The 58,864-nt window shown below is 45.0% G+C and overlaps 2 protein-coding genes and 2 pseudogenes across 2 annotated transcripts; all 4 read right to left on the minus strand.

Annotated features, from left to right (window-relative positions):
• Positions 1 to 3,460: 3,460 nt before the first annotated feature.
• On the minus strand, positions 3,461 to 6,757 carry PRPH (peripherin). Its single transcript, XM_006902472.1, has 9 exons — positions 6,152 to 6,757; positions 5,842 to 5,902; positions 5,587 to 5,682; positions 4,757 to 4,924; positions 4,549 to 4,674; positions 4,248 to 4,468; positions 4,106 to 4,155; positions 3,784 to 3,863; positions 3,461 to 3,529 (listed from the first exon to the last, which is right to left on the minus strand). Exons 1-9 carry the CDS (start codon positions 6,691 to 6,693, stop codon positions 3,461 to 3,463), a joined length of 1,413 nt encoding a protein of 470 aa, XP_006902534.1. The 5' UTR covers positions 6,694 to 6,757.
• Positions 6,758 to 16,123: 9,366 nt separating this feature from the next.
• LOC102857135 lies at positions 16,124 to 20,641 on the minus strand (annotated as a pseudogene).
• Positions 20,642 to 21,325: 684 nt separating this feature from the next.
• On the minus strand, positions 21,326 to 32,972 carry TUBA1C (tubulin, alpha 1c). The gene is made up of 4 exons (XM_006902473.1): positions 32,748 to 32,972; positions 32,480 to 32,628; positions 29,406 to 30,389; positions 21,326 to 21,342 (listed from the first exon to the last, which is right to left on the minus strand). Exons 1-3 carry the CDS (start codon positions 32,866 to 32,868, stop codon positions 29,415 to 29,417), a joined length of 1,245 nt encoding a protein of 414 aa, XP_006902535.1. The 5' UTR covers positions 32,869 to 32,972; the 3' UTR covers positions 21,326 to 21,342; positions 29,406 to 29,414.
• Positions 32,973 to 53,026: 20,054 nt separating this feature from the next.
• Positions 53,027 to 53,732, minus strand: LOC102857538 (annotated as a pseudogene).
• Positions 53,733 to 58,864: the final 5,132 nt, after the last annotated feature.

Genomic DNA, 58,864 nt, shown 5'->3' on the forward strand with positions numbered 1-58,864 from the left:
AATAAGGGTTCCAGTTTCTCCACAACCTCGCCAGCATTTGTTGCTTGCTGTTCTGTTAAATTTTGCAATTCTGACTGGGGTGAGATGTATCTCATAGCTGTTTTAAGGATAAATTCTGAATGCCTTAATATGATGCATAAGCCCTCCCTGACCTAGCCTTTCCATCATCTTTTTGGTCTCAGCACTGCTTTTCCTGTTCTAGCCCTCATATCATCATTACAGAAATACCTTCAGTTCCCAGACTTGCTCTTTCTTATTTCCTGGCTGGTTTCTCTCCCTAGGCAGTACTCTCCTCTCTGTACTTCACTTGGCCAATTCCTGCTGTTCTTCAGTGTTGGGTATGGTGCCATCTTCTCTGGGAAGTCATCTCTCTTTTCTAAAGCGGCAGTAGCTGCACCTTATTCAGGCCATGGTTTTTTCAGTCTCTTGCTATGCATCTGAGAGCTAGACAATGAATAAGGATGACTGAAGAGGAATTGATACCTTTGAGTTGTGGTGTTGGAAAAGAGTACTGAATATCCCATGGAGACAAGGGCAGTGAAGCTTTGTCTTTCATACTTTAGGCATGTTGCTAAGAGAAGCTGTTCTTTGGAAAGGGACATCGTGTTTGGCAAGGTGGAAAGTCAGCAAAAGAGAGAAAGACCCTCAACAAGATTAACTGACACAATGACTGCAGCAGTGGGCTCAAGTGTGCCAGAGATGATGGGGACCTCACAAGATAGAACAGCGTTCTATCTGTTGTTCATAGGGTTGCTGTGAGTCATACTCAACTCAACAGCAACTAACAACAACAACACGGGACAACCTTCAGTATTGCTACTTAAGGCTTGAATTTTTGTTCAGTTCCTTCAGTTTGAGAAATGCCTGATGTACTCTTCCTTTTTGGTCTTCTAACTCCAGGTCTTTTCACATTTTGTTTATAATACCTTGATTTGTCTTCTCAAGATGTTCTTTGAAATCTTCTGTTCAGCTTACTTCATCATTCCCCCCTTCATTTTGATTGCATCTCAACATCAAGAAAACAAAAATTTTCATCACTGGGCCAAGAGGTGTATCATGGTAGAAAAGATTGAAGTTGTTAAATTATTTTCTCTTGCTTGGATCCACAATCAAAACCCTTGGCACCAGAAATCAGGAAATCAAAAGATGAGGTGCACTGTAAAACTCTGCTCTCAGGGACATCTCCAGAGTGTTAAAAAGCAGCAATGTCAGTCTAGAGACTAAGATGTGCCTGATCCAGGCCATGGACTTCTCAACATACCATGGACTGCTAAGAGAACAAACAGGTTCATCCTGGAGAGGGCAAAACCAGGTTGCTCCTTGAAGGCAAGGATTTTGAACCTCTGTCTCATTTGGACATGTTGTAAAGAGGGGCCAGTCCTTGGAGAAGTATGCCATAGTGGAAGGGTGGAGGGTCAGTGCAGGAGAGGAAAATCCTGGATGAGATGGATTGACAGGGACTGTAGCAATGGGGTCAGGTGTGTCAGAGACTGTGAGGTGAGCTCAGGAGAGGGCAAGGGTCACAGCTGTTGTTCATAGGTTCACTATAAGTCATAGTTGACTTATCAGCACAAAACAATAACAATAGCAACGTTAAGGAGCAAGTTCCAGAGTCTCTTCTGACATTCATTTTGCCTTTCCTCCCCTCAACCCTGTGTTTTTAATGACCTTTTACTTTCTTTGTGGATGATGTCTTTAGTCATTAGTATTCAATACATCAAATCTATTCTTGAGGTGGTTTTTAAATTCAGGTGAGATAAACTCAAGGTTGTGTTTCAGCTCTTGTAGACTTGTTTTAATTTTCTTCAACTTCAGTTTGAACTTGCACAGGCGTTATTGATGATCTGTTCCTCAGCCGCCGGCCATGTTTGACTATTAATACTGAGCTTTCCCACTGTCTCTCTACAGATGTAGTCAGTTTGTTTCCAGTATGCACATTACACAATCATTCGTACAGAAAGTGGAGAAGACTTAAAGCATTCACTGAAAAAGATGGAAAACTATGGCCTTTAATGTGGATTACACCTCAACATCAAGAAAGCAACAGTCCTCAGTACTGGATGAAAAATCAATGTTACGCCAGATAGATACTGAAGTTCTCAAGGATTTCATCTGGGCAAGACTACTTATTCCTAGCTGGGGAGGGCTTAGTGAGGAGCCAGGAAAGGGGTGAGTGAAGCCACAACCCAGATGTATGCAGAAGGAGGCCGACTAACTAAGGACTAGCGTTAGAGTTTGGGCTTCCAGCAGGCTTGGGACAGAACCAGGTAGTGGCAGGCAGGAAATAAAAATACATATTGTGGTGGGAAGACCTGCTGTTAAGGATGTCTTTAAGCTGCTTAGTCACTTTAAAGACTAAGGTGTGCCTGACCCAAATCATGGTATTTTCTCAATTGCTTCCTGGCATGTGAAAGTTGAATACTGAATAATGAAATAAGAGTAGAGAAGCATGGATGTCTTTGAATTATGGTGTTGGAGAAGAGTATTGAATATATTGCCAAAAGAATGAACAAATCTATCTTGGAAGAAACGCAACCAGGGTGTGGAGGAAAAGATGGTGAAACTTTGTCTCTCATACTTTGGGCATATTGTCAATAAGATGGATTGATACAGTGACCTTAACAATGGCCTTGAGCATTGTAGAGACTGTGAGGATGACGAAGGGTGGGGCAAAGTTCTGGTCTGTTGTTAACAGGGACACTATGAGTCATAGTTGACTCAGTGGCACCTGATGACGCTGCCCATCTAGCAGGCACGTGGGCTTTCAGGTTTACAGGTGGGAACAAAGGTTGACATGGAACAGACAGAAAGCTAGAGGAAAAGCCAGAAAAATATACACAAAAGAGGGTTACTGGTGGTGGTGGTGTTGTGTACTGTCAAATCAGAACCGACCCATAGCTGACCGTCTGCGGGTTTTCAGACACAGTTAATTGCATGGAAGGAGATTGCCCATCCTTCTTCCAAGGAGCAGCTGGTGGATTCTAACGGCGTGCTTTAGGGATCGCAGGGCAGTTTCTTAACCACTAAGCCACCAGGAGCCAGAAAATTGATGACAAAGTGAAAATATTGCTAAGCCGCCTCCCTTGAGGCACCCTACTTCCCACAGAAACAAAGACAAGGGACAAGTTTCTCCACAGTCATTTTATTTGGTTCAAAAGTGAAACACGGACTCTAGATACCTTTTTGATCATGGGATTATTCGTAGAGGTGGACTTGTCCTGAGATATATGGCTTCTTTTGCAGGACATGAAAAGGAGGGAATATGGGTCACAGTTATTCACAGGGGCAAGACTATTTATTCCCGGCTGCAGAGGGCTTAGTGAGGAGCCAGGGAAGGGGTGAGTGAAGCCACAACCCAGATATATGCAGAAGAAAGCAGACTAACTAAGGGCGAGAGGAGCCATTAGGGTTTGGGCTTCCAGCAGGCCTGGGGCAGAGCCAGGGCGCTCCATTCACGAGTTTAGTAGCTGTGGGTAGAAGCCTTGTCTAGCTCACTGCGCTGCTCCTTGTGTGACTCTGTCACCACCTGCTGGAGACAAGCCATGGAAGGGGTAGAGCCACTCACTAGAGCTCTTCCTCCTGCCCTTTGGGGTCATGATGTCCCTTCTTTGACTAAAGCACTGGAAGCTCCAGTTTATCTAGCCACGCACCTTTTCTATGTTCTCCCCTCAGCCCTTGAAAGAAATCACCCATTCAGAACACCTTCCTATCAGCTGCAGCCAGACTGGGGCACACAAATGATATGAGAAACGAAGGACGTGCGCATGAGGGGAATCGTCTCACCTCCCCATTCCGGGTCTCAATGGTCTTGATCAGGACCATCTTCCGGCTGTGGCTGTCCTGGGAAGGCTCCACCTCAGGCACTAGAGAAATCAGGATGAGGGGACCAGAAGCTTAGGGTAGCTCTCTTTTTATGACCACCCCACGACTGCAGTCTGTAAAGTAAGGGACAGGGACGGGGCGGGAGGAGTAGGGCAAATGGGATCCAGGCCGCAGTTGTCCCCAGAGGAGAATCGATTCCTTAGGGGAGCCACGGTTAGAGTGCGATGACAGAAGCAGACAAGAGGGAGGTATAGGTTGGAAGTCTTGCGTTAGTATGACTCACCAGTCGTCTTTATATTTAAGGAAGCAAAGGAATGGACTGGAACAGAGATCCTGGAGGAAAGCACTTGGTCAGTGCCTCCTCTGTCCAGGCGCCCACCCGCTCGCTCTGCTCCGCCACCCCCTTCCCGACCCTCACTCCCCACCGGCTCTCCTCGCCCTCCAGCAGCTTCCGGTAGGTGGCGATCTCGATGTCCAGGGCCATCTTGACGTTGAGGAGCTCCTGGTACTCGCGCAGGTGGCGCGCCATCTCCTCCTTCAGCTGCCGCAGCTCCTCCTCCAGCCGCGCCGCGCCCGCTTGGTAGCCCCCGGCCTCCAGGGCGAACTGCTCCTCCAGCTCCCGCAGCTGTCTGAGCAGCGCCTCGTTCTGGGGGCAGGAGATGAGCGCCCTGGGGACTCGGCCTCCAGCTCCTGCGCCCCAGCCCCGGGCGCGCAGCCGTCACTCACCGTGCCGCGGAGCCCATCCACCTCGCACGTCAAGCTCTGGATCTGCCGTCGGGACTCGTTCATCTCTTGCTTGGCCTGCCGCAGCGCCTCGTGGTTCCGGTTGGCGGCGTCGGACAGGTCTGCGTACTGTGGCACAGGGGACAAGTGGGACGTGAATGCTTTCCTCACCCCGGGGTGCTACCCTCCAGGCCCTCACGGACTCTCGCACCTTAGACTTGTACCACTCTTCTGCCTCCTGCAGGTTCTTCACCGCTATGTTCTCGTATTGCGCGCGGATGTCCCTCAGTGCTGCCGTCAGTTCTGGCTTCACCGTGGCCTCCACTTCCACCTGCTGCACTTGCTGGCTCTCCACACTTACCTGCAAGTCTCGAAGCTCCTGTGAAGGGAGGCAGATGCAAGCCCCGAGCGCAGAACCCACGGTGAGGTCAGCGCACGGAAAAGAGAAGCACACGAATTAACAGAAGGGGGCGCCAGCGAGTAGGGTGCGCGCCAGGCTGCGCGGCTCTAGAGCCGGGCTCGCGCTTAACTGCCAAGACACAGGGCTGCAGCACTGCAGCACGCCAATAGGAGGCGCAGGGGTGGGAGTCAAACCACCTGTAGAAGGAGTTTCATTGATCCTGTCTATTCGCACACTTTTAATCCTCAGGGTAATTTTTTTTTTCAATAACACCTAAAGTTTATTGGATGACAACACACACAGGAAACGCAATTAGCCGAGGAGTCTACTATCCGTTCCCAAAGGGATCATCCTAAGAATTGAGACCCAAGAGGCGAACCCCGGCAGAGGCCTGGTCCGCCGCCCTGTCGCTCGCGGTTAAAAGGGCCGCCTGCAGCGGGCTGGGCCCCCAGTTATGCGCGAACTCATGCTCTTGCGCAGCAGCTTAACCCCCCGGCACAACGGGCAGGCGCGCCGGGGGCAGGGTAATTCTTTCACTCTGCCTGGCACCTCTTCCAGAGCATTGCCTCTGCAGTTCTAACAAGACCACACCACCCCCTGGACGCCTCCCTGATCCCCAGGTCCATCGCAGCCCTGCCCACCTCCTCATGCAGCTTCTTGAGAAACTCAATCTCATCCATCAGAGACTCAATCTTGCGTTCCAGCTCCAGACGGGACAGAGTAGCATCGTCCACGTCCTTTGTGGCGTGACAGAATTCAAGAGAACAGGGGAAACATTTAAGCAGAGGAAGGGCCCAGCCCTCTCCTAAATGCTTGGGGAGGCACTTTTCTGGGCCCAGCACTGCCAGGGGTATCGGCGAAGAGGTATAACTCGTGGTGGGGAACCCCCGGCTCACCTTGCGGAACAGAACCAGGTTGTGCTCAGCGTCCTCCCGCTTGCGTGTCTCCTCCTCCAACCTAGAGGAGGAAGGTGGGAGAGGCAGAGCTGGGGGTAGGGGATGAGACCCTGCACGTCTTGCCTCAGACAGATGGAGTTCTCTAGGATACAGATCAGAGGCTGCTGATCTGGAGTTTCTCTCTAACCGTCTAAGAGGATGCACAGGGAAGGCTTTTAAACCCCGCTCTTCAGGGGAGGAAAAGAGGGGCCTGAGTCACTGGGGCCGGGAGGAGAACACAGAGACGCCACCCATGTCCCTGCCCCCTGACCTCTGCTTGAGCGCCGCCAGATCCTCCGCCAGCCCGTCGCGCTCCACCTGCACCCGGTCGCGCTCGCGGCCCAGCAGCTCCAGCTCGCGCCGCAGTTCGCGCAGCTCCTGCTGGCACAGCTGATCGGCGCGGGCGGGCTCCTGGCCCCGGGCTTGGCTCAGCTCCCCGCGCAGGGCGGCGTTCTGCTGCTCCAGAAAGCGGACCTTCTCGATGAAGTTGGCGAAGCGGTCGTTGAGCTCCTGCAGCTCCTGCTTCTCGTTGCTGCGCGTGGCCAGAAACTCCTGGTTGAGCGCCTCGGCCATGGAGAAGTCGAGGCGCTCCGAGGGCAGTCGCAGGAGGGCGCTCGCGCCGGCCCGAGGGCCGCGGAAGCTGCCCAGACGCACCGAGGAGCCGGAGGACGCGGAGCCTAGCGGGCGACTGCTCGAGAAGCGGGAGCTGGACGCGTAGGAGAAGGCTCCGGGGGACAGCGAGGGCGGTGGCCCGAAGGTGCGGCGGTATGAAGTCGAGCTGATGCTGGTCCGGAGGCCTGACGGATGGCTCATGGTGGCTGAGGATGGGCAGGCACTTCTTGCAGAGCTAGGCCAGGAACTGGAAAGAAACTGCCAGGCGGCTTTATAGGCCTTCGGGCTCGGGGAGGGGGGTAAAGGGGGACAGGGGCAGCTCCTCCCACTGGCTTGATGGCTGTGTGGGGAGGGGGACGCCCCACCCTGTGGAGCGGCGGGAGCGCCTCACCCGCCCTCCACCGGTTGCTGGCTCCAGGCCTACTTACTAGTCCCCCTGTTGCTGCTGAGAAGGGAAGCAAGGATGTTGAGCACAGGCAGGCCAAGCGGGGGAGAGGGGGACGGTGGTCAGTACCTTCTAGCATGCAGCCAGAGCTGGAGTATGGGAGGGACTGATACAGCGGGGTCCCTCCCTGAAAGAGCTGGTAAAAACTGGGGGAAATAGAAGGATGAGGTCAAAGGTCAGGCTTCCAGCACTGGGTAAAGAGGCAACCCAGATGGAGAGAGACTTGGCTTGGCTGTTTTCACCTGCTGTCAGCCACACCCAGGGAGAAATGGGGGGGGGCTGGTCTTTCTCTGTCCGCTGGGACCTCTGAAGGGCCATGCCTGGCGCCAGCTCTGCAGCTAATGGACTGGCCATCTCCCCTCCCCCTGCCCTACACACTTGGCCTTGTTAAGGTTGCCTGCTTGTATCTCAGTCTTAAAGACACAGCCCCCAGACCCTGACCCACCCTAGGCCTCAGTGGAGAGAAACATCCAGTGGGGCTGAGGATGTCTGGGCCCAGACCTACTTCCCACGAGAGAGGTTGGGTCCTGCTGGAGATCGCACTGTGAGAGTGGGGTGGCTGTAAACTGTCCGGTTCTGCTGGCTTCTCCCTTCCCCCTACCAACTGCTGCTCAGTCACTGGCCTTCCGGGAACCAGGGCGATTCCTGAGGTAAGAGGGGGAGGGGAGTGAGGGGCTGCGGCTGCTGCCAAGGCTGAAAGATGGATGGAGGGGCAGGAAAAGGTTTTCAGTGTTGGGGAGTTACTGGTACCAGGGATGAGCAGAGCCAACAGGGGAGAGGTGGGGAAAGAGAATATGATCACCTCCAAAGGTTCAGGGACTGAAAAAAGAGAGGGAAGGGCCCAGAATAGAGCCACCACTGTGTGCGCAAACTGACACATATGCATATCACACACAGCCATTACATACACAGGCCTGCACACAAGCAAGCATCCCACCCTCCCCTATCTTAGAGTTATCAACAGGCAGACTGATGCTTGGTGTTTGCATGTCAAATGGCTTCCAGAACGCACAGGAATGACCAGAAGCAAGCTCAGATTGGTCTGCAGGAACCAGGGTGCCTGCTAGCTTTGCCAGGAAACATAGAGCTATCTGGCAGGGACAGGTCCATCTCAAATTGGTCCCTAGGATGAGATCTGGGGTACTGGGGAAGCAGGTTTGGGGGGCTGGCTGGGTCTCTGAAGGAAGGAGGGCGGCTCCCTGGCGGCCAGCTCCTCAGCATTGCAGGGCGGAGAACCCCGCCCTCCTCGGCTTTGTGTGTCCTCTAAGATGGGCCTTGCCTGCCTCTTCAGGCCCCTCCTTCCTTCCGGGCCATTAGTCTCTCCCTGCACAGCTGCCAGGTCCTTCTCCTTGATGGGTCTGGTTTGGTTGCCAGGGGAATGAAAAGAGAGTGAATGAGAAGGGTGGGATGGGTGGCTTCTTAGAGCGCTATGAACCTGCCTGGGCAAGGTGGGCCACTTGGATGAAGAGGGGAGAAGGCTTGAGAAGCCTCCGTGCTTTCTGTTGCAGCCATTGACCTGGAACTGCATTGACCCCAGGCTGGACCCCACCCTACTCCTGCAGCTGTCCCCTGGAAGCCAAATAAGAGTCTGAGCTGGCTTTGCATTAGGAGGGGCCCAAGTCCAGCGAGGCATTAACTTTCAAGGGGTCCTGGAGGACCAAGCACACAGATTGTCCTACTGGTGCTAGACCTGGCTTTTAGCTTCCTGGAGCTGAGCCTATGGAGTTCCTGCTGGCGTTCCCCTCCTCTCCCTCCCTCCAACAAGCTCACAGCTGGGTGATCAGAACCAGAAATGGAGAGGACTCAGGTTTCCCCTTTTGACCAGTGTCTCTTAAGTTTAGTTGTGCTGTCTCCCCGGGAAGGTGCCGTGTCCTGTAGAACTTCTGTGTAGATTAGGTTTCCCCTTTTGACCAGTGTCTCTTAAGCTTAGTTGGGCTTCCTCAGCAGGGTTCAAGGGGCATACAGAGTAAGTAAGGCCTAGCGTGGATGGGGGAACCAGCCTTATGGGAGTCAGGGAAGGCCTTACTTCTTCATGCAAAAGAATCCAGACCTTGGGGCCAGAAAGAAGGTAGAGAAAAGGTCATGCTTAGAAGCTAGAGTTGGGGTGTGTGTGTGTGTTGTGTTTCTCACCTCCTGTAGTAAAGCTTCGCAATTGACCATAAAAATTTAGTTTTACTCAACTTCTAGAGAGCTCTGGCGGGTAAGGAGTTGCATTGCCAACCCAAAGACAGGTGGTTCAAATTCACCACTCAAATGTCTCCATAGGAGAAGGATGGGCATTCTCCCGTGTGATTAATAGCCTCTGAAATCCTACTGGAACGTCAGCTACGAGTTGGTTCAGGCTTGACAGCAATGAATGAATAAGTGCAGCCTCCACATCCTTCAGTAAACTGAGGCTAACGATATTTTCCACATCATAAGGCTGTTGATATATGTAAAGTGAGGGTGGAACATAGAAGCTAGTAGATTTCTTACTGGTCTTATTTAATCTCCTGAGTTGAAACCCTGAGGGGGTGAGAGCAATGTTAAACTCAAGGAAGAAGGAGGCAAGCCCTGATGCGGGGAAGGTGGCCTTGGATTCTTCAGTTTGCTGGGCTGATTAAGAATTGGACTCTGAATTTAACCTCTGATTTACCTCATTTTCTTTATTCATAAATGAGGATGGTAATAATAGTCACTACTTCATAACGTTAAGAGGGTGAAATGAGTAACGATACACAAAGCACTTAGCGTTTGGCACAGTGTGTGCTGTATTAAGCATTAGCCTGTTTTATGACCATCTCTCCTCTCTCTGCCTCTCTTGGCTTCTCTAGCACAAGCTTGTAGAGAAATGACAATAGCACATGTCCAGATGTTTGCTTGGAAAGTGAACAGTGAAGTTTAGATTATAGGCAAGAATGCTACTGACTGGCAAGCCCTGAATTCAGAGGTAGATGAGAAGATGGTGGCAAGAGAAAGTGGGGGGATAATGGAGGCCCACTGACGTCAGTGTGAGGACTGAGGTGCGTAGTTTCTGATCACTAGCTATGAATCCGGGACCTGGACAGTGAATAAGGATGACAGAAAAAGAATTGACACCCTTGAATTGTGGTGTTGGAGAAGAGCACTGAACATCCCATGGATGGCCAAGAAAATGAACAGATACATCTTGGAGAGGGTGCAGCCAGAGTGCTCTTTGGAGGCAAGAATGATGAGGCTTCGCATCATGTACTTTGGGCATGTTGTTAGGAGGGGCTATTCCTTGAAGAAGGACATGATGCTGGGAAGGGTGGAGGGTCGGCAAAGGAGAGGAAGACCCTCAACCCAGTGGATTGACACAGTTACTGCTGCAATGGGCTCTTATGTGTTAGGAAGTGTGAGGACAGTGCAGGACAGGACTACGTTCAGATCTTTTGTTCACAGGGTGATAATGAGTCGTGCTTGATTCAATGGCACCCCCAGATAAAGACAAAGAACAGTATAGAGCACAGTCATGAAGGAGCCAGCTGGGAGGGGAGGAAGTTTTTTGCAGAGTGGGATGCATGAACAACTTCAAAGTTATATTTTAGATTATAACATTCTGTGTTATGAAAGGAGTAAACAGCTGAAGCTGGAATGCATTGGAGGAGAATGCCAAAGAGTTTAGTCTGTGATCTACTAGCTGTGTGACTTTGGGAATTATTTCTCTCTAAGCTTCAGTTTCTTCATCCATAAAATGGGGATGATGACAGTTTCCTCTCAGGGATGTTTTGAGATTTAAAGCAGATATAAAGCAATTACTCTAAGTGTGCTCTACTGTACATAGGGCTTTTGAAGCTCTGCCTCACATAATTTGGGCATGTGGCCAGGAGCGACTGATCCTTGGAGAAGAATATGCTTGGAAGGGTGGAGAGACAGCGCAGGAGAGCAAGACCCTGGATGAGATGGATTGACACAGTAACAGGGTCAATGGGGGTTGGTGTGTTGGAATTAGTGATGAGACTGGCTCAGGACAGGGAAGGGTTCAGAGCTGCTGTACATAGGGTTGCTATGAGTTGCAGGAGTCTCAATGGCAAATAACAACATAAAGCAATTAGCATGTCATAAGTCTCATAGTACTTGACAATCACGATTGCCTCTTCTCAGTTATGTGATAGGAAAATAGACACAGAAGAACAATTATATGTCCCTAATTTACTCAACTTGACATCACCTAAAAGCAGCACCTTACTGTAACAAGTCGTCAATGGAGATCCATCAGCCTCTCGAGGTCTGGGATTGGCTTAGACCTCCATTCTACGTGTTGGGAAATATGACCTTGCCAAGATTCCTCTGAATTTCAGATGCTGCCTTTTTATATTCTTGCCTCTGAGTCCTGATACCCCTAAATGACTTTTATAGCTCTGCAGTGTCGAGGAGCTTTGGTGACCTAGTGGTAAGATGCTGAGCTGCAGTCCCAAAGGCAACAAACAGTCCCGAACCCAGCGCTGTATGGGTGGAGGATGGGCAATCTCCTCTTGTGCAATTTACTGCTTCTAAACAACATTGGAGAGTAAGCTGTGGGTTGGTTCTGACCTGACAGCTCACCAGCAACAACTGCTGTGTCTTGGAACTGGGACTCAGCACTCTCACATGGTCAGAGGCACAGAGGGGTGAAGTAGTTGTCTGAAGTGACAGTGAACCAATAGGAAGATGGCCCAGCCCTTGGTGGTGGTGGTGGGGGGTCCTGCTGCTTCTGTTTTGTGCTCTGGGCCTGGGACTCAGGCCGGAAGTGGACCAGGGCAGACTTTTCAAGGTGGGCTTTCCCAGCCTGTCCCCAATAACAGAGTGGCTTCATCAGAGTGGAAGCCTTTCCACATTCACTCCATTTTGGGATTCCAACCACCCAATTAAGGAGCATGCTGGACATCTTTTCCATCTTTTCTAAGAAATCTCATTGTAATGTATGTTGTTGTTGTGAGCCATTGAGTTAGAGTTGACCCACAGCTGACCCTTCAGTGGTTTTCAGGGGCTGTTTGGGAGCCTTGTTTTGGAGCCTTTTGGGAGGATTGTCTATCCTTCTCCCACAGAACAGCTGATGACTTCAAACTGCATACCTTTGAGATTGCAGTGCAGCTTTTTGCCTCTAGGCCACGGAAGCTCCCTTGTATATACTGTAACAGTCACAGCTAATGCTACCTATGTGTCAAGTACTATGCAAAGCAATTTACATGTATTGTCACTTTTAATTCTCACAATTACCTTATGCCATAGGTATTATCAGTCCCATTTTACAGTTAATGAAACTGAGGTATGAAGAGTTTAAGAAGCTTATCCAAGGTCATACAGCTAATGAACCCGTAATCTGTTTCCGTCTAACTCTCTCTTCCCTTAACAATTTGAGGGCAGGCCCAAACCAAAGTCCCTGTCTTGGCATTGATTCCAATCGCATTGAGCCTCTGTCACATTTCCAGTCTTTATGAGAGGACACTGCCCATCTTTCTCTCGTAGAGTAGCTGGTGGGTTCTATCTGCCACCCCCTAACACACCAGGGCTCCTTAGGAGAGCAACAATCAGGTCTCCTTTGTCTGTCTTTCTGTGATTCCTAGTTTTATACCTAAGTCAAATAATTGATCATTAAATAGAAACTCAAAAAACTCAAACTCCTTGCTGAAGAGTTGGAACATCCTCAGAGCTGAGCCTCCAGCTGGCTTCCCAAGGCTGTAAATCATGAGTGAGGAGATTGTCCTGCTTCCTCCCGCACAGTGGGATTCAGACCAGCAGAGAGATACGGCCTTTGGGTTAGCAGCACAACTGCATAGTCCATAAAGACTTCTCTGGTAGTTTGAATCCACCGACTGCTTCCCAGGAGGAAGAGGAGCCATCTTGCTTTCAGTCTCCAGCTGCAAATGCCCGCTGGAGCGTCAGCCACGAGAAGTTTCCGACTTGATGAGATGAGTTGAAATGTAAATGGAGGCATTTAAAATTTGGAAAAAAAATTTTAAAAACCAGCAAAGCCCCACACTATACCAAACATTAAACCAAACCCTCTCTGGGGCTGCTGTTAAGAGCCCTCATTGATTTCAACTCAGAGCAACCTGACCCCATGTATAACAGCGCAAAAAAACTGTCAGATCCTAGGCCATCTTCACCGTCTGCATTGTGCCTGAGCTCGTTGTGACAACTATCTGGCTGAGGGTGGTTGATGGCCACTCTCTTTTCACTTATCCTCTGTGAATAAGAAGCCTAGAAGGTAAAGGAGTTGCACTGTCATCTTAAAGCAGGTGGTTAGATTTCAGCGGCTTCTCAAAGGGAGAAAAAAATGGGCAATCTCCTGCACAATTTACAGCCTCCCAACACGGTATGGAGGGTCAGCGAGTCATTGGTTCCCCCTAGACTTTATGGCACATAACAAATACAACTGGGTATAGGTGTTGGTAGGTGAAACTAGAGAGGTCCCTTGCTGCCACCTTCTGGTCAGAAGCCAGAATAACAGGTCTGCAGTCTGCATTTGTGTTTAACTGAACGTTAAAATGCTGAGCACCTTGAATGTCTTAATTTGGGAATGATTCAAAATGAGGGTACCTTTTTACAGCTGAAAGTAGTTGTCCAAGATTGAGTGATAAGAAAATATGGTCGGAACAGCACTGGTAATAATAATTTGGAGATCTGATTCCATTCTTCTGGAGCCTCCTCTCTCCCCAGAAACCAAAGACCAAAGATGGAAAAATAAAATCAATCCCAAATTTCCCCATGTCCCCAACTATGTTCACAACCTTCAGTCCTGTCTCCATCTGCCTACTTGACCCTTTGACCAACTGGTGGCTTATTGGTCAGAAGTTGCACTGCCAAAACCAAAGGCATGTAGTTCTAATCCATTAGTGGCTGCCTGGGAGTAAGGTAGGCAGTCTCTTCCTGTCCCATTTAGAGCCTCTCAAAACCTGCTCAAGGGTCAGCTGTAAGTTAGTTCTGACTTCAAGACACACAACAACCATCATTGGAGGACAGACAGCTCCAGAACCAGGGGCAACAGACTCCAGGAGTCCAGGAATGATGGTAAGTGAGCGTCTCAGGGCCTGGTTATAGACCGGCCTCAGAGTCACTGGAGGCCAATTAAAAGGCAGATTTCAGGGCCTCACATGACCGTCTGCATCTCTCATTGTTAGGTGTTCTCAGTTGACTCTGATTCATAGCAAAACGAAGAAACACTGCCTGATCCTGCCCCTCACAATCTCTGCTGGGCTCCAGCCCCTTGCTGGAGCTACTGTGTCCATCTATCTCTTTAACCTCGGCCTGTCTTCACTGACTCCCTGCTTTCTCAAGCATGATAACTTTTTCCAGAGGCTGACTTCTCCTCACAACATGCCCAAATTATGTGAGATGAAATCTCATCATCCTTGCTTCTGCTCTGGCTAGATCGTACATTTTCTTTTCTTTTTTTTTTTTTTAATTATTTTTTTGTGTGTGTACCATCAAATTGGATCTGACTGGTACAGGAGGAGATTGCCCCTCCTTCTCCAGCAGAGCATCTGGTGGATTTGAACTGTATGCCTCTGGGATTGCAGTTCAGCTTCTTGCCACTAGGCCACCAGAGCTCCCTAGATCTTACATTTTCAACAACATCACTTATTTTTTTAGTGCACATGAAAATGTCAGAATGCCTAGACTAAGTTTTTTGCACCCTTAATTGTCTATGTTTCCCTTTATTCAAATAGCAAAATGTTTTTAATTTTAATCATTAAACTTTTCATTACCCACAGGATTAAACTCAGTACTCTCTAAGTCATAATTCTCCATTCCTCCTCCCTCCAGCCCTTGACCGTCACTAATGTTTTTATCTGTATTATTTATCTACTCTAGAGTATTTGCTTCTTCTAGGTATTTTGCGTAGGTGGGACTATACCAAGTTTGTTTTAGTAGATGACTTATTTCAGGGAGTTCTGATGATCTAGTGAGTAACCCAAAGGCAAGCAATTCAAATCCACCAGATGTTCCCCGGGACAAGGATGGACACTCTTCTCCCATGTGATTTACCACTTCCAAAAGCCCAGTGGAGGGTCAACTTGAGTTAGGTCTGACCTGATGGTAATCACCCTGCATCATATGATTTATTTCACTTGGTTTAATGTTGTTATTGTTGTTGTTAGGTGCTGTTGAGTTGAGTACGACTCATAGCAACTCTATGAACAAAAGATCTGAACCCTGTTCTATTCTGCACCATCCTCACACTTCCTGACACACAAGAGCCCATTGCAGCAGTCACTGTGTCAGTCCACCTGATTGAGGGTCTTCCTCTCCTTCGCTGACCCTCCACCCTTCCCAGCATCATGTCCTTCTCCAAGGAATAACCTCTCCTAGCAACATGCTCAAAGCATGTAAGGGGGAGTCTCATCAGTCCTGCCTCCAAAGAGCACTCCAGCTGCAACCTCTCCAAGATGTATCTGTTCGTTCTCTTGGCCGTACATAGGATGTTCAGTGCTCTTCTCCAACACCACAGCTCAAAAGCATCAATTCTTCTTCTGCCATCCTTATTTTTTTTCCCTGCCATCCTTATTTATTGTCAAGCTCTCGAATGCATAGCAAGTGATAGGAAAGACCATGGCCTGAACTCCTCAATAATTTGGCAAGGTCCCTCACTGCAGATTTTCTCAGTGCAATGCATCTCCTTATTTTCTGGCTGCTGGTATCAAAGGTGTTAATTGTGGATCCAAGTAAGATGAAGCTGTTGACAGTTTCAATCTCCTCTCCATCCATAATGACACTGCCTATTAGTCCAGTGGTAAGAATCTTTGTTTTGATGTACCACAGGCTGATTTTCTTGATCTTCAGCAACAAGTGCTTCAAGCCCTCCTCACTTTCAGCAAGCAAGATTGTGTCATCTGCATAACTCAGGTTATTGATAAGTCTCCCTCCAATCCTTGTCATAGAGTCCAGCTTCTTAAAGAATTTGCTCAGCACACAGATTGACTAGGTATGAAGAGAGAATAAAACCCTGATGCATTCCCTTCTCAATTTTATTTATTTATCTGTTTATTTTTAGTCAGCCATCAGGTCAGTTTCTTTATGCTGTTCAACATTCAAGATGACATCAAGATAAGGAAAGTGAAGTTCCAGTTTGGGTTCTTCCATCTCCCTCCCCTGAATTCTGATCTGATGGCTGCCAAAGCCAAGAAAGGGGCTTGGGGTCAGGGTGCTTGGTCCTGGGGATGCGGCTGCAGTGCAAGCCTGGCAGAGGGGGGTGGGAAGGGTTCACTTCTTCACAATCCGAATGACATCCTCATCCTCCAGCGTTTGATCTTTACCCACTTTCTGAGGATTCTGTTTCACAGAGAGACCCCAGACCAGAGTGTATTTAAAGTCTTTGATAAGATTTTTGTGACTCTTCATACAGAAACCCTCCCCTGTGGTCCTGGAGTCAGGTAGTACAACTAGGAATGTGTAGTCTGGTAACTGTCCCTTGGGTTTGGTATAAATCCTCACTAGTTTCAGATAGTCCCAGATATTTTTCCATTTTGTTGTTGTTGTTTAATGCCGTCGAGTCGTAGACGACTCATAGGTCATCAAAATTCCAGCAGTGGTGAGCAGAGATGGGTACACAGTGAGGTATCTTATAGACGATATCCAATTCTTCAATGGAGATCCGATCAATTTTATTTAACACATAGATACGGGGGATATAAATTGTTTCCGTCCACCATGTCAATGAGGTCATCAGCTGTGGCATCACTACACAGAGTTACGTCAGCATCATGAATTTTGTATCCAGCCAGAATGCTCTTCACAGTTTCAGCATCCAGCTCACTCTGAGGGCACGTGGCTGTCAAGTTAATGCCTCCTTTGTCCCTCTTCTTAAAGCCAATATTGGGAGCTTTTCTGTTCAAGTGAATGCCAAAGCCTTCCAGTTCATTTTCAATGATCTTCTGATGCCCCGAAGGTTTTAGGACATCCAGAACAATCAGGATCAAGTTAAAGGTTCGGGCCACTGCAGTAACTTGACAGCCTCTACTTTTGCCATCCTTAGCACCCTCAATGACACCTGGGAGATCCAGAAGCTGGATCTTGGCACCTTTGTATCTGATGATGTACAGTGGTCAGAGTGGTGAACTCATAGGCTGCCACCTCAGAATATACTCCCTCCAGGTTACTGAGCAGTGTTGACTTCCCCACAGATGGAAAACCCCACAAATCCAGTTTGAACATCACGCATCTTGGCCACATCAAACCCTTCACCACCTTTTGGAGTAATGAGCTCTCTGCGAAGTTTAGCAAGATGAGCCTTTAGCAGCCCTCGGTGGTGCGCTTGGCCTTGTTCCTTTGAGTTCGAGCCATGTTGCCTTCTATCTCCATGACCTTGGCTAAGGGGCTACATATGGTGGCGAGTTTCGGGGCCACGAAGCAGCACTGACCTCCCCACCCGGTCTCCCCTCAGGGCGCGGAGACACACGGCGGAGGAGCCACCTCCTCCCTTCTCAATTTTAAACCATGCAGTGTTCCTCTGCTCTGTTTGCACAGGAGCCTCCTGGTCCAGGTATTGGTTTCACATGACCGTAATATAGTGCTCTGGGATTCCCATTTTTCTCAATGTCAGCCAAAACTTGTCATGATCCGCAGTCAAATGCCTTTGCATAGTCAATAAAGCCTAAATACACATCCTTCTGATATTCTTTCATCCAGGATCCATCTGACATCAGCAATCCCTGATGCTACGGCCTCTTCTAAATCCTGCTTGAACTTCTGGCAGTTCCCTATCTATGTACTTTTCTAGCTGTTTGTTGTTGTTTTGTTTTTCTAGTTGTACACCGTCGAATCGGATCTGACTGGCATAGGAGGAGATTGCCCATCCTTCTCCAGCAGAGCATCTGGTGTATATGAACCGCACATCTTTGGGATTGCAGTGCAGCTTCTTTGCCACTAGGCCACCAGAGCTCCCTTTAAAATTTGTTAGTTTTTTTCTTTTGTTCTAGCCGTTTCTGAATGATCTTCAGCAGTATTTTGCTTGCATGTGATATTAATTATATTGTTTGATAGTTTCCACATTCCACAGTTGTATCACCTTTCTTGGGAATGGGAACAAATATGGAACCCTTCTAATCCGTTGTCCAGATTGCTATCCTACAAATTTCCTGGCATAGAGTGGTGAGTGCATCCAAGGCTGCATCTGTTAATTATAACAAGTGAGTTGGCATCTCATAGATTTCTGGGGCCTTATCTTTTGCCAATGCCTTCAATGCAGCTTCTAGTTCCTGAGAATATGCTCAAAGTAAGTGATACAAAATGTCACCATCCTTGCCTCTAAGGAGTACCCTGATTGCACATATTTTTTTAAATTCTTTTGGAAGTCCATGGCATATTCAGTACTCTTCTCCAACATTAGAACTCAAAGGCATCAATTCTTCTATCATCATTACTAATTGTCTAACTTTCAGATGCATAGCAAATAACTGAAAAGACCATGGTTTCTATCTAATACACCATAGTTTTAAGCTGACATCATTGCTCTTCAGCACCTTGGTGAGGTCTCTGACAGATTTTTTCCCAATATAGCAAGTCCTTTGATTTCCTGACTGCTGTTAACCAAGGTTGCTGGTTGTAGATCCAACTAAGATGAAGTTGTTTACAATTTCTGTCTCTTTTCCATCTATCAGGATGTTGCCTAATGGCCCAGTGGTGAAGATGTTTGTTTTCTTGATGTGGAGATATAATCCATATTGAAGGCTGTAATCTCTGGTCTTCTGCAGCAAGTGTTTTATGTCCTCACTTTCAGCAAGCAAGGTTGTGTAATCTGCGTAACACAGGTTGCTAATGAGTCTTCCTCCAATCCTGATGCCTCATTCTTCTTCATAGAGGCCAGCCTCTCAAATTATTTTCCCAGCCTTCAGATTGAAGAAGTATGGAGAATGGATAGAGCCCTAATGCACATCTTTCTTGATGTTGTCTGTGAATCATAGTAAATTGATAGCATCTAACAACAACATCAACTGATTGTGATAGCTCTTGATCCAGTTGTGAGGAATTTTGTTTTTTCAGTGTTAATGTGTAATCTATATAAAAGGCCTTGATCTTCTTCAGTAAGTGCATCAAGTCTTCATTTTGCAAGAAGTTATGTCATTTCCATATTGAATCAGGTTGTTGATGACTCTTCCTCCAATTCTGATGCCACCTTCTTCACATAGTCCAAATTCTCAAATTATTTGCTCAATATACAGATTGAATAGGTGTGAAAGTATACAACCTTGACACACACCTTTCCTGATTTAAACTATGCCGTAACATCTTTTCCTATTTGAACAACTGCTTCTTGATCTATGCACAGGTTAATGTGTGAGCACAATTAGGTGTTCTGGGATTCCTATTCTTCTCGGTGTTATCCATAATTTATTATAACCTATACAATCCAATTAAATGCCTTTGTGTAGGTAACAAAACACACATGGACACCCTTCTGGTATTCTCTGCTTTCAGCCAGGATGCATTCCACAGACTTTTCTGAATCCAGCTTTCATTTCTGTCAGCTCACTGTTGATGTTCCAGCTGCTTTTGAACAATCTTCAATAAGGTTTTACCTGCATATGATGTTAATAATATTGTTCAAGCTTTATGTGTTCTCTTGGACCACGTTTTTTGGGAATGGGAACAAAATGAATCTCTTCTAATCAATTGGCCAGGTAACTATCGTTCAAATTTCTCGGCAAAGACTAAGTGAGCACATCCAGGACTGTGAGCACGTCCTGGACTGTCCCATTTTGATAGAAGCAGAACAAACAAACCAAGCTACCTAGTCCCAGGTCCAGTCAACACCGAGCCGTGATTTCCTCACTGGTAAAATAAAGAGCTGGATGAAATGATCTCGGGTTCTTTCCAGGCATATAGGTTCTTGAGCAAGGAAATTAAGTAATAAGCTAGAAACATTAACGACAGAGGGGAGGCCTCAGAACACTGTCCTCTAGGAGCCCTAGGCTCCTCTTTTATGGATGACAAAGCCCAGGATGTTTAAGTAGAAGTGAATAGCAGTCACTTTACAGAGCAGGGAAGGGGTTGGGGAAGGAGGGGCATGTCTCAGAGTGGTGCAGGAGCTGGAACACCTGTGAGCTTGTCCTGTCCTCAGCTCAAGTGCATAGACTAGACCACAGTTAGGGAATCAAAGAACGGTGAATCTTTCCCCCTACATGCGCCCTGTCATTCTTCTGTGTCTTGGAGTTGCCTGCAACTCAGAGCGATCCTTTGTACAACAGCTCTGAAGCCTGTTCTGTCCTGAGCCTGTCTCACTGACTCTGACACACCTACCTCCACAGCCCCAGTTTTGTGTCAATTCGCCTTATCTGGGGTCTTCCTCTCCAGACTCTCCCTCCTTCTCTGCTCTCTCCATATGATTTCTGTGAGCTCCTAAACTGTCAGAATAGCTGAGAGGCTCTGTGATCATGGGAGCATGCTGCCCCCACTTCCATGGTCTTCCTGACAAAGGTGCTGGGATGGGAAGTGTTCCTCAGCATCATGTGGGCTGCACAGGGATACGCCGTGGCCACCCCCTTCTCTGGCCTCCGGCCCGCCAAGTGACTCCAGTACATGCATTTGCAGCTGAGGTGAGAACAGACAGTGGCTCCCTCCCATCAGGCTGCGTGTCAGGAGGCTGTTTTGCAATCCTGACACTCCGCCATCCCTCTCACCTCACCTCCTGCAGGGTGACAGCTGAGCAGACAAGTTCAAAGGGTCTGACGTCCTACAAACCACCCGCATGCCCTCTGCCCTCTGGCTGGTGTTCGTGCCCATGACAGCTGAGCCGTGAGCTCCCAGCTGGAGGGGTCCGTGAGTCAGTGTCTGTTAAGAGCATCTCAAGGTGGACGCTCTCTGGCTGTGGCCCGAACTGCTGTGCTGCTAGCTGGGGAGAGAGGGGACAGAGGAAACTGAGATGGGCAAAGGGGCCATTACTGAGAGACAGAGCTCTAGTGGCTACTCTGCCGTGGGTGTGGCTCTGCTCACCGTCTCGGTCAGTTTTGGAGACAAATGGGCAGCGTCTTCCCACCAAGAATTACAGCCTGGAAAGAAACCCAGTGGAGGGAGGGTTGCTATGTGTTGAAATCAACTTGATGACACTGAGTGAGTGAGTTGTTATGTGCCATGACTTTACTTGACTCACAGTGACCCTATGTATAACAGCTCTGAACCCTGCTCTGTCCTGAGCCACCCTTACCAGCTCTGACACACCTACCTCCATGACCCCAGTCACTGAATCAATCCGTCTCATCGAGGGTCTTCCTCTCCTGTGCTGTCCCTCCACCCTCCCAAGCATGATGTCCCTCTCCAAGGACTGGTTCCCTCCTTGCAACATGTCCAAAGTATGTCAGACAAAGCTTCAGAATCCTTGCCTCCAAGGAGCAGCCTGGTTTCACCCTCTCTAGGTAACAGAAATGAAGCAGAGGGAGAAGAAGAGAAGAAGAGATGGGGAAACCAAGTGGGCCAAAAGGAAGGATCTCATCCTTTTCCCTCCCAGCAACCACGAAAATCATATTTAGGAAGCAGCCAATCAGGTGACCACTGTGTACTCTCCGAACTCATTCTGCTTTGGTTCTTCAAGCCTGTGCCACCCTTCTTGTCTACAATTGGCAATTGTAAGGTATCCTCGATCTTACAATCATAGCTAACCCTCCAGTGGGTTTTCAAAGGCAATTAATTGCATGGGAGGAGATTGCCCAACCTTCTCCCGCAGAGCAGCTGGTGGATTTGAACTGTGTGCCTTTGGGATTGCAGCACAGTATCTCACCACTAATCAGAGCTCCCTTCTGGTAGCCTAGGGATAGGTAATTGCACTGCCAACTCAAAGGCACATATTTCAAATCCATCAGCTGCTCCACGGAAGAAAGGTGGTCAATCTCTCTTGCAGTTTTCACCCTCTGAAAACCTACCTGCTGGAAAATCAACTATGAGTCAGTTTCAACTCTACATGTAACAACCATATCTTCTTATTATTTGCTTTACTAAATATATGCCTATGGATTTTTGCATATGAGACAAAGAACTAGACCTGGCTTTTTGTTTCTAGTTTCTGAAAAATACCAAAGCAATTGAGATGCCCTTTGTTTTTCTGACAGAAGCCCCTGGTGGCTCAGTGGTTAAGGTCTGCAGCTAGCAGAAAGGTTAGAGGTCCAAACCCAGCAGCTGCTCCACAGGAGAGAGACGTGGCAGTGGGCTGGGGATCAGTTCATGACCTGGGAAACCGTGTGGGGCGGTTCTTAACTCGTTCTCCAGAGCCAAATTCTTGCTTCTTAGCCCACCTTAAACCTCTTGGTAGTCTTTCACCTATTGTGAATTTTGTAATCTTTAGCTCATGCTCCACTAACATAAGAGTGTCTCCTTTTTCAGTGTCTGGCAAAGTGACCATTTTCACTCTGTGACCATATAGACGTTTTCAGGTCTAGACCGTCTCTATCCCTCAATAATCCTCTTTTACTTTTGTCTAAACAGACTCCATGACGTTACTCTATAACGACTTCTTGTTAGCGGCCTTAGAGTCAGTTCTAACTCAGAATGACTGTGTGTAGAAAAGAATAAAATACTGTCTGACCCTGTGCCATGCCAATACACTATTAGGTTTCAGCTCCTTGCTGCAGCTACTGTGACAGCCAGCCTCATCGAAGGTCTCCCTCTGTTTCTCTCTCTACAAGCACTATATCCTTCCCCCGGGACTCATCTCTCCTGATGACATGTTCAGAGTAGGCATCTGGGAGTATTCTGGCTGTCCTTTCCCCAGGACAGAGTTGCTTGTTCTTCTGACAGTTCGTGGTATATTCATTTACACATGTATAAATAAGTCAGGGCCCACCCCAGCAACAGCTTTCAGGAGGGGGGGCATGATGCAGCTAATCATGCATTTTCATTGATCTGATTGATCTTCTCAACTCAAATGCATTGCTGCTGAGTTGAAACAGACTCATGGCTGACCCTGTACTGGGTTTTTAAGGCAGAAAATGAAATGAGAAGAGAGTGCCCATCTTTCTCCCTTGGAGCCCCTAGTGGATTTGAACCGACAGTAGATTCAAATGGACAGCAAAGCTCAGCCTTTGGGTTAGCAGCACAGCTCTCAACTAACAACACCGCCAGAGCTCCCCTGGATTGATCATGACTACTCATGAAGAAGGGGACTCTGGGGGTGTCGCCCCCAGTGAGGCACACTGCTAATACAAAGGCCACACGTCTCCAGTGGTCTGAATCGTCAACCACGCCTCTGTCTTCTCCCACTGTGACTTATAGCTGCACCAACCAGCTGAAGGGCTACCGGGAGTCACGCACATCTGGATGACAATGAGTTTGAGCTTTTGGAACTTGATGCTTTGAGGCCCCAGCTGTGTATATTTATTCAGTGCGGGCCCTGGACCTGGAGGTTTCCTCTTTCGGTGCTTCCAGAACTGATGAGAACATCCAAGTAGAGGATCCGGAATGTCCCTGAGGACAATAGAAGCCTAGTGCTGGGACCTCTTCTAGACTTTGATTAACGTCTTTGCTCTTATCCTCTCTGGTTATAATAAAGGGATAACTATCAGTATAGATAACTCTATGAATTTTGTGAGGCATTCTAGAGAATTAATCCACCCATAGTTCCAAATCTACTAGCTGCTTCTCAGGAGAAAGATGAGCAACCTTCTTTCGTGTGATTGGCTGCCTCAAAAAACCACTGGGGAGCTCTGGGGGCCTAGTGGTAAGGAGCTGTGCTGTCAACCTGAACTCATGCAGTTAGAATCTGCTAGCTGTCCCAAGGGAGGAGGAACAATCTCATCTAATGTGACTTATTGCCTCTGAAAAACTACTGGAGGGTCAGTTATATGTTAGTTCCAACAACCCAGTGGTACAGAAAACAACAACAGGACTATGATGGGGCAAGGGCCATTTGAGCATACCCGGTTCTGGGTGGCTGGATAATAGAGAAAGGTTTCATGGGCATTCGGTGAGGAAGAACTCTCCTAGCTTGTGTCCTAGTACCAGCAGACAAAAGAAGAAGAGAAAGGGGAAGGAGAGGAAAAGAGGGAGGGGAAATCGCTCATCTGAAGTACAGGGAGTGATGCAAACTCCTGAGCCTACAGGGTCCCTGCTGACCTGGCCTCATTTGGCCAGAGATGTTTCCTGGCCCAGGCTAGTCAGGTGTGAGCTCTGATGGAAACTCTAGGTCACTGGGATGGGAGAGGGATTCCCACAATATTGGCAAGTAAAGTGGTGTAGAAATGTAGGAATTAAGCTGGAAGGTGGATTTGTGCTGGTCCTCGCCACACAGTCATTGATAAAGACTGTTTGCCTGCTTTGCTCCTTTATAGCGCAGTTTGAGCAGCATACTTTTATAACATACTTTTAGCAGAATAGAAGACCCAACTCAGAATGGCTAAACAATAGGGATTTATAGTTTTACATATCAAGAAAATCTGGGGTCAGAGCAGCCCCAAGACTGGTTGATGCAGAGGCTAATACTCTTATCAAGGACCTACTTTCCATCCTTTTTCTGCTCTGCCACTCAGCGTTTGTTTATTTTGTCCTCATGTTTGCCCCCTTGTGGCCACAGGCGGCTTCAGCATCTCCAAGCTTCACATTCTTGATAATATCCAAGGTTTCAAGAGAAAATGTTTTCCTACTAGCTCCCTTCTCATCTCCTACCCCCAGACGTTACTTCACTTCTTATTTTCATAATTGTATTATGTATTAGTTCCTAAACCATCCCCAGCAAGAGAAATGTAGTGTTGGAGAAGAGTAATGAGTATGCTATGACCTGAAAAAAACCCCACACAAAACAACAAAGATGTCTTGGAGAAAATGCAGCCAAGGAGCTCCTTAGAGGCAACAATGTTGAAGTTTCATCTCACATACTTTGGGCATGTTGTTAGGAGAGGCCAGTCCTTAGAAAAAGACATGCTTAGAAAAGTGGAGGGTCAGCAAAATAGAAGGAGCTTCTTAACAAGATGGATTGACAGAGTGACTGTAACAATGGTTTCAAGTATATCAGAGATGGTGAGGACAGCACAGGACAGGGCGGGGTACAGATTGGTTCTTCAGAGGGTTGCTATGGGCCATAGTCAATTTCCCGTCAACTAATAACAGCAACAACAAAAACAAGTCACACAGGAGATTGCCCATTTTTCTCCCATGGAGAAGCTGGTGAATTTGAACTGCCTTCCCTTGGGTTGGCAGCTCAAGTCCTTACCTACTTCATCAGTAGAATTCATGGTGAATGGGACCTAGAATTAGGTAAAATCCCCATAGCATCCAGCACAGTGAATTGCACCAAATGAATGTGGCAAAAATAATAAATGAAACTTAGAAGGTGGACATGGTTACCTTGACCAAGGTCATTTCCAAATTAGTCTACTATTGGACTACACATCTCCTGTGAGCTGAATGACAGCTGATGAGAAGAGTGGAGAAGGGTAGCAGCAGTGAGGTCAAATGTATACCCCACACCCCCAATTAACTTACTGAAACGAATGTGAATTTAGATGAGATTTTTGCATAATTAGGAAATCTATACTAAAACCCACATACCCTGTCTTTATTTTAAAAAGAAACCTTCTGGTTGTAAGACAAGTGTTTAAAAGCACTCATGTTATTATTACTAAAGCAGATGGGTCTCAGTTCTGTAAGGTTCATTGATTTCATGTACTTCTCTCCTCAGAGAAGGTAACAGGAGGAAAGAACTGTCTTCTCGGAACGTGTTCAGTGCTGACACACTCAGGGACGTGAGGCCTCGGAACTGGTGGGGCAGTGACAGGCTAATGAGATGTCAGTAAAGGGGGCCTTCTCCATGGGGCTGACCACCAGTCACCACCCCTTCAGCTCTACTCCAGATCTCTCTTCCTTCCCCTTCTGCTGCCTTGTGTCTCCTTGCTTTGGGCCCCAGGAGCCATCTGCCTGGGTCATCCCTGCCAGCAGCACCTTGTGGCCTTGGCTGACAGAAGCTGACCCTCCTGGCCCCAGTGTCGGGGGGAGAGATGCTCCAGGTTGAGCTGTCCTATCTGCACATGGTGTCTTGCCAGCAGGAGTGCAGGGAGGTGGCAGCAGCTGTCCTACAGGACGTCATATCTCTCTCCATGAACGGAGACTTAATTCACGGAAATCCGAGGAAGCACTACATACCCCACCCCCAATATGGACACTACAGTGTAGACATGGGGACCAGATGGCTCTGCCACTCTGGGCCAGTGTCCTGCCACCCAGGCCCAGTGTCCTGCCACCCAGGCCCAGTGTCCTGCCACCCAGGCCCAGGAAGGGGCTCCAACGAGGAATCTGATAGTCAACAGCCTAACTAAATCTCCTTTCAGCTGCTGCACTTGACATTCAAATGGGGGCTGGCATCGGTGGACTTTGTACCGAGCTGGAGTGGCCACCAGGTGAGGATGACCCCCCATCGACCCACACTGTGGAGAGGCTGCATGCAGATCAGTGAGAGCACGCACTTGAGAGTCTTTAGTTCTGGGGTCAAACTGCAGTTCAGCTACTGGCACCATAGTCTTAGGCTTGATATTTCATCTCTGAGTGTCCATTTCCTCAGCCATGGCGAGGGGTATACAGCTCGGGTACCATGAAGATTATTGAAGACCAGAGATGTGCAAACCATTCTTTCCAGTCTAAGCACTGACTGACCCTCCCTTCCTCTCCCATCAAGTCTGCCTGGTACCACATAGCCTTTGACAAGCCAGAGAGGCCCAGAGCCAGAGCTCTAAGCTGGATTTTAGTTCTTGGACCCCTTCATGCTGCTGGCCTCAGTGAGAGGGAGCAGCTGGTTCCTCTGATCAGGTCAGGGGAGGGCAGGTGAGTCCTCTGCCCAGCCAGCCAGAGTCTGGGGCCACAGCCAATCCCAAGGCTTTTTTCATTTATTCCCATCAAGCCTCACTGGCATTTCTGCAACCCTGAGTCCAGAGAATTCATCTGTGCTCAAGGGCAGATCAGGTGATTGTCATCCATAAAGCGGTGACCTAGACCTTGGGGTGTATTTGTTCTTGCTGCAGGCTAACTTCTATCCACTCTCCCTCTGGAAGGCGGTGGAAATCATGACTATAAGGACAGATCCCTCCAAACCACTTGCACTTTGCTCTTCCAATTCCCCAGACACACTTGCTGGAATATGATTCTAAGTTCTTTAGCTTACCTTGCTTCACCCCACAGTTGGAGCCATTTAATACTTTCCAACTCTTTTCATATCTTGGCACTTTAGAAAATAGTGTGATTTGCAAGACTCAGTGAGGTTAAGTAGAGGGTGCTGCTGCTGGCCAGGTGCTTCCCTCCAGGTCCTCCCAGGCCGGCCAGAATGCTTTCTATCCCATCTTCAGGGCATCTGCTTGGGAAACGGACTTGAAGGATAGGTCTCTGAAGGATCTTGTGGGGAGCTCTGATTATCTCAAACTGATGACTTATCTGCTCCTTCTCATGGGAGTCCTGTTCCTGGCAATGCTCACACCCTCGCTCTCGTGGGCAGAGAGGTCTCCTCCAACCCTCTGGCTGACCTTCCAAGGCTCATTTTAATCTTGGACCCTTCACCTCAAGGGCTGGAGGAGGAAGCCTGCCCATCTGATAAGTAGCAAAAGCTGCCTTTGTGCTCAAGGATGGGGCTGAGCTAGACCGTGGCCTGTCCTGAAGGGCACAAAGACTCTTAAGAAGCCATCCCAGGCAGAGTTGAAGCATCATCTCAGGGTGTGCCTGAGGAAGCACTGTGCTGTGGTCACACAAAACAGCTCTTAGAGAAAGCGGAAATGAGCAGTAGTTAAACGAAGCAGTAGTATTAACAGAAAGCCCTTTGGCATCATTGGCGTAAGGTCAGAGTGAATGTAAACATGTCTACAGCGCTGCACCCCACCTCAAAGTCTTCCTTCTTGAGTGAGACCTTTTTAGTCTCATTGCCGCTTCCAATCTCTGGAACAGGACAACTAATTGATAAGCTCTCTAAGTTGCTATATGCCATCCAGCTGGGAGGGGCATGTGAGAAGACTGCCCATCTTTCTCCCATGGAGCAGCTGGTGGATTTGAACTGCCTGTTTTTGAGTTGGAAGCACAACTCCTTACCCACTATGCCATTAGGGCTCCCTAATCATCGACATTTCACACTGCTTTCTTTAGCCAATCTGCTTACAGCACTTTCCCTCCCCTTCAATAATCAGTTTGGAAAAAGACTGAGAAAGGAACTGGCCCTTGCTGGTACTACACAGGTTGGTAGACACTCAGCATTACATTGGAACTATGAATATGCACTAGCTGAAGACCCAGATTCTAAAAAACCTATTGTTAGATGCCGTTGAGTACATTCCATTGCTTACATTGCTTACGACTCATAGCGACCCTAAGTACAACAGCTCTAAACTCTGTTCTGTCCTGTGCCAATCTCATTGTCTCTGACACACTCATCCCGATTGCCCCAATCAATCCATCTCCTAGAGGGCCTTCCATAGCGACCCTATGAAAAGTTCTGAACCCTGTTCTATCCTGTGGCATCCTCACACATCCTGATACACAAGAGCCCATTGCAGCAGTCACTGTCAATCCACTTGGATGAAGGTCTTCCTCTCCTTCACTCTTCCTAGCATCATGTTCCTCTCTGAAGAATAGCCTATCCTAGAAGTATGTGAGGTGAAGCCTCATCATTCTTGCCTCCAAAAAGCTCTCTGGCTGCACCCTCTCCAAGTGTACTGGTTCTTTTGGCCATCTGTGAACTGTTCAGTGCTCTTTTTTGCATCTGAGAGCTGGACAATGACTAAGGAACATAGAATTGATGTCTTTGAGCTGTGTTGTTCACAACTCTTCATAGTAATTAGAATTGGCCTGAATCAGACACACATGTCTTCAAAATTATATTACTCAGTTTGGAGAGGTTCCCTAACTGCAGATTTCCCCACTGCATCTCATTTCCTGACTGCTGGTACCAAGGATGTTAATTATGGATTCAAGCAAGATAAGGCTTTTGACAGTTTCAATCTCTCCATCATGACGCGGCCTATTGGTCCAGTAGTAGAATTTGTAATTATCTAAAGATTCACACACAAATTGACAATTAGAATTGGTCCAATCTAGTTTTCTCATGTAGGAAATTATGGCTTATATTGGATGTGGTGATTAGAGCCCTGGTAGCCAAGTGGAAAGGAGTTGCTTTGCCAAACCCAAAGGCACATGGTTCAAATCCACCAGCTACACCATGAAAGATGGGCAATCTCCTCCAGTCATTTATAGCCTGTGAAAAGCTGGGTCAGCTATGAGTTGATGCTAACTTGACTGCACACACAGTAGAATATTAGCTTTCTATTTGTACATGAAAACATGTTCCTCAACTAAAGGGAAAAAAACATCCGCATTAACAAAATCCCTGCTAGACTGCAGCACAGAGGTTGCACTAGAAACAAAGGAGATCAAGTAGATCTACAGACCTTGAACTGGCTAAGTATTTACTCAGAGACCAATTCGACATGTAAAATAGAAACCTTTATTGACAGTTGAGAATCACAAGACAGTTTTACAAGACAACAGAATTTAAGTCCTAAGACAATGGAGTGTATAATTAATTACAGGAGTGTACAATTCCATGCTAATATTCTTCACCTTCATCATCTCCCTCAGCACTATCTGCTCCAACCTCCTCATAATCCTTCTCAAGGGCAGCCATGTCCTCACGGGCCTCAGAAAACTCTCCTTCCTCCATCCCCTCACCCACGTACCAGTGAACAAAGGCACGCTTGGCATACATCAGATCAAACTTGTGGTCCAGGCGAGCCCAGGCCTCAGCAACAGCTGTGGTGTTGCTCAGCATGCACACAGCTCGCTGCACCTTGGCCAGGTCTCCACCAGGCACCACAGTGGGAGGCTGGTAATTAATACCAACCTTGAAGCCAGTGGGGCACCAATCCACAAACTGGATGGTACGTTTAGTCTTGATGGTGGCAATGGCAGCATTGACATCTTTGGGAACCACATCACCACGGTACAACAGGCAGCAAGCCATGTATTTACCATGGCGAGGGTCACATTTCACCATCTGGTTGGCTGGCTCAAAGCAAGCATTGGTAATCTCTGCGACAGTAAGCTGTTCATGGTAAGCTTTCTCAGCAGAGATAACGGGGGCATATGTGGCCAGAGGGAAGTGGATGCGGGGATAGGGCACCAGGTTGGTCTGGAATTCTGTCAGATCGACATTCAGGGCACCATCAAATCTGAGGGAAGCAGTGATGGAGGACACAATCTGACTAATAAGGCGGTTAAGGTTAGTGTAGGTTGGGCGTTCAATATCAAGGTTTCTGCGGCAGATGTCATAGATGGCCTCATTGTCTACCATGAAGGCACAATCTGAGTGCTCCAGGGTGGTGTGGGTGGTGAGAATGGAGTTGTAGGGCTCGACCACAGCTGTGGAAACCTGGGGGGCTGGGTAAATGGAGAACTCCAGTTTGGACTTCTTGCCATAATCAACAGATAGGCGCTCCATCAGCAGGGATGTGAAGCCAGAACCGGTTCCCCCACCAAAGCTGTGGAAAACCAAGAAGCCCTGGAGGCCTGTACATTGGTCAGCCTAGGAGGGAAAAAAAAGTTTCAATATTAAGATTTTGTGATGGAAGTTGTAAAAAATTATGTAAGTATTTGAAGACGTTTCAATGCATTATCAGCATGACTGGGTCGGGATCCAACTCTCCCAGATCCTCACTGTGTGACCTTGACCAAACTATCTCAATCTTTTTATTAAATAAGTAATGTTTCCAATGTTGTTGTTAGGTGCTGTCAAGTCGTAGACAACTCATAGCGACCCTATGAAAGAAATGCCTAAGCACTGTTCAGAGTTTCCGTAGGCAAGCTATTTCAGAAGTGGAGGCTACTGCTGCTTCTAAGCTTGTTTTAATTGGGAAGCTTCACCAAACATTGTCCACCGTGGGTAACCATTACTGCATTTGGCACATCAGTGTCGCAGTGTTTAGCATCATATCGATCACGAGTTACCTCTGTACAGCAAATGCATAGACCAGTGGTGTACCATGTAGAAGAATGTTTGACAGAATGGGTACATGGAAAATGGGTACATGCACTATACATGGCATTATACTTTCCTTGCTTAACAACATGGTTTGGTTCCAAAAGACCAGACTGTTAAATGAAAAAGGAAAATGACTACATCATTTAACTGCCAAACCCCTGAAAAATCAGGGCCCAGGCAAACTGACACATAACCTTAAACATTATCACCAATGTTAATCTTGCCTCATACCTTTGTTTTCACTACTGCCACAGACTTTTTTTTCCAAAGCAAAGCTACATAAAACTACTTAAGAAGGTTTGAAATGCCAGATAATAAAGATAATTAGGTAACTGAGGAGTAGTGTAATTAGATGGGAAACTATGCATTCCAGGAAAAGAATTCTCATAGAATTGTGATAGTAAATCACCTATTTCTGGGGCTTTCCACCACTTGGTTGGGCTTTTCCAGCTGGCAAAATATTTCAAGAATGATATTGACTTTTCACACACAAAATTTTTATAACCTTTGCTTCTCATATTCATGAGCATGCTCTACTGACTCAATACGTTTGTAAGTATATATTATGAAATAATAGTGAGACCAACATATAAGGGAATCTCTACCAAGTACATCTACTTGCCTCATAAAAGCATAGAAATAATAAAGGCAACACAATTGTTTCGGTAGTTAATGGTCTTTCCTCAGTTAATCTGTCCCTAAAGGTCCAAGTACTTGATTTTCAGACTAGGAGCCATTAACACATTTTTTGCTAGAAGACTATAAAAAACATCTGAGAAATGTTTGAAGGATGAATGACGCAAGACCATACTTCTTAGAATTGACCAGTTGTGGCTGTGATTATAATGTGAGTGTGTGAGAGCGAGCGAGCCCGTGTGTGCGTATACCGTCAAATAGGATCTGACTGGTATGGGGGGGGAATAGGGAGAGAGTGTGTGTGTGCGTGCACACGCACCGTCAAATTGGATCTGACTGGTACAGAAGGATATTATCGCTCCTCTTCTAGCAGAGCATCTAGTGGATTTGAACCACGTTACCTCTGGGATTGCAGTGCAGCTTCTTTGCCACTAGGCCACCAAAGCTTCCTTATAATAGGCTTTTCATGATGAAGAACTCTACCCAAGTCTTCATGCTTGGCTCATGATTAATTACTTACAACAGCTCATATACCCAAGAAGAAAAAGGTCATCTGACTGCTGGGCTCTTAAAAGTTATCTGAACAGAACACTTTCCAATTCTATTGCAATAAAGTTGCCAGAGATTTTTCTGTGACCGGGTCAGTCTACTGCCCTAGTAAGGACATTTTCTCAGTGATATCTCAGTATCTTCAAAGTTGCAGTGAAACATGGTCTCCAGCGTCAACAGGCTGCTCAGACTGATTTTCACCTTGACAAGAGGGAAATCCTCCCCAATGACAAATGGCTTTGTATGACACCTAGGAATATGCAAAAGAGCACTCATCTCTGGCCCCAAAATCATTGTTCTATAACCCAAAAGGATGAGGTTAAGAAGTCCAGTTATTTCATGGAGCATTTTAAGTCTTATTTCAGTGTGCAATGAAATGATTCCTGTACCCTGATCACCAATAACATTTTAAGAGACAACTCCCATCCTATATTAAACACTGAATTTACCAGCTTTCGAATTCTGTCCAACACGAGGTCAATGATCTCTTTGCCGATGGTGTAGTGCCCACGGGCATAGTTGTTGGCAGCGTCCTCCTTGCCTGTGATGAGCTGCTCAGGGTGGAAGAGCTGGCGGTAGGTGCCAGTGCGAACTTCATCTGTGAAAGGAAAACAAAGTGGCCACACATCATTATCAATCTGCACAACCTTTTTTTAACCCCAGGAGGCACCAGTAGGAGTGTCCTAGGACCTCATTTGAACTATGAGTTCAACTCACCAATGACTGTGGGTTCCAGGTCTACAAAGACCGCCCTGGGCACATGCTTGCCAGCACCAGTCTCACTGAAGAAGGTGTTGAAGGAGTCATCTCCTCCCCCAATGGTCTTGTCACTTGGCATCTGGCCATCAGGCTGGATGCCGTGCTCCAGACAGTAGAGCTCCCAGCAGGCATTGCCAATCTGGACACCAGCCTGGCCAACGTGGATGGAGATGCACTCACGCTGTGGGAGGGTGACAGCAAAAGTCAGGACATATGAAACATCAGATGGGACATTTAGGAATGATTCATACTCAAATGACTAATCTTTTAGGATAAATAACCACTTTTCTGGAGGTCACTGCTGCCCAGGGACTATTTCACTAGTACCTAATTAAAAGAAAATGCTTTGGGGGGTTAAAAAACCCCACAAAGATTATGTTAATGGTTACCAGGTGTGATGCAACCAAGTCTTATGCTAAAAAGGCATGGTGGGACCCAGGTTTTAATTTCCCATATCTCCTTACCTCACTGTCAACTGTCAAGACTTCACAAGTCAAGACTATCCTGAGACAGGTGAAAATATCCCTGGCCACCTGAATCCACGCCACTAAGCTTTTACCATTTATTCCCAGGATTAAATGGCTCAAGGCTCACGAGTCTGCTAAATTCCATTTTGGACTAGCTGGATTCTTTTCCCCTTGGACCAGGACACAAACTCGAGGAACTCTGCATCATTTTATTGTCTATCACTCACCTAGAGTTGGGTCTACACAAATCAACTTTGTACTGCTAGCCCTAGAGCCTTTGTTAAATTTCTAGACACTGATACCTATTCTATTAATTATAATGTGAAAGGATAAAAAATATACACGAGAGAAAGAGACCCTGGTAGGAGTTTTCCACTGTCCTCAGAGGCTTGCTGAATCCTAGCCAGTGTGTGACTGTTCTAACCAACCCATGAGGCATCAAGAGAGCGCCACAGTCCAGGATTCTCTATTCATTGGGTATCTCAAAGAATATGCATGACTAGGGTCTTAATGCATAGTTATGGCCAACCCAATCAATGAAAACAAACCCATGCTTGAAGGCATCAGTAGTTAAGTTTCCCAGACATGGGGTCCAGAGAGCCCTTATTTTCCTAAATATTTTAGAAAGGACCAAGAGCATCGTTAACTGTCCAGGCAACTTTCAGAAAATCAGGTACAAAAGGCCAAATCTAGTTCCTGGTCTCACACGATGCAAGGTCAAAACACTGCGTATTCAAGGTTGATTTCAGCCACTTCAGTATGACTTAAAGCTGCTCTACAGCAATCCATTTTCCTTAGCTCTTGGCAAATCTGTCTGCTGATTCCTCACTGACTGCAGAAATCCCTTTCCAGCTCTGATTCATTCTCCATGTGATTGTGTAACTCCTGAGCTCATTCTGGTCTTTAGTCCTATTTTTTAAAAGACAAGAGCGTCACCCTCTCTCCTCTAAAACCAGCAAACTTCAGCCCTATGACTCAGGGGAAAAGTGCTAGATAAGCAGCAGTTAGCTGCATTTGAAAGATGTGGTCAGACTCAGCCTGGGGAAGAATTTAATCTTGAGGAAGAACATTTTTTCCTTCACCATCAACAAATCATTGACAGATGTTAAAGGCTAGAAATGTCAACAGAAATCTCTCCCTAATAAAATGTATACATCTCTGGTGCTGGTGGGGGTGCTGGGAGGAACCCCTTCCATAATCTGATACTGCAAAGTGTTCACTTTCCCTTTAACTTGCAAATATGGCCATTGAGAAGTTACCAAAAATCAGTCCTACTTAGAAAATACAAAGTAATAAACATCAGTTTGTATCCACAGATTTCAGAGAGAGAGAGAGAAAAAAAAAAGAAAAAGAATCATTTATGCTATTTTATCATCAGCCTGTTTGGTTACTTTTTAGACTGAAGAGGTCTTTCAAAGTACCCACACCAATCTCCCATTGTATTTTCCTAGAATAGTCAAGTTTTTAAAAAGCTGAATAGCCAAGTAAAGAACACTCAAGAACAAGTTCTCCAAGAGCCTAGTTTCACAACCCAAGATAATATAACACTCAAATCACTCACAACCTTTGACTTTTAAGATCACTCCTTTCCACCTACACTCCCCATAAAATAATCATGGCTTCCTGATGCCATCCGCAGGCTCAGCATTACCTGTGCCTACTCATCGAGCTCTATAGCTGCAGGAAGAATGAGTTGTTTGTTCTAATGAACCCATGACTATTTACCATTGCATCATGTTTACTTTTAACTGGACTTTGGAAATACCACTGCCCCAGAAAGCTGGAAAGAACCAGTCATTCATAAGAGCTCTCAAGACCATGGAATAAAGAACCAGACAAGTTCCTGTTACTAAGCTGTTCTACTGAATCCTTCTGAGTCAAAAACTTTCATTACTCACCAGTCTAAACAAACGACTTTCTAAGTGAATCTGGGGCTACTTGGGAGGAGAATAAGATTCAGGTGAGGGTTCACGTAATAGCGCTTTAACTGGTAAGCAGCTGTGTAAAGCCTATGGCGGTGGCTCTTCTGCCCTCTAACACAAGCCTCACTATTTTCTGAACCAGACTCAACAGTCTTGCTTGTTGTTGAAAGGCACTCAGGTGAGTTAGAATAGAAGCAGGGTTAACTTGTGTTAACTGTGGTAGTCTGACAGTTAACGCCTTGATTATTCATCACAACCCTCCCTTTTGAAAGGTACTTTTTTGAAATACAAATTGTTTAAAAAGTTTATTCTAGGCAGGCCTGGAAGAAGCCTAAAATAGTTGTTAACAATGCTTTCCCAAAGATATAAAAAGATACTCATGCTGTGTCCAAACATAATATTTTGTCTTAAAAAAAAAAATATCTGTGGACTCCTTTAAAAAACTTCCCCTAAGTAAAAAGTTCCGGGTATAAACAGCTCCCTAAATGAACAGTAGAAAAGTGGGGTCAGGGTTAGACATGTAATAGTTAATTATTCCCTTCAAAGGCGGGGCGCGTCTCCCTCATCCAGGTGGAAATGGTGCAATTGGAAGCTGTGCCCGAGCCCGGCCACAGGTGACTCAGCAGGGAGGCGCAGGAGACGGGCGGCCCGGGGCGCTCGCACCTTCTGTGCGGAACGTGGTGCCAAGCAGCCCATTCACCTTCGGGCCCCAGTGTGTCCGAAAACTGGGGGGTCAAGGGTGAAGTCATTTGGGGAGGTGATTTTAAAGTTTCCTCAGATCCATGTGATGCTGGGTAAATGGACAGGCTTTTCCGCCCTTTCTTGGGCGGTGGCGGGCCCTGGGAACAGGGGCTTTCCATTCCACAGAGGCCGCGCCCTCGAGTTCGAAACAACGGAGTACGAGTAGGTGAACCCCGCTCCTCCAGAGCGGCGGCCGACCGGCCTTTGCCCAGATGCGCCGGTGCCTCCAAGGCGCGGCCTCACGTGCAGCCGGGGCGCTCCTGGCCCCGCGGCCCTTGCGACGGCGCGCCCTGGCCTCCTGTCACCCCACCACCGCGACAAGGCTTCGGCCGCATGCATTCCGGGTCCCCACTCACCATGACGGGACGTGGAAGGGCTCGGCGGAACTGGAGAGGACGAGAAAACGGTAACAGGAAGCTCCCACTAAGAGACTACCAAGGAGTCCGGGGGAGAAGAAGTGACCGCCCTCCCGCCCGCGGGGCCTTATACAGGTTCCGCCGGCCACGTGTCGGAGGGCGGGCGCGGGACCCCGCCCCGGTCACCGCGGCCCCACCCGCAGGCGGAGAGCGCAGGCTGCGCGGCGCTGATTGGTGGGTTCAAAAGTTCAAACCAAACTACGTATTTGGAAGCCGCTAGAAGTAGGAAGGGGAGGAGTAACCTGGGGGCTAGAGAATGAGCTGGGTGGGGCGGGGGAGAGAGAGTGATGTGCAAGTGGAAGGAGGAAGGGGCGAGTTGGGCGCGGGGAGCATCAAGTGGGCGAGCCCTCTGAAGGGAGAGCGACCGGCAAACGGAGCCAGAGGCCCGGAGGGAGAGCTTCCCGCGGGCCCCGGAGCCCAGAAGGGGCGGCCCGCGTGGCCCGCGTGGCCCGCAGCCAGTAGCCGGCGCACAACTCCCTACAAGGCCTGGGCCGCGCGCGCCCGCCCTCCTCTCGGCCTGGGAGGTGCCTCCAAGGCGAGAGTTCTGCAGCTGAGCGTTCCTCAGCGAGGGCTTTGTTACCCCTTCCAGGTCTTGATCACGGGCTAAGGGCACTGCATCTTTTATCCTCACCTTTTTGGTTGTTTTCCTTTGTTAATTATCCAGTCGAGGACAGAGTTTAGATATGTTGTTCACAGGTTCGCTGTGGGTAACCTCGAAGGTACACATCTGCGCCCAGCAAGTCGTTCACAGTCTCCTCGCCGCAGTCGTTGCTCCCCTGTGCAATGTAATAAAGACTTTCATTTATTGCTTACTCTGGGGTAGTTCTTAGTTCTTCCTCCTGTAGTGATGATTTACAGCGGCGAAACCTCGATGGAAGGCCACAGCACGAACCCACTGAAGGCGTTATGTTGGCCTCTGTACACATTATCACGTTTCATCATATGACAAACCTACGTACGCTGCCTTCATTTGACAAAGGACGGAATATGGGCTCAAAATTAAACTAGCTGGAGCGTAATAGAGCTGAAGTCGGCTGTTGACTGAACTTAAGTGCCACTGGGTAGGCTTTAACCCAATAAATACACTGCTCTGATCTTCTCTCAAAATGCTTATTTCTCAGAAGGAATTTTTACTTTCAATTATTTTTCCTTCTCTTGAACTTCATTATGTTACTTTGCCTCTTCAATTTTTTAAATCGTCTCTAGGCGATAGAGTTTATGGGAAGTATTGAGAGAACAAATCTGACAGCTAAACAGAGTCGAAATTACTGAGCTTTTCCCTGAAGGAGAAAAAGTAAAAATTAAAGCAAAGCTGGGTTTTGGAAACAAAATAGATGGGATTGAAAATATATTCTAACTTAAAAAACCCAAAGATAAACTCCATCTCATACACACAAAAGTGTTACTGTGCAAATTATGTGGCAAGATTCTTTTTCAAATTACAAGTGGTTAGTAAGCATTTGGGCCAGTATAGTCTGAAAACTGAAATAAGTTTGTTGTAACAATGGGCTTGAATGTGTCAGAAATCATGAGTATCACACAGAATAGAGGAAGGCTATGATCTATTGCTGTTATGTACGATTGAGTCAGAACTGACTCATAGGTAACCCTCCAGCAGCTTTTCAGAGGCAATAAATAACAAGGGAGGAGACTGCCTATCTTTCTCCCACTGAGCAGCTGGTAGGTTCAAACCGTTGGATTGGCAGTACCCATTAACAAACAAATGGATAGATATACTATGATATATTCAGACAATGGAATACTATGCAGCACTGAAAAATAATGAAACTATAAACTTGTAAAACATTACACAACATGGGTGATCCTGGAGGACATAATGCTGAGTGAAATGTCTCAGTCTCAAAATGACAAATACTGCATAACACCACTGTAATGAAGTGGGAGGAGAATAGAAAAAGAGGAAATAGATAATGAACACTATATTGAAACAGATGAGGTAAAGAACTATTTAAAAGAAATATATGATTAGGCATTATATGTAAGACAATGATACAGAATAAGAGGTACATTACAAAGAGGATGGGGGAAGAGAAATTGTGCAACAATGAATGAATGAAAATCCCACTTTTCTGTAAACTTTTTTTTCTGTAATCACAATTTAAATTAAAAAAAATTTAGAAAGGCAAAGACCTATATTACTTTCTAATTGAAATTTTCTACAATTCACCAAAAACATGTTGAGTTATTAACAAGGAGTCAGAAGACCTGTGATTTACCATTGAGTGGGTATATAACTCTATGTTGACATTCCTCCTTGGACCCTAGGTTCTTTATATGCACTATGAAGACCATCTCTAGGCCTCCTCCAGCCCTGGCATTCTGTGATGCCATTACTCAAGCTTCCTGCTGTTCATGTATAACAATTGGCAGAGTTGAAAATGTGCTTCATTTAGTCAGAGCTTCTTAAGATTTACCAGTATCTTAGGTAAATATATACAGATGGGTTTTTTTTGCTGGAGTATAAAGCTTTAGGGAAAGAACTATTCCATATCTAGTCTAGCTTAGGGGGATTTGCATGTTATTGTTATGTGTCGTTGAGTCACATGCAACTCATTGAGATGGTAAGTACAACAGCTCTGAACCCTGGTCTGTCTTGAGCCAACTTCATTGTCTTTGACACACCTACCCCTATTACCCTGGTCACAGTCAATCCATCTCATCCAGGGTCTTCCTCTCTTGCACTGTCCCTCCACCCTTTCAAACATGCTGTACCTCTCCAAAGACTGATCCCTCTTTGCAAAAAAATATGTTCAAAGTATGTCAGATGGAGTTTCAGAATACTTGCCTCCAAGGAGCAACCTGGTTTCACCCTCTCCAGGAAGAACCTGTTTGTTCTTTTAGCAGTCCATAGTATATCCAGTACTCTTCTCCAGCACCACCACTCAAAGACATCGATTCTTCTTCTATGATCCTTAGTCATTGCCCAGCTCTCTGATGCATAGCAAGTAATTGCAAAGACCATGGCTTGGATCAGGTGCACTTTAGTCTCTCAACTAACATTGTTGCTCTTCAGTACTCTGGCGAGGAGGTCCCTGACAGCAGATTTTCCCAGTGCAATTCGCCTTTTTTATTTCCTGGCTGCTGGTATCAAGAGTGTTGTAGTGAGAGCGGTACCAAGCAGGCTGAAGCTGTTAACAATCTCAATCTCTTCACCATGTATCATGATGCTGCCAATTAGCCCAGTGGTGAAAATCTTCATTTTCTCCATGTTGAGCTTCAATCCATATTAAAGGCTGTGGTCCTTGACCTTCTGCAGCAAATTTCCCTATCCTGGCTTAGGGGAATTTGCATAACAAGTTCAAAAACATTAGTAAAGATGAAGAGTTCAGATAGAACTGAACTTGAAGGTAACCTTATGCTTTTTTTCCCACTCTAACTCCTATTTTCACAGTAATGAATTTGTGTTCAACTACAAATTAGATGTGACAAATAAAATTAGTAAAGGAATATTTTGTGCTCACTTTGCTCTTGGGTGCCGTTGAGTGGGCTACGACTCATAGCAACTTTATGAACCTTGCCCTATCCTAAGCCATCATCACGGTTTGCTGTCATGCTCAAGACCATTGTTGAGGTTACTGTGTCAATCCATATTGTTGAAAGTCTTCCACTCTTCGCGGACCCTCTACCTTTACCAGCATGACATCTTTTTCTCAAGACTGGCCCTGTCTGACAACATGCTTAAAGTATGTGAGACTAAGTTTCACCATCCTTGCCTCTAAAGGACACTTATTTGCACTTCTTTCAAGGCAGATGTTTGTTCTTTTGGCGGTCCATGGTATGTTCAATACTTTTTCCTAACACCACAGTTCAAAGACATCAATTCTTCTCTTGTCTTCCTTAGCCATTGTCCAACTTCACATGTATGCGAAAGAATTAAAAATACCATGGCTACAATTGAAAATACCATACTTTAGTCTTTAAACTGACATCTTTGCTCATTAGCGCTTTAAAGAAGTCTATGACAACTGTTTTGCCCAATGTAGTACATCTTCTGATATCTGGACTACTGCTCACTTAGAAACTGATAGGAAAATCTTTCCTTCTCTAATAGTACTCTGTTGTTTTTGTTGTGTACCACAGAGTTGAAACCGACCCATAACTGACCCTCCAATGGGTTTTCAGAGGCAGTTAATCTCATGGGAGATTTCCCATCCTTCTCCTACAGAGCAGCTGGTGGATTCAAACCATGTGCCTTCAGGGGTTGCAGCACAGCTTCTTACCATCAGGCTACTGCTGGGGGTCAGCTATGGGTCAGTTCCGACTCGACGGTACACAACAATAACAACTTCTTTTTATCCTATAAGTATTTACAACCTTTATGATATACCCTTGCAAATTCATACAGAATTTTCTTCCTCTCTAAACTGAATACAGTGTTTTGGCCTACTTCCTTGTCATCAGGAATTTGTAAGAGAAATGCTAGCCCCAGTACAGGGGATGCCAGAGAAGACTGACTTTCATCTTGGAGAGTTTACATTCATTCTTCCTTCTGCTTTATAGTCTCTAAAATTACAAAACCTCTGAATAATTTTCTCACAGTGAACATCTGAAACAACTGAGTAGGTTATGTTTCTTCTGTTTCTAACCTGCCATCACTGCAGCCAACCCTGCTTACCCCAGCTCTTTCTAATCTTTCCTGTAATTAATAACCATTCCCTTGTCCCACCTCTCATGCCCTTTAAGATAAAGAGATGCAATTCCCTTGTAGAAACTTGTAGAACTACCCACATTCTTTGGTTATACATGTTATTATTTCGATAAAAGAATTGTGTCCTGGAGTCTGGAAATCTTTTCTACTTATGTTGTTGTTATGCACTGTTGAGTCACTTGAGACTCATAGCGAACCTACAACAGCCCTGAAACCTGCTCTGTCCTATGCCAACTTTCCCATCTCTGACACGTCTACTCTCATTACCCCAGTCACTGTATCAATCCATCTCATCGATGATCTCCCTCTTTTTCTCCATCCCTCCACCCTTCCAAGCATGATGACCCTCTCCAAGGACCAATCCCTCCTCACAACATGCCCAAGGTATGTCAGTCATATGAAGCCTCAGAATCCTTGGCTCCAAGGAGCAACCTGGCTTCTCCCTCTCTAATCTGAACATGTTTGATCTCCTGGCAGTCCATGGTATATTCAACACTCTTCTTCAGCACCACAGCTCAAAGGTATCAATTCTCTTTCTATCTTCTGAGTATTTATTTTCTTTCTTTGTGTCTCTAATATCTTGCTAACTAGCCACGGCAGGAAGATACGTACTTGAATAACCACAATTTTAATATAATTTTTCTCCACTTTTCTAGTATCTTTCTATGTGTCCCCTCCTTCTGTTCCCAGGACAGGACATAACCAACCATTTGCAAGCACACTCAGTATTTATATTCTCCCACATAATTAGGACATAATAGGAGGCAACATCATTGCATAAAGTATGCATAGTTAAGAAACTAAGAGGTGAAATCCACTCACATTACCCAGATAATGAGAGTTTAATTTGGCTACAAACATTTAGACTCCTTCAGTTCCTGTTTCTCAAGTCGCTGACCTTCCTCTAATTGTTGCTGTTGTTGTTGTGTACCATAGAGTTGGAACTGACTCCCATAGCTGACCCTCCAGAAGGTTTTCAGAGGCAGTTAATCTCACGAGAGGAGATTGCCCATCCTTCTCCTACAGAACAGCTTGTGGCCTCGAACCCTGCGCCTTTGGGATTGCAGCCCATATTCTTGCTGCTAGGCCACCAGAGCTCTCTCTCTTTTGTATTAATCTCCCTAGTCACTGGTGCACAAACACAGGTACAGACTGCTAGAGACAACTGTTCATTACCTGGTGAGGCAATCTGCAATCTAGTTGACATCATTGATAGTAGACTGAAATCAGTAATGGGTGTTTTTACACCATGGAAATTGGTAGACACCACAAGTATTCCTACCACCTGCTGGTTATTAAACATTTACCAGCAAACTATTGCCCCTACTTCCATAGCAGTCCCAATCTGGGCCAATTCTCTTCGTTCTTTTGGCCCTTGTATAAAAAGGTCTCTTGTTTCACAGCCTGGATCATTTCCTGGTGTCACATGGAAACTTCTCATAGATCACCAAGGCACAGAAGCTCAGCTGACTTGTCCTTGGATTTGTCCCTTCAGGGCTGAGTGATCAGGGGTTAACCTCCCAGTCCTTCTAATTCCAATCAATCCATTCACGGTTCTTCTCCAGACCTTTTATTTCTTGAGTTCTTAAAACTCCCAACTCTTTTCCTGCCCTACCTGCCTCTCTCTCATAACCATTTTGGTCTTTCTTCTCTGAACTGTGAGTAGTTCACATGTTTTAACTTTCTTATTCTTCTCAATAATCCTACAAGGTGGAAACTGTGTGACCTTAACTTTATGGAAGAGGAGATTGATGCTCTGGGGTGAGTACTTCTCTGAATTCACACAAAGGGCCCCAGGCATCTTCAGTGCAGCCTCTTCTCTGGGATCTCACTCCTACCCTACGAAAGTCAGCTTTAAGACGCTCATGTCTCGGCCAGTCTTCTCTCCAAAAACATTAACATGAAAACACTTTTTATAGTTATAGCTTTAACTGCATGTTTATTTTCTCTAATCACCCAAAACCTGGAATGGTTCTCAAACCCCAGAGTCCTGAGACATGTTGAGGGAAGGAGGCTGGTACACATTTCTAACAGATGTGAGCCTGTACTTACAGGCTTCTAAATATACAGCACTTTGCTATTTTGAACCCGTAGTGCATGCATTTCCCCCTTCTTCCTCTTACTCTCCAGCATATTTTGTTCTAATAGAACTAGGCATCTGAGCTATAGAAATGCTGAAAAATCTTTGTATGTTTCTGATAGATCAAGATTTCCTCATTTTAAATTACATAGTTCTCTATTTTGGTAAGTTGTGGTCCCCACTGACCTTGTAAATGGGCTATGCAGAACAGCCTGTAACTACAAAAAATCAGCTTGTTTACCCTTGTTCCCCTCAGCAGATCATTTATTTGTACCAACCCCATGGGACAAAGCCCATTTTACATGCTGTGGGAAAAGAAATAGGGAAGGAAAGAATTCTTTGTTTCCAAACAAAGAAACAAATTTTAAAGTCAGCCTGTTCTTTCCCTTTGCTCTGCCTGAGATTACTGATGTCAAACCAAAGTTATTTATGAGGGGGAAAACAGAAACAAAAATCCAAACCTGGAATGCAGGTCCCTTGACAAGTTATGAAACTTGTTTGCTAGAAGCTGGCTGCATGGTGCACTGGGGGCTTCTTGTCAATGCCCAGACAACCTACCTCCAAGCACATCATTGTAGAAACCAAATAAAAGGAATTCTAGATACCTGGTAAGCAGGAATGTGTTTATTGACTTCAAACCTGCTGCCATCAAGTCAATTCTAACTCAGTGACCCTGTTGAACCAAGTAGAACTTGAGGTTCCCAAGGCTGTAAATCCTTACAGAAGCAGATTGCCACTTTCTCCTACAGTGGACTCAGATGGTCAACCAGTTAGCAGTGGGGTGCTTTAATCACTGTACCACCAGCCCACCTTCCGTTATTTATTAGTAAGTAACAAAATCATTCTGGCCTCTAGAAACAGAATAAAACATGAAGACAAAGACAGTAAGAGGAAAGTAAAGTAAAGATCTGAATAGTGAAATATCGATACAAAGGTTTTATTGAATCCTCAATGACAAGGGTGTAAACTCTCAGAACCATTAAATCTACTGTTGTTGTGGAGTGTCATGAGACGGACTATGACTCATAACAACCCTATCAACACCAAGCTGAACCCTATCCTCTCCTGCGCCATCCTCCCTCTCTCCAACTTGCTGGAGACCACTGTTAAAGTCGCTGCGTTAACCAACTTACTAAAGCTCTTCCTCTCTTTCTCTGGCCCTCCCTCCATCTTTCCCAGTATGATGTCTTTTTCCAAGAATTGGCCCCTTCGAACAATATACCCAAAGTATGTGAGACGAGGAGCTGGGGATTCTAGTTTCTCTTTCAGTGCCAGGGTGACCTTTGGGAAGGCACTGAGCGGTATTATGTCGGCATTTCCCTGTTTGTGGTGTAAGGACAATGACGACTCTAAAACAGCTGGTAAAGAGATCACTGGACAGGGTTTGCAGAGACCTGGGTTCTAGACTGCGATTCTGCAGAGCTGGGTTCTAGTCATAACACAGCAGACTGTGTGAATCTTGACTTCATAAAGTTGTAAAATAAATTATAATCTGTAAAGTCACATAATTGAATCATTTTGTGTAATACTTTGAAAATGTAACTACTTTCCAAAAATGCAAAATTAACCTCTTCTTTCTTTTATTCAACACAAGTTTATTTGGCCTCTCGTACATATTAGTCTATTGTACATAAGGTTTTCGAAGGTCTGTTATTTCAGAGTGGATGGCCAATCATCCTTCCTAGTCTGTCTTAATTTGAATGCTCAGTTTTAGAACAGTCTCTGACAGACATTTTACAGAAATGAGCAGATGGAAGACATTTCATTAACAATTTCAGCTTGTTTGGCTCCATAATCAACACTCTTGACACCAGCAGTCAGCAAATCAAAACACGAATTGCACTGGGGAAGTAAGCTGTCAGGGACTTTTCCAAAGTGCTAAAGAGCAATGTTGTCAGTCTAGAGAATAAGGTGTGCCTGCTCAAGGCCATGGTCTTTGCAAGTACTTGTTATGAATCAGAGTACTGGACAGTGACTAAGAGTAACAGAAAAAAAATGATGGAGAAGAGTATTGAATGTACCATGGACCACCAGGAGAACAAATAGGTCTGTCTGTCTTGGAGAGGGTGAAACCAAGTTTCTTCTTGGAGGTAAGGATTTTGAAGCTTCATCTAACATACTCTGGGCATCTGTCCTTGAAAAAGGACATCATGCTTGAAAGGGTGGAGGGACAGTGCAGGAGAGGAAGACCCCAGATGAGATGGATTGACAGTAACTGGGGCAATAAGATCAGGTGTGTCAGAGTCATTGAGACTGGCTCAGGATAGGAAAGGGTTCAGAGATATTTTGTACATAGGGTCACTCTGAGTCGCAGGTGACTAGATGGCACATAACAACAAGAATAACAACAAAGCTGATTAAGATTACTTTTAAATTTTTACTTTAAAATTAGTAGCATTTTAGATACCTTCAAAACACACAGGTGGAGAGGCTTACAGGCACACAGATCTGGAGTTTAAGAGGAACTTAAAGATACTATTGTTGTAGTGCTTATCATTATGGAAAACACTAGTAAAATTTCTGTGTGATCAATCCTGTGACTCATGGAAATTGTACAGCTAAATCCAGATACTTCCCTTACTTACAAAGAGACTCAGGAATTTAAGATGTCCCACTTTGCTCAAAAAGACGTCATCTTCTCACATTTTTCTCTCCCCCACACTACTGTGTGATTCTTTAGCCCATCTCATTTATTTACTCATCCTCCAAGGCATATCAGTTGTTTCAAATCTTGTTCATATACTGCAAGTTTCTAATAAACACCTACCTCCTTACTTGCAGGAGGTAACCTAGATTATTAATTATGATAGAATTAAGGGCTCTAACCTTTGATCCTCTGCGCAATAAAATGTCTTCATCTCTTCATTCCTGATTTCTTCCTTGCCTCTTAGCAGGGTCTCTCCTTATTATTACTGCTAATTCCATACCCTTGTGCTCTAGTTTATTCCCTCAATCAGCCTTTGAGCTCTTACTTCATTAATTAACTCTTTTTCTTGATCTTTCAAAAAAGAAAGTCTGTGTTGTTGTTGTTTTACTATCCAAAGGCATTTGTATATGTGGATCATTAACAAACTATGGCTAACATTGAGAAGAATGAGGATTCCAGAACATTTAATTATATTTACATGAAATCTATGCGTAAACCAAGAAGATGATGTCTGAACAGAGCAAGGGAAGACTGGATGGTTTAAAATAAAGAAAAGTATACATAAGGACTGTCTCTTTTCTCCATACCTATTCAATCTGTTTAATGAATCATTCAAGAAACTAGACTTTATGAAGGAGAATGTGGCATAAGGACTGGAGGAAGACTCATCAACAACATATCTTATGCAGATGACACATAACCCTTGCTGAAATTGAGGAGGATTTCAGGAGTTTACTGCAGAAGAACTACAACCTTCAGAATAGATTACATCTTAATATCAAGAAAACAAAAATTTTCACCACTGGTTCAACAGGCAACATCATGACAGATGAATAAAAAGATGGAAATTGTCAGTGATTTCATCATACTTGGATACACAATTAACATTCTTGGTACCAGTAGTCGGGAGACCTGGAGACATATATCACTGGGAAACTCTGCTGTCAGACCTCTCCAAAATCTTGAAGAGCAATGATGTCAAGTTAAAGACTAAGGTGCACCTAATTTAAACCATGGTCTTTCCAATTACCTGCTATACATCTGAGAGTTCTACGATGAATAAGAATGACAAAAGAAGAATCAATTCCCTTGCATTGTGGTGTTGTAGAAGAGTATTGAATATTCCATCGACTGCCAAAAGAATATACATGTCTTGGAGAAAGTGCAACCAAAGTGCTCCTTGAAGGCAACAATGGTAAAGCTTCATCTCTCATACTTCGGGCAGGTTAGGAGAGGCTATTCCTTGGAAAGGGACATCATGCTTGGAAAGATAGAGGGTCATCAAAAGAGAAGACCCTCAATGAGATGGATTCATACAGTGACTGCAGCAATGGGCTTAAGTGTGTCAGGGTTCATAAGAACTGCACAGGATAGGACAAGGTTCAGATTTGTTGTTCATAGGACCACTATGAGTTGTATGCAACTCTATGGCACCTAACAACAACCACCACTGGTGTGCTGTGTTACATGTTGAGTTGCTAGCTGCAAGGTTCAAAGGCCAACCAACCATCTGGTCCTAGGTAGATAGAGTCTTCTCCTGTTACGATTTACAGCTATGTAAACCAGAAGGAGGGTTGCCAGGAATCAGAACCAAATTGATAGCAGTAGGTTTAGTTAATTTTGCTCTTGCTCCTTTACTTAAGTGTTAGTACTGAACAACTCTAGTGTAAGTACCTGCTTAAGGCAGTACTCTCTGATTTCTTTTTATCCATACTGGCGTCTTCTTCTTTTCACTCTGCCATTCACTTACTAGCTCTAAAAAATATCCCCTTGCATGATTTAAATTTGAAGCATCCGACTTGACACAATGACAATAACTCTGGGCTCGTGCATGTGGAGATCGTCAAGATGGTGCAGGATAGGTAGGGTTCACAGGGTTGTTATGAATCATATTTGGCTCCACAGCACCTAACAAGTTGTTTATCCAGAATATTTCCACTTTCCACCAAACTTGGACTGACAAATCATTGACCTTAACATGTTTTCATTGTCCTCGACCTCATTATGTCTTTGTACCTCTTTTCTCATAGCCTACCTCTGTAACTGTGATCTTGCTTATACTCTAAATTCTTTGCTCTCAATTTTTGTTGCTGTTGTGCTCTCTAAGCAAAACCTTAAATCGAATTAAATTCAACTCCACCTACACTATGTCTCCTGGATTCACATTCTGACAGGTTCACGACCACTCCACTGAGCCATTCTTTGCCCAGCAATCATACTGTATTTCCTTTCAACTTTTCCCCTACCCTTAAAGTCTTTCTTACATCTTTCTCTCTACCTTCAAAAACTCCCAAGATCTCTTCATTCTCTCAGTTTATACTTTTGTATTCTAACTCGGTGAGAAAATAGATGCAATTAGAAGAGACTGCTCACAAACCCCTATTATACCTTCCTTGTTAATGTGTCATTTCCACAAAGTTAAAATCATGACTCTTAAATAAATATAGACTTAAATATAAGTGTTGTGTATTAATTAAGTAACTAATAGAAATAATAAAATGATAAAACTTGCAAAGAGCATCTGCGGAGGAGTTTATATATTTTATCTGGAAAAGCACCTCTCTATCTCTCTTCTCTTTCTCACTCTCACTGTCATTAATTCATAGAACCAACTTATAGCTGACCCTGTAGCAGGTTTTCAGAGGCTATAAATAACACAGGAAAAGACTGCCCATCTTTCTCCATTTGAACAGCTTGTGGATTCAGAGCAGCTGGTGGATTTGAACTGCTTGTCTCTGGGTTCGCAACAAACTCCTTACCACTAGACCACTAGAGCTGCCTGTACTAACACATTAGACAACAGAAAGGAAAGAAACAAATTCCTACAAAGGCATAAAATATTAAACTAACTGAATACGCCATCTAAATACACCATATCAAGTTGTTGCTGTTGTTAGGTGCTATTGAGTTGAGTATAAGTCATAGTGACCCTGTGAACAACAGATCTGAATGCTGTCCTAACCTGTGCCATCTTCACAATCTTTTATACACTCAACGCCACTGCAGCAGATACTGTGTCACTGAATTGTTTTGGGGAGGAATAAGACAATAGTCCAGAATAAGAGTGGATTGGGGTGGTGGCAGGGAGGAAAATGTGCAACAATGAATGAATGGAAGCCTAAGTTTTCTGTAAAATTTCATTAAAATAGCAATAAAAATTATTTTTTAAAAAAGGAAGACCTGAAGGAGGAAAGGAAGCCTGGAGTTCCAATATTGAAGGGTTCAATGGCAAAATATTAAACAATACAGGAAGCATCAGAAGAATGTATAAAGGAGGGGCAAGGGGAAATCACCAGGTTGCAGAGTTTGTTGGGTGGAAGGAGTGAATAAAATAATTAGGACAAACCCAAAATAGGGGACCTGAAAAGATGGGTTGCTAGTGGACATAGATCAATGGTAAAACACAATGAATGGGAATGATCATAGGAAACACAATGTGAATGAAATAATATGTAAAAGACAATGTATATGAATGAAACACAATGTACACAAATTTTGTATGCAAATTAATAAAAAAATTCTAAAGTGCCAAAATAAATTTTAAAAAAGAAAAAGATAAGGGAACCTGGGGGGGGGGGCAGAAAAAGAATGAGAAAGAATACACCGAGTCATCATACCAAAATAATTGGTTGATATTAATCTACTTCAGGAAGTAGCATATGACCAAGAACAAATGGCACTCAAGGAAGAAGTAAAAATTTCTCTGAAGGCAGTGGTGAGAAACAACGCCCAGGAATTAATGAAATACCACTGAGATGTTTCAACAAACAGATACAACCCTGGAAGTGCTTACTCATTTCTGCCAGGAAATTTGGAATACAATTACCTACTCAACCAACTGGAAGCAATATTTTTGCTTACTGTAAAGAAAAGTGACCTCAAAGGATGCAGAAATTATATTTTAAAAAATCATTATCATACAAAAACATTTTTCTGAAGGCAGAAATTATAAAACAATATCAATAGCACACAGAAGTAAAATTTTGCTGAAAATAATTAGTTTACAGGGAACTGCTAGAAATTCAAGCTGAAAATAGAAAAGGACATGAAATGAGGGGTATAATTGATGACATCAAATGGATCAGAGAATGCAAGAAAGATGTTTACCTGTCTATGGATCATAACAAATTATGGGCCACATCATGATGAACAGGAATTCCAGAATACCTTATTGTGCACATGTAAAATGAATACATATACTCAGAATTCTTTTGAACGGAACAAGGCTATATTGCCTGGATTTTAAGTAAGAAAGTTGTGCATCAGGGTTTATTCTTTCTCTATACTGATTTAATCTCTATGCTGAGCAAAGTAGTCCAGGAAACTGAAGTATAGGAGAAAAATGCAGCATCAGGATTGGAGCAAGGCTCATTAACATTATTTGGTGGCACGTCTTTTCTTTTGTTAATAAAGTTTTTCTTTTATACTGGTTTACTTACAAAGTGCATATACTTGATTTTTGCACTGGATCTTTCCCGTTTCCTTTAACCACTCCTCCCTCTACCCATCAAATTCTTGTGCGACCCTATGATTATCCCCCTGCTTCTACCCTACCCCCCCTTGGATTCTCATAGACAATTTACTAGTTATCTTCCTGTTTCTACAATAATGGTCTTATATAGTATTTGTCCTTACGGGATTGAGTTAGTTCACTTAGCATAATGCTCTCCAGTCCCTCCCAAGTTAGGTAGTGATTTTCCAAATAATTGTTCCTGCATGCTGTTTAGTATTCCATCATGTGGATATACTATAATTTCTCAATCTATTAGACTGTGGTTGGACACTTGCGCTGTTTCCATGTTCTTGTTATGGTAAATAACATTGCTATGAACATTGGTGTACTAATCCCCATTTGTGCCTCAGTTCTAATTTTCTCAGGGTATATTCCAAGCAATGGAATATCTGGGTCATATGGTTCTATGTTCAGCTTTTTTTAGGAAATGCCAAAGTTGATGGCACATCTTTGCTTTCTGAAAGAAGAGATTTGAAGTTCTTACTGATGCAGATCAAAGCCTACAACTTTCAGTATGGATTACATTTCAGTATGTTGTTGTTAGGTGCCATCGAGTCGCTTGCGACTCAGAACAACCCTATGTACAACCGCCTTAAACTCTGGTCTATCCCATGCCAATTTCACTGTCTCCAATATGCCTATCCCCATTACCCCAGTGATGGAATTAATCATCTCATCGAGGGTCTCCTCTTCTGCACCGTCCCTCCACACTCCCAAGCATGATGGCCCTCTCCAAGGACTAGTCCCCACTTGCCACATGTCCAAAATATGTCAGACAAAGCTTCAGAATCCTTGCTTCCAAGGAGCAGCCTGGCTTCACCCTCTCCAGGACAAACTTGTTTGTTCTCCTAACAGTCCATGGTATATTCAATACTCTTCTCCAGCACCAAAGTTCAAAGGCATCAATTCTCCTATCATCCCTAGTCACTGTTCAGCTCTCTGAAGCATAGCAAGTAATTGCAAAGACCATGGCCTGTATCAGGCACACCTCAGTCTCCAGACTGACATCATTGCTCCTCAGTACCTTGGAGAGGTCACTGATTGAAGACTTTCCCAATGCAATTTGCCTTTTAATTTCTTGGCTGCTGGTATCAAGAGTGTTGATTATAGGACTAAGCAAACTAAAGCTGTCAACAATCTCAATCTCTTCACCATCTATCATGATGCTACCAATTGGCTCAGTGGTGAGACTCTTTGTTTTCTTGATGTTGAGCTTCAATCCATATTGAAGGCTGCAATCCTTGACCTTCTGCAGCAAGCTCATCAGGGCCTCCTCAGTTTCGGCAAGCAGGGTTGTGTCATCTGCATAACTCAGTAAGTACCTCTAATCCTGAAGCCACACTTCTCCTCATAGAGCCCAGCCTCCCAGATAATCTGTTCTGCATATAGATTGAAAAGATATGGAGACAGGACACATCCTGGACACACACCCTTCCTAGTTTTCAGCCTTGCAGTGTTTGCTTGCTCTGTTCTGACAACAGCCTCCTTTTGTTGTTGTTGTTATGTGCCGTCGAGTCGCTTGCGACTCATAGTGACCCTATGTACAACAGCCCTAAACTCTGCTCTGTCCTGTGCCAATTGCACTGTCTCTGACACTCCCATCCCAATTATCCCAGTCACTAAATCAATCCACCTCATAGAGGGCCTTCCTCTCCTGTGCTGTCCCTCCACCCTCCCAAGCATGATGTCCTTCTTCAAGGACCGGTCTCTCCTCACAACATGTCCAAAGTATGTTAGCGTTAACTCCACAATAAGGGAACAGCCTCCTAGTCCAAGTAAAAGTTTCGCATAAGCACAATCAAGTGTTCTGGGATTTCCATTCCTCTCAAAGTCAGCCACAGCTTGTTGTGATCCACACATCTCAATATAATGAAAAAAAAAGATCCTCACAACTAAACCAGTATGCACTTTCATGATAAATAGAAAACATATCGAAATTGTCAAGGATTTCTTTTTACTTGGATCCACAATTACCATCCATGGAAACAACAGGAAAGAAGTCAAATGGTGGGCATTATTGCATTGGACAAAGATGCCACAAAAGACTTTAACAAACTCAAGAGCAAAGATAACACTATGGCATTTTCAGTTGCTTCATATGTACACAAAAGCTGGAAAATAAATAAGACTGAAGAAGAATTGATGTGTTTGAATTATGACAGAGGCAGTTAATTGCATGGGAGGAGACTGTCCATCTTTCTCCTTCAGAGGAGTTAGTGGCCTGGAACTGTGTGACTTCAGGATTGCAGTGCAGCTTCTTGCCACAGTCCAAAAGAGGTCCTTACCTATGTAACTGCATACATAGTTTTTTGTTGCTATTACTCTTCCTGCAAAATTGTATATATTGTACTATTTACAAACACTGTATCTTTTTGTGTGTAATTTTTAGTATTATTTCACTGATTTCTACTCTGATCTTTGTTTCTTCTTTTCTGATGGAAGCTTAAGTTACTGAATGAGATCTTTTCCTCTGATAGGTGGTTTTTGGGTTTTTTCCCTGATAGGTGTTTCCCTATAAGTATTTATTATGTGTCCCATAAATTTTGATATATCTTCTTCCGCTTTTTTATATTTTGTATTTTCATTTTCATTTAGTTAAAAATATTTTTCTTCCTTCCTTCGTTCCTTCCTTCATTCCTTCCTTCCTCCCTCCCTCCCTCCCTTCCTTCTTTTCTTTCCCAGCACAAGAGTTTATTATAAACCAGATTCGTAGGCCACTTGGAAATAAAAGGACTATGTACAGCCTTATAGGAAACAGGGGGAGCTGAGGGCCAAGATGAGTCTAGGGCCTTGGTGGGCGCATTCCTGGGGGAGGGGCCGTCGCATCCCTGGAGGGGGGCATGCCCGTTGGAGTTTCCCGTCCTGGAGGGATCCCCGTTGGAGGACCCATGGGAGGTCTCATTCTAGGATGGGAGGTCTCATTCCAGGAGGTGGGCCCAGCATGCCTGGAGAGGGTGCCCCTCGGCCCATAGGTGGGGGAGGACCAGCACAGCCGGGTGGGTACTGCGTTGGGGCCCCTGAAATACTGGCTGTGGCCGCGGCGGCCGCAGCAGCTGCAACAGTGCCTCTTCCTTGAGGAGTCATCACCTGTTGGGAGGGTCCACCAACACCACGCACTGGCCCGGCAAGTCCCGCGGGAGCCTGGGGCATTGGAACACCACCTGGGATTCCCCTGCCTGCTGCCCTGTCGATCCCTGGGCCTCCAGCAGCTCCAGCAAGGGGTACTCGGGCAATGCCTTATCTTTGGGTGGAGGCCCCTCTACAGTCATGGAGATCAAGTTCTCTTCTCGAAGTAGCACCAGACCAAGGACTCGCTTCTCTTCCCTTTCTGCTTGTTTGGAGTTCTATGGCTTGATCTTCCTGAATTCATCACGGTTACAGAGGATCAAGTTCATGTGTTTGTCGAAAGCCTGGAGGGTGCCGATGAAGATGCGGCCATCCTACAGGATGCACCTTATCCTGTAGTCAATGTGCTTCAGCATCTTGCTGCTCTTGCATCATGGTGGCGGCTCTGATGCTTCGGATTCCCGCCGGATTGGCCTTTTTTTTCATATTTATTTTTCATTTTTATTATTTGTGTGTGTGTGTGTGTGTGTGTGTGTGTGTGTACCATCAAATAAAATTTGGCTGGTACAGGAGGAGATTGTTTCTCCTTTTCCAGCAAAGCATCTGCTGGATTTGAACTGCACACCTCTGGGATTGCAGGATTCGCCTTTGCAGAGGCCTAGTAGCCACATGAGAAAAACCGATTCCAGCAGCCACTCCCTTATTTCTTTCGTAACTATCCATAATTTCCAAATACTTGGGGATGCCTAAATTTTTGTTGTTGTTGATTAATAATGAAATTTTATTATAATTGAAAAACACAATTTGTATGATTTCAAAAACTTATGGAACACTTGATTTATGGCTAACATAAAATCTGTCATGAAGAACGTTCCATGTACACTTGAAATGAATGCATATTCTGCAGTCACTGGAGTGGACTGTTTTCTCTATGGACGCTCCTTAGAGAGCAGGAGGGTGAAACTTCATCTCACATACTTTGGGCATTTGTTAGGAAGGGCCAATAGTTGGAGAAAGACATCATGCTCAGGAAAGTGGAGAGTCAGTGAAGATGAAAAAGATCTTCAATGAGAGAAATTGATAAAGTGACTAGTAATGGGCTCTAGTGTGGCAGAGATGACGAGGATGGCACAGGACAGGGCAGGGTTTGGATGTGATGTTCCTTTATAGGGTTGCTATGAGGCCACCTAACAGCAACAGTGATTTTTTCATTTCAATTACACTTTTCAACACCACAAAATCTATTTGTTGTAATGTTTTAAAATTACTTCTATTTTCTTTAAATTCTTTATTGATTCATTATTGTCCACTTTGATTCTTTACACATACTTTCATTTGGTTCTTTGAACATTTTTATCATAGCTGGTTTGCCATCTTTGAGGATACTCAGAGACAGTTCCTCTTGACAGTTACTTTTCCAAAACATGGGTCAAACTTTGCCATCTCTTTGCATGTTTTGTTGAAAACTGAGCATTTTAGATAAGACTCTGGATATGGATTTCTCCTCTAAGGTTTTTATGTTTTAGTTGTACGTTTATTTATTGAATAGAGAGCTCTGGTGTCACAGGGAGGTGTGCTGCTAATCCCAAGGCCACACCTCTCTAGCAGTTAAAAATACATCAGTGGCTCCCAGGGAGAAAGGTAGGCAATCTCCTCTCATGCAATTTATAGCCTCCAGAAGCCCACTGGAGGGTCAGTTATGAATTAGTTCCAATTTGTCAACAATGAGTTGAATTGATATTTATTTAATAATTTGCTTGAGTTATGTCTATGGCATCATTTTCCTCCACAGAACATGGCTACTAAATTTTATTTTTTAACTAATTTTTAAAAGCCTGGCTTCCTAGAAGTTTCTTTGACATATAAATGACCTAGTCATTGGTAAGCTGATCATAGGACAGAGATTATGATCAAGGAACTTGAGTCAGTATTGCTTTCATCCTCTTAACTATCGATTGGCATGTGGGCTGGAGAACACATTCAAAACCCAGGCCATTTGCAAGTCTGTTTGAGCTTTTACTTTCTGTTGGATTTTTTTTCACATCTCCTCTGTGTATGGACATAGCCTCAGAGTCAGCTAGGAATATGTGATTCTTAGCCTCTCTTCGGCCTTCACTACAAATATATATACATCCTCGGCTAGTAATACACATGTTCTAATCACTAATAAGGAACATCATGATAAATGGAGAAAAATATTGACATTGTCAAGGCTTTACTTTTACTTGGATCCACCCTCAATTCCCATGGTCTGGACAGAGCAATCCAAAAATTCAAATGATATATTTGTTCCCATTCCAAAGAAGGGTGACCCAACAGAGTGGGGAAACTATAGAACAATATCACTGATTTCACATGAAAGCAAGATTCTACTAAAGATTATCCAAAAACGACTGGAACAGCACATCAGCAGAGAACTGCCAGAAGTCCAGGCTGGGTTTAGAAGGGGTCACGGTACTAGGGATATTGTAGCTGATGTTAGATGGATCTTGGCTAAAAGTAGAGAATACCAGAAGAATGTCTACCTGTGTTTCATTGACTATGCAAAGTCATTTGACTGTGTGGATCATAACAAACTGTGGCTGACTCTGAGAAGAATGGGAATCCCAGAACACCTGATCATGCTAATGCGAAACCTATACTTGGACCAAGAGGCAGTCATCAGAACAGAGCAAGGAAATACTGCATGGTTCAAAATTGGGAAGGGTATACACCAGGGATGTGTCCTGTCTCCATACCTTTTCAACCTGTATGTAGAACAGATTATCTGAGAGGCTGGGCTCTACAAGGAGAGGTGTGGCATCAGGATTGGTGGAAGATCTATCAACAATCTGTGTTATGCAGATGACACAACCCTGCTTGCTGAAACTGAGGAGGACCTGAAACACTTGCTGCAGAGGGTCAAGGACTACAGCCTTCAGTATGGATAGGCTCAACGTCAAGAAGACCAAGATTCTCACTACTGGGCCAACTGACAGCATCAGGATGAATGATGAAGAGATTGAGATTGTTAACAACTTTAGTCTGCTTGGCTCCACAGTCAACACTCTTGGCAATAGCAGCCAAGAAATTAAAAGACATATTGCCATGGGAAAGTCTGCTGTTAGGGACCTCTCCAAAGTACTGAAGAGCAATGGTGTCACTCTGGAGACTAAGGTGCATCTGATACAGGCCATGGTCTTTGCAATCACTTACTGTGCATCAGAGAGTTGGACAATGACTAGGGAGGATAGGAGGAGAATTGATACTTTTGAGCTGTGGTGCTGGAGAAGAGTATTGAATGTACTATGGACTGCCAAGAAAATAAACAGAGATTCGACCTGGAGAGGGTTAAACCGGGCTGCTCCCTGGAGGCAAGGATTCTGAGGTTCTGTCTGACATACTTTGGACATGTTGTAAGGAGGGACAGGACCTTGGAGAGGGACATCATGCTTGGGAGGGTGGAGGGACAGCGCAAGAGGGGAAGACCCTCTATGAGGTAGATTGATTCAGTGACTAGGGTAATTGGGATGGGTGTGTCAGAGGCAGTGTGATTGGCACAGGATAGAGCAGGGTTTAGGTCTGTTGTACACAGGGTTGCTATGAGTCTCAGGAGACTCTCGAGGACACATAACAACAACAACAACAACATATGGCACTGAGCAAATCTGTTGCTAAGAACTTCTAAAGTGCTCAAGAACAAAGAAGTCATTTTACTTGGATAACACTTAAGTTGGATCACACTTAAGTTATATATTCAATTGCTTCATATGCATGTGAAAGCTGGATAATTAGCAAGGAAGAGTGAAGAACGAATGCCTTTGAATTGCGGTATTGGCAAAGAATTTTGAATATACCATGAACTGCCCAAGGAAAGAACTGAACCCACAGCTGACCCTCCAGTGGATTTTCAGAGGCAGGAAATCACACAGGCAGAGACTTCCCATCTTTCTCCCTCAGAGCAGTGGTGGATTCAAACCAATGGCCCTTGGATTAGCAACACAATTCCTTACCATTAAGCCCCTAGCATTAAAAAGAAAAATGACAGAAGAATTGATGCTTTTGAGTTGTGTTGGAAAAGAGTACTGAATATCCCATGGACTGCAAAAAGAAAGTATAGCCAGAGTACTCCTTAAAGATGATAAAATGCTGTTTCACATTTTGGGCATGTTGTTAGAAGGGCAAGTCCCTGGAAAAGAACGTCATGTTTGGAAAGGTGGAGAGTCAGTGAAAAAGCGGGAGACCTTTGGTAAGATGATCAACATAGTGACTGTAGCAATGTACATCAGGGACGGTGCAGACGGCACAGGATAGGGCAGGGTTCAGATCTGTTCTTTTTAAAAAATTTTTTTTTTCTTTTAATTTTTTAATTAATTTTCATGAAAGTTTACAGAGACTTAGGGTTTCCAGTCATTCACTGTTGCACTCTTCTCCCTACCGCAGATCTGTTGTTCTTAGAGTCTCTATGATTCATAGGCAATTCAATGGTATATAATGACAGCATCAGTTAGAAAGAAAACAAAGCTGTTTTGGATGAAGTGCAGTCAAAGTGCTCCTTAGAAGCCTCGTTAGACTTAGTCTCACCTACTTCGGGCACGTTAACAGGAGAGGTCAGTTCTTGCAAAAGAACGTCATACTTTGGGCAAGTGGAAGGTCAGTGAAGGAGAGAAAGACCCTTAGTGAGATTGGATGATACAGTGACTGCAACTGCCACACCAACTCCAAGGGAGTCTGTGTGACAAAATCACCCGATTGAGGCGAAAACTTCAAGAAAGTCAGCCTCTCGAAACGTGTGCTTTCTCCATGATTGTTCTTGGCCTTTCTGTAATTTCTCTTCTATTGTCTCTTTGTGTTTTCTATGTGGGACAGGGAAAAAAGGGCTGTGTTCTTTACATAAAGTGTTCCTACTAAAAGTTTGTTAGATGTTCCCAGAAAGAACTAAATGGAGGTGACGACTTTAATATGCAAACATTACCTCTGGTTCTTTTAGCATTGTTAAAACTTCTCAAGAACAATATGATTTTAAGGGAATTCATGGATGCATTATAACAAAAAGAATTAATGGTGGAAATCCTAGAGATGACCACTCCAGAGACTCCTAGATTTCTAGGGCTTATAAGAACTCCTTCAAAGGAAAAACCCAAACCCTTGCCCCCCACTGTGAGAACACCAGGTGAAAGAATTGTTTATCTGCTAGGTAATGGTTGTTTGTGGCAGCCCCCTATTGGGAGAGGCCCTTACAGAATTCCAGAGCCTACAGATAAACCTCTTCCATATATTGGAAAATATGATGAATTTAATGCAGAACACCCTGATGGTTTTTGGGATATGTTTTTCAAAAGGTTTGAAAGTGACCAGAGGGAAGATGTTATGAAAGGTATAAGTGGTAAAATAAATCATGAAACATGAGATTGGAATGATGAATTTAGGTGATATTATGACCCCAAAACATATTTTTTTATAAACCAAAACCCCCTTATTGAGATAGTGATCACCCCTGGAATAATGGAAAGTGTAAAAGTGTTGTCTTTTGAATGGAAATAAATAATATTGTAAATTTAGCTAAAAACGTAAA

This window comes from Elephantulus edwardii, unplaced genomic scaffold (assembly GCF_000299155.1).
Source record: "Elephantulus edwardii isolate Elephantulus edwardi_28Jun2011 unplaced genomic scaffold, EleEdw1.0 scaffold00418, whole genome shotgun sequence".
Lineage (NCBI taxonomy): Eukaryota > Metazoa > Chordata > Mammalia > Macroscelidea > Macroscelididae > Elephantulus > Elephantulus edwardii.

Excerpts from the sequence above, each read along its gene's own strand:
- PRPH (XM_006902472.1), bottom strand. The coding sequence starts at position 6,693 with ATGAGCCATCCGTCAGGCCTCCGGACCAGCATCAGCTCGACTTCATAC. Across the intron at positions 4,469-4,548 it reads TGGATGGGCTCCGCGGCACG|AACGAGGCGCTGCTCAGACA; the intron begins GTGAGTGACGGC and ends TCCTGCCCCCAG. Across the intron at positions 3,864-4,105 it reads CTTAAATATAAAGACGACTG|TGCCTGAGGTGGAGCCTTCC; the intron begins GTGAGTCATACT and ends TGATTTCTCTAG.
- TUBA1C (XM_006902473.1), bottom strand. The coding sequence starts at position 32,868 with ATGCCAAGTGACAAGACCATTGGGGGAGGAGATGACTCCTTCAACACC. Across the intron at positions 32,629-32,747 it reads CCTGGAACCCACAGTCATTG|ATGAAGTTCGCACTGGCACC; the intron begins GTGAGTTGAACT and ends TTCCTTTCACAG. Across the intron at positions 30,390-32,479 it reads TGGACAGAATTCGAAAGCTG|GCTGACCAATGTACAGGCCT; the intron begins GTAAATTCAGTG and ends TTTCCCTCCTAG.